Source organism: Dendropsophus ebraccatus, chromosome 3, assembly GCF_027789765.1.
Source record: "Dendropsophus ebraccatus isolate aDenEbr1 chromosome 3, aDenEbr1.pat, whole genome shotgun sequence".
Lineage (NCBI taxonomy): Eukaryota > Metazoa > Chordata > Amphibia > Anura > Hylidae > Dendropsophus > Dendropsophus ebraccatus.
In genome coordinates this window covers 195,009,038-195,081,126 of record NC_091456.1, presented here as the reverse complement: position 1 = coordinate 195,081,126, position 72,089 = coordinate 195,009,038, and the positions used below count along the sequence as shown (strand labels likewise).

At 47.2% G+C, this 72,089-nt stretch overlaps 3 protein-coding genes across 3 annotated transcripts; 1 reads left to right on the top strand and 2 right to left on the bottom strand.

The window, feature by feature from the left end:
• Positions 1–13,654: 13,654 nt before the first annotated feature.
• LOC138786711 (zinc finger protein 268-like) lies at positions 13,655–17,652 on the top strand. Its single transcript, XM_069963707.1, has 2 exons — positions 13,655–14,162; positions 14,988–17,652. Exons 1-2 carry the CDS (start codon positions 14,078–14,080, stop codon positions 17,210–17,212), a joined length of 2,310 nt encoding a protein of 769 aa, XP_069819808.1. The 5' UTR covers positions 13,655–14,077; the 3' UTR covers positions 17,213–17,652.
• Positions 17,653–41,943: 24,291 nt separating this feature from the next.
• LOC138786659 (zinc finger protein 268-like) lies at positions 41,944–45,183 on the bottom strand. The gene is made up of 2 exons (XM_069963636.1): positions 45,129–45,183; positions 41,944–44,604 (listed from the first exon to the last, which is right to left on the bottom strand). Exons 1-2 carry the CDS (start codon positions 45,181–45,183, stop codon positions 42,380–42,382), a joined length of 2,280 nt encoding a protein of 759 aa, XP_069819737.1. The 3' UTR covers positions 41,944–42,379.
• A 2,835-nt stretch (positions 45,184–48,018) lies between these two features.
• LOC138786837 (oocyte zinc finger protein XlCOF7.2-like) lies at positions 48,019–60,034 on the bottom strand (the record flags this gene model as incomplete). Its single annotated transcript, XM_069963906.1, has 3 exons — positions 59,569–60,034; positions 59,059–59,144; positions 48,019–48,135 (listed from the first exon to the last, which is right to left on the bottom strand). Coding segments are annotated over exons 1-3 (285 nt in total), but the record flags the coding sequence as incomplete, so codon positions are not given.
• Between the last annotated feature and the right edge of the window lie 12,055 nt (positions 60,035–72,089).

The window sequence follows — 72,089 nt, the reverse complement described above, 5'->3', positions numbered from 1 at the left end:
AGTGATATAGAGAGGTCACACATAGTGATATAGAGAGGTCACACATAGTGATATAGATAGGTCACACATAGTGATATAGAGAGGTCACACATAGTGATATAGAGAGGGGTCACACATAGTGATATAGAGAGGGGTCACACATAGTGATATAGAGAGGGGTCACACATAGTGATATAGAGAGGGGTCACACATAGTGATATAGAGAGGGGTCACACATAGTGATATAGAGGGGTCACACAGTGATATAGAGAGGGGTCACACATAGTGATATAGAGAGAGGTCACACACAGTGATATATAGAGAGGGGTCACACATAGTGATATAGAGAGGGGTCACACATAGTGATATAGAGAGGTCACACATAGTGATATAGAGAGGTCACACATAGTGATATAGAGGGGTCACACATAGTGATATAGAGAGGGGTCACACATAGTAATATAGAGAGGGGTCACACATAGTGATATAGAGAGGGGTCACACATAGTGATATAGAGAGGGGTCACACACAGTGATAGAGAGAGGTCACACATAGTGATATAGAGAGGGGTCACACATAGTGATATAGAGAGGGGTCACACATAGTGATATAGAGAGGGGTCACACATAGTGATATATAGAGGGGTCACACATAGTGATATAGAGGGGTCACACATAGTGATATAGAGAGAGGTCACACATAGTGATATAGAGGGGTCACACATAGCGATATAGAGAGGGGTCACACATAGTGATATAGAGAGGGGTCACACATAGTGATATAGAGAGGGGTCACACATAGTGATATAGAGAGGTCACACATAGTGATATAGAGAGAGGTCACACATAGTGATATAGAGAGGGGTCACACATAGTGATATAGAGAGGGGTCACACATAGTGATATAGAGAGGGGTCACACATAGTGATATAGAGAGGGATCACACATAGTGATATAGAGAGGGGTCACACATAGTGATATAGAGGGGTCACACATAGTGATATAGAGGGGTCACACATAGTGATATAGAGAGGGGTCACACATAGTGATATAGAGAGGGGTCACACATAGTGATATAGAGAGGGGTCACACATAGTGATATAGAGGGGTCACACATAGTGATATAGAGAGGGGTCACACATAGTGATATAGAGAGGTCACACATAGTGATATAGAGAGGTCACACATAGTGATATAGAGAGGGGTCACACATAGTGATATAGAGGGGTCACACATAGTGATATAGAGGGGTCACACATAGTGATATAGAGAGAGGTCACACATAGTGATATAGAGGGGTCACACATAGCGATATAGAGAGGGGTCATACATAGCGATATATAGAGGGGTCACACATAGCGATATAGAGAGGGGTCACACATAGTGATATAGAGAGGGGTCACACATAGTGATATAGAGAGGGGTCACGCATAGTGATATAGAGGGGTCACGCATAGTGATATAGAGGGGTCACGCATAGTGATATAGGGGGGGTCACGCATAGTGATATAGGGGGGGTCACACATAGTGATATAGAGAGGTCACACATAGTGATATAGAGAGGTCACACATAGTGATATAGAGAGGGGTCACACATAGTGATATAGAGGTCACACATAGTGATATAGAGAGGGGTCACACATAGTGATATAGAGGGGTCACACATAGTGATATAGAGAGGGGTCACACATAATGATATAAAGAGGGGTCACACATAGTGATATATAGAGGGATCTCACATAGTGATATAGAGAGGGGTCACACATAGTGATATAGAGGTCACACAGTAATATCGAGGTAACACAGTAATATAGAAGGTCACTGTTGGGGCACGCAATAGCACACACACACACACAAACAGCCTGCTGCAGCCATAGCACACACACACACACACACACACACACACAGAGCCTGCTGCAGCCACAGCACACATACACACAGCCTGCTGCAGCCACAGCACACATACACACAGCCTACTGCAGCCATAGCACACACACACACACACACACACACACAGCTGCAGCCATAGAATACACACAGCCTACTGCAGCCATAGCACACACATACATACACACACACACACACACACACACACAGCTGCAGCCATAGAATACACACAGCCTACTGCAGCCATAGCACACACATACACACACACACACACACACACACACATACACACAGCTGCAGCCATTGAATACTTAAGAAAAACACACAATCTTCTCCCAGAGAGAAAACCCCACACTGAGGACAGAGGTTACAGCTACACTACTTATGTCTTCTCCTCCTCCTCTATATTACACAGGATATCTTCATATTACACTGCTGCTCATATACAGTCATCCAGCATCCAGGAAGAGACCAGCACAGATCTCCCCCCACACAATGGACTCTTCCAGCTCAGAAACAAACTGCCAAATAATGACCGACAACTTTTCCCCGACCACCCTTATGTAATAGAGCCAGTGTCCTATTACTGATATATTCCCCGACCACCCTTATCTGATAGGGCCAGTGTCCTATTACTGATATACTCCCCGACCACCCTTATGTAATAGGGCCAGTGTCCTATTACTGATAAATTCCCCGACCACCCTTATGTAATAGGGCCAGTGTCCTATTACTGATATACTCCCCAACCACCCTTATGTAATAGGGCCAGTGTCCTATTACTGATATATTACCCGACCACCTTTATCTAATAGGGCCAGTGTCCTATTACTGAAATACTCCCCGACCACCCTTATGTAATAGGGCCAGTGTCCTATTACTGAAATACTCCCCGACCACCCTTATGTAATAGGGCCAGTGTCTTATTACTGATATATTCCCCGACCACCCTTATGTAATAGGGCCAGTGTCCTATTACTGATATATTCCCCGACCACCCTTATGTAATAGGGCCAGTGTCCTATTACTGATATATTCCCCGACCACCCTTATGTAATAGGGCCAGTGTCCTATTACTGATATATTCCCCGACCACCCTTATGTAATAGGGCCAGTGTCCTATTACTGATATATTCCCCGACCACCCTTATGTAATAGGGCCAGTGTCCTATTACTGATATATTCCCCGACCACCCTTATGTAATAGGGCCAGTGTCCTACTACTGATATATTCCCCGACCACCCTTATGTAATAGGGCCAGTGTCCTATTACTGATATATTCCCCGACCACCCTTATGTAATAGGGCCAGTGTCCTATTAGAATATTGCTCATAATATATATTCAAGAGCAAAACTTGTAAAATTCATATCAAAATTCAATTGTACATTTTTTAAAGATTTTTTTAAAGCTGGAGTCGGTACTTTTTTTTCCGACTCCGACTCCGACTCCAGCCAAAACTAGCTCCGACTCCGACTCCACAGCTCTGAAAATAAGTCCTGGGGGTATCAGAGTAGTATTTGCCATTGTTAGGACCCAGGAAAGACAACTGGTAAAGGTGAAGCCTGATTTTGCAATCTACAGAAAAAAAGGGAAATTTTGGCAGCACATCTGTGACTCCGTTCACACTGCAGGTTGCACGCTGCTTGTGGCCTAAGTACAGACAAAAAAACTACAACCACAGGTGTAAGGGCTTACCGTATATACTCCTCCCAGCGTACACACGGTAAACACCTACTCTGTAGATATTCAAAATTAAAATATAATTTTTTTTTTTAGAAAAGTGAGGATCTTAGCAAACTATTAGGTTAAACAGAGTGTACCATGTCGCCATGTTAAGGCGTCCCGAGAGACATGGACACTACTCGAGACATGGCCAAATGATCTCTTTTATAGCAGCCTTGGGACATTTGGCTCCTATCTGCCCAGTTGTAGCTTATTCAGCCCAGGAGAGGCCATTGCTAGTGTAAAAATGCTAGAGTAGTGTCCATGTCTCTCGGGACGCCTTAGCGTGGCGACATGGTACACTCTGTTTAACCAAATAGTTTGCTAAGATCCTGACTTTTCTAAAAAAAAAAAATTATATTTTAATTTTGAATATCTACAGAGTAGGTGTTTACCGTGTGTACGCTGGGAGGAGTATATACGGTAAGCCCTTACACCTGTGGGTTGCTGTTGCACCGTTGTTTGTTTTTTGTCTGATTCTGCAATCTAATGATCTGTCATTGTCATCAACCACATAACATCAATCTTATTCCTCTAATAACAGATGGAAATGGCCGGAGGGGAGAAAGATTCAATGAGCGGAAGATCCTACAACTCACCAACAAGATGATTGAGCTGCTGACTGGGGAGGTGAGGGATTCTGGGAGTGATGTCATCATGACATCATTCTTATCTATGGAATAACAGATGGATAGGACTGGAGAGGTGAGGGATTCTGGGAGTGATGTCATCATGACATCATTCTTATCTATGGAATAACAGATGGATAGGACTGGAGAGGTGAGGGATTCTGGGAGTGATGTCATCATGACATCATTCTTATCTATGAAATAACAGATGGATAGGACTGGAGAGGTGAGGGATTCTGGGAGTGATGTCATCATGATATCATCATAGTTGCCAACATTTGAATTTTTTTTTCAGGGACTACATTGACAACAAGTGGTTTGGCTTATTGTGGGTGTGGCCTATAGTGGATGTGGTTTACAGGATGTGGCTTTTCACCAGTGTTTTGGGTTGTTTTCCAGAATTTTCCACTTCCAAATTTACCGTCAGAATAATACAAGAGGACGAGGGGTGTAGTAGTAGTACAGGAATAGATGAGGGGTGGGGTATAGCTAGTAGTCATGGGGCCTCATTGCAAACAACTGCATGGAGCCCCATAAAACCTTGAAAACTTGGTAGCTGGGGCAGACAGGGGGTGACTGGGGCAAACTGGCGGTGACTGGGAGTAGCTGGGGCAGACTGGGGGTGATTGCAGCAGACTTGCGGTGTCCCACAACGAGTGATCCTTGTATGGCACCTGTCGCAAAAGCCTTGTACTCAAAAGTAAGGTGGTGGTGAATATACTTATGAGTTCCGCCACCAGATTTCAGTATTTTATGTATACACACCTCTGATTCTCTGGGGAGTAGGACACACACAGAAAAGACATCCCTGCTGAACGTAGCCAGGGCCTGGCTCTGCCAGGATCCCTGTCCGGGAGAGTCAAGTGTGTTAGTGAGTTGGTCCTAGACACGTGTATGGAGAGCTCAGAGACTTTCACTTCTAAAAGTACAACTACAGATACTATTCAGTGTTATACCCTAAAAGGAGAACAAGTCAGAAATCGCCCCAGCCCACGCCGTGAACCTCTGTAAACAGTGCAGGGCAGTGTCCTAGGACAGAGGAACTTACGCAGATAGAGCAAAGCTACCATAACGAAGGTCTACGAACTATCGCGCAGCGCAGATAAAACCGGAACACCCTTGGACACTTAGCTTCACCCAGGTAACCTAGTATGGGGCTTGTGTCACCTTGATAGGACGGGTCCACCAACACTGCAGGGCAGAAGGTGGCTAGTGAAACACGGGCACAAGTATACTTCTCTCAATTATTCTTCTCTCAAGGTCCAGCAGAGCACACTACTACCCTGGGTTGGGGCTCTCACGAAAAACCCCTCTTCTCTGCTCAACACTAAGCTAAACAAACACCGCTATTCTACCTCAGCACTTAAAGTATCTCCCAGCACAGATCCAGTGGACACCAGTCTGTACCAAAGAAGTTGTCTATCACCAGTGTATACTGTATTGCCACTGTGACAGGAGCCCAAGGGACCCATCACAACCCGGCAGGTCACTGACCACTGGGGAACAGTACAGCCAGCCACAACTAAAAGCAGGTATACCATCACACCTGTGTGCTGAACCAGCACTGGCATCACATCTCCATCACCGGCTGAGCTATACTACCAACCACCATAGAGGTGGCGTCACCGCTACCACCTCAGTGCGTGACCGGTAGTACCACACCACAGACTGGGGGTGACTGGGGCAGACTGGGTGGTGACTGAAGCAGACTGGGGGGTAATCAGAGCTCTGTATACAGTATATACCAGTCACAGCTCTGATCACTATTCTCCTCTCACACCAGTGTATATAGCAGGGGTACTCAACAACTTTTAGTGAAGGTCCACTTACCGGGGTCTATTGTCAGGTGAAGGTCCGAGCTGTATATACAGTAAGTAGGAAATGTGTTTTGTTACTTTTCACAAACGTTCAACTATTTACATACAGAATTGCTGCTTATTAGCGGGAAAACTGGCATTTTCTCTCTCTCACCAGGCCTTTGATATTAGGTACAAAGGGGGTGACTGCCCTGGTAGTATATAGCCCCCCTTGTTGCTCCCCCAGTAGTGTATAGCCCCCCTGTGCGCTCTCCCCCAGTAGTATATAGCCCCTGTGAGCTCCCCCCAGTAGTATATAGCCCCCCTGTGCTCTCCCCCTGTAGTATATAGCCCCTTGTGAGCTCCCCCAGTAGTATATAGCCCCCCTGTGCTCTCCCCCTGTAGTATATAGCCCTCTGTGAGCTCCCCCCAGTAGTATATAGCCCCCCTGTGAGCTCCCCCCAGTAGTATATAGCCCCCCCTGTGCTTTCCCCTGTAGTATATAGCCCCCTGTGAGGTCTTACCAGTAGTATATAACCCCCCCTGTACTATAAAGCCCCCTGTGAGCTCCCCCCAGTAGTATATAGCCCCCATGTGCTCTCCCCCTGTAGTATATAGCCCCCTGTGAGGTCCCCCCAGTAGTATATAGCCCCCCTGTGCTCTCCCCCTTTAGTATATAGCTCCCTTTGAGCTCCCCCCAGTAGTATATAGCCCCTCTGTGTGCTCTCCCCTTATAGATGGCCCCCAGACAAAAAAAAAAACAAACAAACCACAACTCACCTAGCACCTCGTTCCCCGCTGCGCCTTTCTTCTTCTTTTCTCCTGTCGGCCCGGCCCCTGGCTGATACGCGGGGATTCCCCAGCAGAGCGCGCATCAGTGACCTCAGTGTGTGCCGCCGGAGGTCTGTGGTGCGCGCTCTGCTGGGGAGTCCCCGAGACGTCCCCAGAGAGCGCGTATCAGCCGGGGGCCGGACCGACACTGCCCCCAGCCCCACAGGTGTACTGCAACCTAAGGACAGTACGCCTATGGGGCGGGAGGCAGTGCGGTGGGGAGCGGGACCACCTAACCGCCCCGGGACGGACCGGATCCGGGGCGGTTAGGAGGTCTGACCAGGGGTCCGGACAGCTGGCCTCCGTGGTCCGCCAGTTGAGTACCCCTGGTATATAGCTAGACTCCTGCACACACAGCCCTTTGTCATTTTCAAAGCTACTGATGCTGTGTGTGCAGGAAGGCTGTGGTGTAGTATGGGGTGCTGCTCTGTGCTCCCTGCAGGCATCAGGCAGGCATCAGGGCAGTATCGGACACAGGCAGCAATAGGGACCCTTACAACTTCCCACCTATCAGTGAGAGCAGGGGCCGTCGCCATCAGCCTCTGCAGGGCAGCACGTGTATACACAGGAAGCAGCAGGGGGGGGGGCATAGCGGCAGCATGTCCTCATCAGGTAGGTGCAACATCTCCCCCCTTAGTTCTTATGTATATATACCCTAGCTGCTGGTGCTCTGTGCAGCCAGGGTATATATACAGCAGTAGCTGTAATGGCAGATCACTGTGCACAGCGTTCTGCCATTACAGAGGCTAGGCTGAGAGCATGGGCGCCTGTCACATCCATCACTAAGCACAGAGCCCAAAGTGAGCCCTGTGCCTAGTGGTGGCTGTATACAGGTATATACAGGAAGCTGCCCTACATGCCCCCCCCCCCAATCCTCTGTATAGTACTGCTATAATGTCCTGCAGGCTGTAGATCACTATACATCACATACGGAGGGTTGCTGGGATCAGGCACATCTTGTCCTCCCAGTTCAATCAGTTTTTGTAAAAGTGAATAAATTTATGGAGGGGGGGGGGGGACTAAAACATTTTATTTTTTTTTTTTTAATTTTATTCTCCTCACTGCTGCTTTGCAAATTTTGTGCAGTCTCACTTACAGTATACACCAGGGGTGTCAAACTTACATACACAGTGGGCCCAAAATGAAAAACTTGGACAAAGTTGAATTTATAGAAGGGTGCAAGCAGCGTTCCTGGCACTTATAGAGCAGCCTGCAGCGTTCCTGGCACTTATAGAGCAGCATGCAGCGTCTCTGGTACTTATAGAGCAGCATGCAGCGTCTCTGGTACTTATAGAGCAGCATGCAGCGTTCCTGGCACTTATAGAGCAGCAGGCAGCGTTCCTGGCACTTATAGAGCAGCATGCAGCGTCTCTGGCACTTATAAAGCAGCATGCAGCGTTCCTGGCACTTATAGAGCAGCATGCAGCGTTCCTGGCACTTATAGAGCAGCATGCAGCGTTCCTGGCACTTATAGAGCAGCATGCAGCGTCTCTGGTACTTATAGAGCAGCATGCAGCGTCTCTGGTACTTATAGAGCAGCATGCAGCGTCTCTGGTACTTATAGAGCAGCATGCAGCGTCTCTGGTACTTATAGAGCAGCAAGCAGCGTCTCTGGTACTTATAGAGCAGCATGCAGCGTCTCTGGCACTTATAGAGCAGCATGCAGTATCTCTGGTACTTATAGAGCAGCATGCAGCGTTCCTGGCACTTATAGAGCAGCATGCAGCGTCTCTGGCACTTATAGAGCAGCATGCAGCGTCTCTGGCACTTATAGAGCAGCATGCAGTATCTCTGGCACTTATAGAGCAGCATGCAGCGTCTCTGGTACTTATAGAGCAGCATGCAGCGTCTCTGGTACTTATAGAGCAGCATGCAGCGTTCCTGGCACTTATAGAGCAGCATGCAGCGTTCCTGGCACTTATAGAGCAGCATGCAGCGTCCCTGGCACTTATAGAGCAGCATGCAGCGTTCCTGGCACTTATAGAGCAGCATGCAGCGTTCCTGGCACTTATAGAGCAGCATGCAGCGTCTCTGGTACTTATAGAGCAGCATGCAGCGTCTCTGGTACTTATAGAGCAGCATGCAGCGTCTCTGGTACTTATAGAGCAGCATGCAGCGTCTCTGGTACTTATAGAGCAGCATGCAGCGTCTCTGGTACTTATAGAGCAGCAAGCAGCGTCTCTGGTACTTATAGAGCAGCATGCAGCGTCTCTGGCACTTATAGAGCAGCATGCAGCGTCTCTGGCACTTATAGAGCAGCATGCAGTGTCTCTGGCACTTATAGAGCAGCATGCAGCGTCTCTGGTACTTATAGAGCAGCATGCAGCGTCTCTGGTACTTATAGAGCAGCATGCAGCGTTCCTGGCACTTATAGAGCAGCATGCAGCGTTCCTGGCACTTATAGAGCAGCATGCAGCGTCCCTGGCACTTATAGAGCAGCATGCAGCGTCTCTGGTACTTATAGAGCAGCATGCAGCGTTCCTGGCACTTATAGAGCAGCATGCAGCGTCTCTGGTACTTATAGAGCAGCATGCAGCGTCTCTGGTACTTATAGAGCAGCATGCAGCGTCTCTGGTACTTATAGAGCAGCATGCAGCGTCTCTGGCACTTATAGAGCAGCATGCAGCGTCTCTGGCACTTATAGAGCAGCATGCAGCGTCTCTGGTACTTATAGAGCAGCATGCAGCGTCTCTGGTACTTATAGAGCAGCATGCACTGTCTCTGGTACTTATAGAGCAGCATGCAGCGTCTCTGGTACTTATAGAGCAGCAAGCAGCGTCTCTGGTACTTATAGAGCAGCATGCAGCGTCTCTGGCACTTATAGAGCAGCATGCAGCGTCTCTGGCACTTATAGAGCAGCATGCAGCGTCTCTGGCACTTATAGAGCAGCTTGCAGCGTCTCTGGTACTTATAGAGCAGCATGCAGCGTCTCTGGTACTTATAGAGCAGCATGCAGTGTCTCTGGCACTTATAGAGCAGCAGGCAGCGTCTCTGGCACTTATAAAGCAGCATGCAGCGTTCCTGGCACTTATAGAGCAGCATGCAGCGTCCCTGGCACTTATAGAGCAGCATGCAGCGTCTCTGGCACTTATAGAGCAGCATGCAGCGTCTCTGGCACTTATAGAGCAGCTTGCAGCGTCTCTGGTACTTATAGAGCAGCATGCAGCGTCTCTGGTACTTATAGAGCAGCATGCAGTGTCTCTGGCACTTATAGAGCAGCAGGCAGCGTCTCTGGCACTTATAAAGCAGCATGCAGCGTTCCTGGCACTTATAGAGCAGCATGCAGCGTCCCTGGCACTTATAGAGCAGCATGCAGCGTCTCTGGCACTTATAGAGCAGCATGCAGCGTCTCTGGCACTTATAAAGCAGCATGCAGCGTTCCTGGCACTTATAGAGCAGCATGCAGCGTCCCTGGCACTTATAGAGCAGCATGCAGCGTCTCTGGTACTTATAGAGCAGCATGCACTGTCTCTGGTACTTATAGAGCAGCATGCAGCGTCTCTGGTACTTATAGAGCAGCATGCAGCGTCTCTGGTACTTAAAGAGCAGCAAGCAGCGTCTCTGGTACTTATAGAGCAGCATGCAGCGTTCCTGGCACTTATAGAGCAGCATGCAGCGTCCCTGGCACTTATAGAGCAGCATGCAGCGTTCCTGGCACTTATAGAGCAGCTTGCAGCGTCTCTGGCACTTATAGAGCAGCATGCAGCGTCTCTGGCACTTATAGAGCAGCATGCAGCGTCTCTGGCACTTATAGAGCAGCATGCAGCGTCTCTGGCACTTATAGAGCAGCATGCAGCGTTCCTGGCACTTATAGAGCAGCATGCAGCGTCCCTGGCACTTATAGAGCAGCATGCAGCGTCCCTGGCACTTATAGAGCAGCATGCAGCGTTCCTGGCACTTATAGAGCAGCATGCAGCGTCTCTGGTACTTATAGAGCAGCATGCAGCGTCTCTGGCACTTATAGAGCAGCATGCAGCGTTCCTGGCACTTATAGAGCAGCCTGCAGCGTTCCTGGCACTTATAGAGCAGCATGCAGCGTCCCTGGCACTTATAGAGCAGCATGCAGCGTCCCTGGCACTGTCAGAGCGGTGGGCGTCACACAGCTCTTTTCACTTTGATAAATTATATAGGAAATCCCCACAATAGTGTCCCATATATTCAGAGGGTGTAGTATGTAGCAGCATTGTACAGTATTTAGGAGGTATAGTGTATGGCTGCATTATATTCACTGGGTGCAGTATATGGCAGCATTATATTTAAGAGGTAGAGTGTTTGTGCTGTGTTGGTGACAGTACTGATCTGACATGAGGTGAGAATAAAGTTGTTGAGGCTGCTGACTGCGATGGGGAGAACCCACTGGGAGTAGTAGTAGTCAGCGGTGGTCTGTAATGCCTGGGTAGCCAGTTGTCAGATGTTAGGTCACGGTATAGGCACGAGGGGAGCTGACTAACCGACAGGGACCTGACCACACGGGGCCCCACCAATTCTTCGTTGTCCCTACTCAAGGCACCAATAACTAGACCAATGCCAGGGTTCAGAAACGTTATTATAACGGTGGTAGTCAATAGCAACAGGCAAACTTGACTATAACGAAGAAATGGGTGACGCTGCAGTAGGCTGTGGTGATAGCGTTACTTTATGCAAGAAGAAACTGACTGATGGGAGTAGTAGTCCCGGAGAATGATACTGGGTAGGGATGGTCTGAACCCCCCGAGGTTCGGGGTCGGCTGAACCTGAACGCTCGGCATCGGATTCCCGCTTTCTGCCCGCTCCGTGCAGAGGGCGGATACAGCAGGAGGACCGCCTGGAAAACTGGGATACAGCCTATAGCTATGGCTGTATCCCAGTTTTCCAGGCGTTCCTCCCGCTGGATCCGCCCGCTGCACGGAGTGGGCGGACAGCGGTAATCGTTACGGAGGGTTCGGGTTCGTCCGAACCAGGTTCGGACCATCCCTAATACTGGGCGGACTAGACTAAACTGAATACTTGCTGTTGATGAGGATAGATGATGAGAGGAGTAGTGACTGAAGAACGGAACCCAGATCTTTGCTGAAGATGAGAATCTTGGAGAATCTTGAAAATGAGGAGGGTCCCGACTGGACCGGAGTACTTCTGGACAGCACTGGAGCGAGTACCGCAGGGTTGTGGCCTTGTACCACAGGAGTAGCAGAGCACACGTCCTTCTCCCCTGAAGGTGGAGAGAAGACCCCTGAGGAGCAGCAGAGAAACACAGCCTTCCCTCTTGAAGGTAGAGGGAGGACTACACGACCTTCTCCCTTGAGGGTAGAGAGAAGACTACTGAGGTAGACAGGAAGTGACCAATCTAACCCCAGCCAAAGCTCGACGGCTATTGGGGTTGCTATGGCAGCCGGGGAAAGTCACGTGACACCAGGCCCATTGCATTATCACACCATTGAACATCAGGTAAATGAACAGACACAGCAGAATAGATGAAATAACAGACTTGAATACTGAGGGGGATGACATAACATAACCAGTTTGCAGTGGCATTATCTTTCCAGAACAGGAATAATTAGAAGACATACAAATAAGAGCAAATACTCTGTTCTGGGACACTGCACTGACTATTGCTCCATGTCATCAATAGGAATCAGATCCACACACAATACTCAGCAGGTGTCGTATCGGGGTCTTCAGTCCTGTCTGCAGTTACGGCTCCCAATATAGAGGAGTGTGTTTGTTCACTGATTGAGTTGGGGGGGGCGGGGGGGGGGGGGGGGGGGGGAGGGGCGCCAACCTGAATCTTTGCCCCGGGTGCTGGAAAGGCTAGCTACGCCTCTGCGTGGAATAACAGATGGATAGGACTGGAGAGGTGAGGGATTCTGGGAGTGATGTCATCATGACATCATTCTTATCTATGGAATAACAGATGGATAGGACTGGGGAGGTGAGGGATTCTGGGAGTGATGTCATCATGACATCATTCTTATCTATGGAATAACAGATGGATAGGACTGGGGAGGTGAGGGATTCTGGGAGTGATGTCATCATGACATCATTCTTATCTATGGAATAACAGATGGATAGGACTGGAGAGGTGAGGGATTCTGGGAGTGATGTCATCATGACATCATTCTTATCTATGGAATAACAGATGGATAGGACTGGAGAGGGATTCTGGGAGTGATGTCATCATGACATCATTCTTATCTATGGAATAACAGATGGATAGGACTGGAGAGGGGAGGGATTCTGGGAGTGATGTCATCATGACATCATTCTTATCTATGGAATAACAGATGGATAGGACTGGAGAGGTGAGGGATTCTGGGAGTGATGTCATCATGACATCATTCTTATCTATGGAATAACAGATGGATAGGACTGGAGAGGTGAGGGATTCTGGGAGTGATTTCATCATGACATCATTCTTATCTATGGAACAAGAGATGGATAGGACTGGAGAGGTGAGGGATTCTGGGAGTGATGTCATCATGACATCATTCTTATCTATGGAATAAGAGATGGATAGGACTGGTGAGGTGAGGGATTCTGGGAGTGATGTCATCATGACATCATTCTTATCTATGGAATAACAGATGGATAGGACTGGAGAGGTGAGGGATTCTGGGAGTGATGTCATCATGACATCATTCTTATCTATGGAATAACAGATGGATAGGACTGGGGAGGTGAGGGATTCTGGGAGTGATGTCATCATGACATCATTCTTATCTATGGAATAACAGATGGATAGGACTGGAGAGGTGAGGGATTCTGGGAGTGATGTCATCATGACATCATTCTTATCTATGGAATAACAGATGGATAGGACTGGGGAGGTGAGGGATTCTGGGAGTGATGTCATCATGACATCATTCTTATCTATGGAATAACAGATGGATAGGACTGGAGAGGTGAGGGATTCTGGGAATGGATGGAGTGATAGTAATGTGTCTCTCCATACACAGGATTACACAGTAGTGAAGAAGTCCTCTAGTGGGCGCTGTGGGGCCCCTGGGTGTGAAGGATGGGGAAGAACCCTGAGCCCAATCCCGGGGCCCCTGATACATGAGGAAATGGAGGAAGAGAAGATCCTAGAAGTCACCAACAAGATGGTGGAGCTGCTGAGTGGAGAGGTGAGACTGTGGCTGCTGGGAATGCTGGGACATTATACAGTAACACCACTGGAGGGGTGGGGGGGATGACTGTGTGATCATTGTGTGTGTCAGGTTCCTATAAGGTGTCAGGACGTGGCGGTCTATTTCTCCATGGAGGAGTGGGAGTATGTAGAAGGACACAAGGATCAGTACAAGGATGTGATGCCGGAGGATCAGCAGCCCCTCCCATCAGCAGGTAATAGACAGCACTATATACACACCTCCTCTCTGTATTATGTTCTGGGGTACAGTATGTTGCAGTATTATACACAGAGGGTACAGTATATGGCAGTATTATACAAAGAGGGTACAGTATCTGGCGGTATTTGCCTTGCTGGGGAACGCCCCCTGGGCACTGGAACCTCAGTAGTAACAGGCTTATATCTCAGCACTGGAAGCGACTATAGAAATCAGCCTGAGATGATCGGCTTTGGAGCGATCTCTGATGATTATCGTCTGGTGTCGGCTGCAGATAGTAACCAGCACCCACCGGGCACGGTGCAGGATCGGCTCCTGAACACCATAGATTTACATTGGAGCCTGTACCATGCAGAGATACACAGATTGCAGCAGGGAGAGAAGCACAAAGCCAGGCGCTTCTCTCTGATATATCTAGAGACTGGGGGGTCAGGCCCAGACCAGTCCGGACTTATACCATCTGTAAGGCTAGGTTCACACTGCGTTTTCAGCATATGTTTAACGGCTCCGTTTTTTTTTAACGGACAAAAAAGTTGTGTCAGCAACGTTTTTTTGTTCGGCAAAAAAAAACGGATCTGTTTTGATCCCTTTTTTTTATAATGGAAGTCAATGGAAAAACGGATCAAAACGGAAGCATACAAATGCATCCGTTTTTTGCAATCCGTTTTTCATTTGTTTTTTGCAATAAACGGATAAAAAAAACGGATTGCAAAAACGCAGTGTGAACCTAGCTTTACATGTCATACATTCTTATAATGTCCGGGACACTGTAATGTTATATTACACCAAAATAATAATAATAAGATGTGATTCTTCTTGACAGATGAGTGTCCCCGGAGATCAGAGGGACATCAAATATCTCCAGATATTACAGCAGATGGTCGGATCACACAAGATACATATGAAGAACAGTCCATTGTTACACATAAGAGAACTCGTACAGGGGAGAAGAAATTTTCATGTTCAGAATGTGAGAAATGTTTTAACCGCAAAGCAAAGCTTGTTATACATATGAGAACTCATACAGGGGAGAAGCCATTTTCATGTTCAGAATGTGAGAAATGTTTTAAAAGCAAATCAACGCTCATTGAACATATAAGAACTCATACAGGGGAGAAGCCATTTCTGTGTTCAGAATGTGAGAAATGTTTTAAAAGCAAATCAGAGCTTGTTAAACATATGAAAACTCACACAGAGGAAAAGCCATTTTCATGTTCAGAGTGTGAGAAATGTTTTAAAAGAAAACCAGAGCTTGTTAAACATATGAAAACTCACACAGGGGAAAAGCCATTTTCATGTTCAGAATGTGAGAAATGTTTTAAATGCAAATCAAATCTTGTTGAACATATGAGGATTCACACAGGGGAAATGCCATTTTCATGTTCAGAGTGTGAGAAATCTTTTAAACGCAATTCACAGTTTGTTGACCATATGAGAACTCATAAAAGGGAGGAGCCATTTTCATGTTCTGAATGTGAAAAATGTTTTAAATGCAAATCAGAGCTTGTTGAACATATGAAAACTCATACAGGGGAGAAGACATTTTCATGTTCAGAATGTCAGAAATGTTTTCAAGTCAAATCAAACCTTGTTATACATTTGAGAATTCACACAGGGGAGAAGCCATTTTCATGTTCAGAATGTGAGAAATGTTTTAAAAGCAAAATAGAGCTTGTGAGACATATGAGGACTCATACAGGGGAAAAGCCATTTTCATGTTCAGAGTGTGAGAAATCTTTTCAATGCAAATCAAAGCTTGTTGAACATACGAGGACTCACACAGGGGAAAGGCCATTTTCATGTTCAGAGTGTGAGAAATGTTTTAAAAGCAAATCAGAGCTTGTTCAACATTTAAGGATTCACATAGGGGAAAGGCCGTTTTCATGTTCAGAGTGTGAGAAATGTTTTAAACGCAAATCAGACCTTTTTGATCATATGAAAACTCATACAGGGGTGAAGCCATTTTCATGTTCAGAATGTGAGAAATGTTTTAAAACCAAATCAAAGCTTGTTAGACATATGAGAACTCACACAGGGGATAAGCCATTTTCATGTTCAGAATGTCAGAAATGTTTTAAAACCAAATCAGTGCTTGTTATACATATGAGATCTCACACAGGGGAGAAGCCATTTTCATGTTCAGAGTGTGAGAAATGTTTTAAATGCAAATCAAGGCTTGTTATACATATAATGACTCACACAGGGGAAAAGCCATTTTCATGTTCAGAGTGTGAGAAATGTTTTAAAAGAAAATCAGAGCTTGTTATACATATGAGAACTCACACAGGGGAAAAGCCATTTTCATGTTCAGAGTGTGAGAAATGTTTTAAACACAAATCAGACCTTTTTGAACATAGGAGAACACATACAGGGGAGAAGCCATTTTCATGTTCAGAATGTAAGAAATGTTTTAAAACCAAATCAGAGCTTGTTATTCATATCAGAACACATACAGGTGAGAAGCCATTTTCATGTTCAGAATGTGAGAAATGTTTTAAAACCAAATCAGAGCTTTTTATACATATGAAAACTCATACAGGGGAGAAGCCATTTTCATGTTCAGAGTGTGAGAAATGTTTTAAAACCAAATCAGAGCTTGTTATACATATGAGAACTCACACAGGGGAAAAGCCGTTTTCATGTTCAGAGTGTGACACATGTTTTAAATGCAAATCAGAGCTTGTTAGACATATGAGAATTCACAGAGGGGAAAAGCCGTTTTCATGTTCAGAGTGTGAGAAATGTTTTAAAAGCAAATCAAACCTTGTTATACATATGAGAACTCACACAGGGGAAAAGCCATTTTCATGTTCAGAGTGTGAGAAATGTTTTTATCAGAAATCAGACCTTGTTTTCCATCAGAGATATCACACAGGAGAGAAGCCATTCTCATGTCTAGAATGTGGGAAAAAATTTATTAAGAAATCATGTCTTGTCAGCCATCAAAGAACTCACACAGGAGAGAAGCCATTTTCTTGTTCAGAATGTGGGAAATGTTTTTCTCGGAAATCAATCCTTACACGACATGAAAGAACTCACACAGGCTAGAAGCCTTATTCATGTTCAGAATGTGGAAATTTTTTTTACTGTGAAATAGTTTTTTCATAAACATGAGAAAAGTCACACAGAGGTGCGGAGTTGAGAGTCCATTTTGTCTGTGTTCCTCCTTTTATACTTTCTCCATGGAATGTGTACATGCTTGGTGTAATGTTCTGCAGATAGCTGCGGGGGAGGAGGCCCCCGCTCTGTCACCATGTGTTATGGAGCTTGTTCTTTTATACTTATGTTACTGAAATAGCTTAGCTGCAAGTTCTGGGAGTTTTGCCGATAGATAACGGCCAGGACGGCTAGAGACGGACACCACCACTGCTCCAGGTCTTGGGATATGTAACACATCTGGTTCCGCTCCTGACTTGTAACCTTCATGATAAGATATAAAAGAAGGGACGTTCCTATAATAAACAGAAGCAGCTTGAGCACGGACTTGGCCTCATGTGTCTGGTTGATACTCGCGCACAGACTGCAGCTGTCACCCAACTTTTACAATCAGACAGCCCCCAGGTACAGCTGAGAGACTTTCATTTAAGGTCTCACCCTAACAGTATCTGGAGCCTGAACGTGGGACGTGGCCTCTACACCTCAACCCAATGCTGCCCCCCTGGAGCACGAAGGCGACCCGAGAAGGAACGCACAGACCTCGTGTGATAACAGCGCTGGCACGGTAGCTTCAGCTTCTTACACTGCTCGGTGCCTTCCGCTTGGGTTTCCTCTGGGTCTGGTGAGGCGCATGTTATAGACTGAGTAAGAGCGCATGCCACGCCATTTGTTTAGGAAGAACCCTGCAATATAATTATACCTGGGCCAGCTGATAGTATGAGGGACTCCTTCTCCTACCGGGAGAACTCTGCACCGCCCTTATAGTATTTGTTATTCTGTTCTCCATCTGGATCTGTTATAGAGTATTACAGAACCAGGAGGGGGGCAGGGGTGTCTGGAGTATCCTTGATCCCTAGAGGAAGGTCCTAACAGCACTGACCCCCGGAGTGGTAGAGGACGCTAGAGAACTACTAGGACGGGAGGAGAAATAGAGAAGCCGGGAGGAGATGGGTAAGGTGCAGAGGAGACGGGGGAGGGAAGTAAGGAAGTCATTAGGATGGACCTCCAAACAGATGGGATGTCAGCGTGTAGGAGAGGATAAGGTTACAGGGTGTAGAAAGATGTTGGAAACTCTGGGAATGTCAGGAGAAGATGCCCCCAACCCCCAAACCTGGGATCGGGTTATAGAGGACAATGGATGGGATAGCATGGCCTCAGCCTGGGAACATGTAGCCAAACAGATGGAGAGAGAAGGTGATTGGGAATATAACCCTGAAGATGGAAGCATGTAGTGAATTGAAATAGGGGATTGGTGCAAAGAGAGACAGAGCAATAGGTCTGCCCCCTCCCCGATGTTGTATAATAAGATAAAGAGACAGTAGAGAATTTTGGAGGGAGGATGTGTGTGGTGCGCGCTCGACCGGTCACTTGCTAGATGGTGCTGTGTGACGCTACTACTGTGGTGGTTGGTCGGTGGAGTATAGCTCAGCCAGGTGGTAGGTTGTCGTGACGCCAGTGCAGAATCAGCACACAGATATCAAGCACACCTGCTGTTATTTTTTTGTGGCTGGCTATACCCTTCCCTGATGGTCGCTGACGCCACCCATAGAATAGAGAGATGACCCAAGGACGGTGTAGCTGGTGTGTAGGTGCTGGTGCAATATCCACTGAGTCCCAGTAGTATAAATAAACTTTGAAGGTTATAATTAAATAGCATATATAAGTATACACTACTATAGATACGGCGCTGAATATTGGCGGGTTGTAGTACGCTGCTATCGATGTAGAGTGAAGACAGACCCATAACTGTTCACAATAGGTATAAACATATATAAAAAGTGTTCATCAAGCGCCCCTACTCCAACTCTGGTATATTCAAGTAAAGTCGTAAGGTCACTTACTCAGTGCAGATGTATGCAGGTTCTCTTTATCCGTAAGGGTGTAGTAATCAGCTCTGTATTCCGCTGGGAGTGCGCCCCGGACGGTGGTGCGATTACTACCAGCTTTAGCGTTCCGTGTATGTGAGAATGTGACGTCACACTGGTTCACTACGGAGTCTCTCGGGGACCATCCAACGTTTCAGCGTATCGTACGCCTTCATCAGGGATAACGGCCCCCCTCATCTTCCTCCTTTTAACAGATGTCCTCGGAACGCCTCCAGTCAGCTGACTAATCATCCTCCCGGGTTACACCTGCATTAGGCTTTCACTGTGGTAAGGGCACAGCGATGGGCACGAAATTTGCACCAAGTTATTCAAACCTGTATGTAGGACAGTGGGGAAGCCAGAAAATATACCCAAATGGTGCTCTCATGGCCGACCTACTCGTCTGGTAACGTTTTATAGACGATATTGTATTCATTTGGAAAGGAGATGAAGAAAGTTTGAAGGCGTTTTTAACTGAAATTAATAAAAATGAATTTTATTTGAATTTTAACCCTTAGACGACCCTGGACGTAGGGTTACGTCATGGAAGTCTGTCCCCAGATGACCCATGACGTAACCTTACGTCCTGGGTGTTTCTCCCGCTATGAAGCGTGCTCCGGAGCGGAGCGCGCTTCATAGCAGGTGGGGGCCGGCTGCAATCAGCAGCTGGGACCTCACCGGCAATGACACGCTGCAGCGATCGCGCTGCCGCGTGTCATTAGCCCCTTAAACGCCGCGATCACGGCGCGACCGCGACGTTTAAGTGTAAGTGACAGGGGGAGTCCCCTGTCACTTACCGATCGGGACCCCCGCAGTGTGACTGCGGGGGTCCCGATCGTTGAAACGGACTGCCGGAGGTCTCTCACCTGCCTCCGTGCGGTCCGATCGGCGATCTGCTACACTGAGCCTGCACAGGTAGGCTCAATGAGCAGATCGCCGATAACACTGATCAATGCTATGCCTATGGCATAGCAGTGATCAGTGTAGAAATCTAAGTATTGTATGTACAAGTCCCCCAAAGGGACTTCAAAAGTGTAAAAAAAAAAAAAGTTCAAAACACTAACACACTACCCCAAAGCCCCTCCCCCAATAAAAGTCTAAATCACCCCCCTTTCCCATTATATAAATAAAACATATAAAAATGAATAAATAGATAAACATATAATATACCGTAGCGTGCGGAATTGTCCGATCTATTAAAATATAACAAGCGTCATTGTGACCGGTAAACGGCGTACACGAAAAGAGGGGAAAAAGTGCGCAGATTACCGATTTTATGTTACATTATATATTAAAAAAAATCAATAAAAAGTGATCAAAACGTCCGATCTTCACAAATATGGTATTAATAAAAACTAGAGATCATGGCGGAAAAAATGACACCACATACAGCCCCGTAGGTGAAAAAATAAAACCGTTATAAGCGTCACAATAAGCCCATTTTATTAATATTTAATTGGCAAAAAAAAGGATTTCATAAAAAAAATACATATATAACATTAGAGAATCTGTGTAACCTGCATATGGTTGTGTTCGGACTGACCTATAGAATAATAGTATCATGTCGCTGTTACCATATAGTGCATTACGTAGACACAGGAACCCCCCAAACATTACCATATTGCATTCTTTTTTACGATTTCACCTATTTATATCTTCATAAATAATATATTTGGGATTCCGTCATACATGTTATGGTAAAATGAATGACGCCATTACACAGTACAACTATTCCTGTAACAAATAAGCCCTTACATGGCCCTGTAGATAGAAAACTGAGAGTGCTGGAGCTCTTAGAAGGGGAGGAGGGAAAAACGGAAACACTAAGATCAAAATTTGCGCGGTCCACTGGGTCATTTTGGGCCTGGTCCTCAAAGGGTTAATGCTTATTTTAGCAAGGATGAAATAAACTTTTTAGATTTAATTATTTATATAAAAGATGATTGTTTACAGAGCAAAACATTTTCCAAACCAACTGACAGTAACAGCTATATAGATAGAAAAAGTTGCCACTTACCCCTATGGCTAACCAACATCCCTAAGGGACAATTCACAAGACTGAGAAGGAATTGTACCAAAATAGAGAAATACGAGAAAGAGGCAGTAAGATAGCAAAATAAACTATCAGCCAAGGGGTACAATAGAGAACATATGGAAGCCACATGCAAGGAAATAGGTGAAATAGACAGAAGAACACTACTACAAGATAAAGAAAATTTACCTATGGACACAATGGTCGATACCATAAAAATACCGCTTGTAATAACATATAACGCGTCATGTACTCAAAAAAATAGTAAAAAAACATTGGGATATCTTAAGGGGAGATAAAATCGTAGGGGAGAAAATTACCAAACACCCGACCTTTATTTTCAAAAAAGCAAAAAATGTTGGGAACTTAATTGCCCCCACTGTAAAATATGAAGGAAGGAAATATATAAACAATTTGGATAATTATGTTAATACTACCCCAGGTTTCTTTCCTTGGAAAAAATGTAACACATGTCAAAAATGTAAATGACTAAGTCCTAATAAAGAAATACAGAATATGAACACACAATAAGATCACACATTACTTGCAAAGACAACGGCGTTATATATTTCATGAAATGTCCATGTGAAAAAATCTATATAGGACGAACGAAACGGATGCTACAAAAAAGATTACAGGAACACATTGATAATATTGAGAGGAAATTTGAAGGGCACCCACTGTCGAAACACTACGCAGAAAAACATAACGGAAAACTAACAAATACAAAATTCGGAGCTTTGGAAAAAATAAATGGACACTGGAGAGGGGGCAACTACTGTATATCGAACAACTATCGCGAGCAGAAACTAAAATGATATTCAAATTTAATACAATTATTCCCAATGGATTAAATGCGGATATGGAACTTTTTGCATTTCTAAATTAAAAAGACAAAATAAATATGGAGATTAACCGGTATAAACAAGCGATAATACAGGAGATGGAACGCACATTCCACAACTGGAAGTCACTGAAACACTGTAACGAATCTGCAGCTACACTGAAGAAGAAATCCCTTACCACAGTGAAAGCCTAATGCAGGTGTAACCCGGGAGGATGATTAGTCAGCTGACTGGAGGCGTTCCGAGGACATCTGTTAAAAGGAGGAAGATGAGGGGGGCCGTTATCCCTGATCAAGGCGTACGATACGCTGAAACGTTGGATGGTTCCCGAGAGACTCCGTAGTGAACCAGTGTGACGTCACATTCTCACATACACGGAACGCATAAGCTGGTAGTAGTCGCACCACCGTCCGGGGCGCACTCCCAGCGGAATACAGAGCTGATTACTACACCCTTACGGATAAAGAGAACCTGCATACATCTGCACTGAGTAAGTGACCTTACGACTATTCTTGAATATACCAGAGTTGGAGTAGGGGCGCTTGATGAACACTTTTTATATATGTTTATACCTATTGTGAACAGTTATGGGTCTGTCTTCACTCTACATCGATAGCAGCGTACTACAACCCGCCAATATTCAGCGCCGTATCTATAGTAGTGTATACTTATATATGCTATTTAATTATAACCTTCAAAGTTTATTTATACAACTGGGACTCAGTGGATATTGCACCAGCACCTACACACCAGCTACACCGTCCTTGGGTCATCTCTCTATTCTATGGGTGGCGTCACCGACCATCAGGGAAGGGTATAGCCAGCCACAAAAAAATAACAGCAGGTGTGCTTGATATCTGTGTGCTGATTCTGCACTGGCGTAACGACAACCTACCACCTGGCTGAGCTATACTCCACCGACCAACCACCACAGTAGTAGCGTCACACAGCACCATCTAGCAAGTGACCGGTCGAGCGCGCACCACACACATCCTCCCTCCAAAATTCTCTACTGTCTCTTTATCTTATTATACAACATCGGGGAGGGGGCAGACCTATTGCTCTGTCTCTCTTTGCACCAATCCCCTATTTCAATTCACTACATGCTTCCATCTTCAGGGTTATATTCCCAATCACCTTCTCTCTCCATCTGTTGGACTACATGTTCCCAGGCTGAGGCCATGCTCTCTAACCCGATCCCAGGTTTGGGGGTTGGGGGCATCTTCTCCCGACATTCCCAGAGTTTCCAACATCTTTCTACACCCTGTAACCTTATCCTCTCCTACACGCTGACATCCCATCTGTTTGGAGGTCCATCCCAATGACTTCCTTACTTCCCTCCCCCGTCTAATCTGCATCTTACCCATCTCCACCCGGCTCCTCTATTTCTCCTCCCGTCCTAGTAGTTCTCTAGCGTCCTCTACCACTCCGGGGGTCAGTGCTGTTGGGACCTTCCTCTAGGGATCAAGGATACTCCAGACACCCCTGCCCCCCTCCTGGTTCTGTAATACTCTATAACAGATCCAGATGGAGAACAACAGAATAGGAAATACTATAAGGACGGTGCAGAGTTCTCCCGGTAGGAGGAGTCCCTTATACTATCAGCTGGTCCAGGTATAACTATATTGCAGGGTTCTTCCTAAACAAATGGCGTGGCATGCGCTCTTACTCAGTCTATAACATGCGCCTCACCAGACCCAGAGGAAACCCAAGCGGAAGGCACCGAGCAGTGTAAGAAGCTGAAGCTACCGTGCCAGCACTGTTATCACACGAGGTCTGTGCGCTCCTTCTCGGGTCGCCTTCGTGCTCCGGGGGGGCAGCATTGGGTTGAGGTGTATAGGCCACGTCCCACGTTCAGGCTCCAGATACTGTTAGGGCGAGACCTTAAATGAAAGTCTGCAATACAAATAAGAAGGAAGGGTTCTGCGTGAAAATCAAAAGCTATTTGTTAATCAGTAGAAAAAGAAGGTCACTAACAGTTACCATTGACTGTCAGAGGTTGGCCACAAATGAGTCTCCTATACATATATACAATTATCTGAGGATCCAAACCTCAACTGTAGTGGTTGTCCAGGTTCAGGTCTGGTCCAGTCGTGGTCCAGTCTTTGTGTCCGTAGAATATACTCAGACAATCAGTAATACAAAAAATCGGACCCCTGTCGGTCCATGCACAAAACAATATCTTCTGTCGGTCTGTTCAACAGTTCATGTACTGTAATTGTCAAGAGCAGTTCATGCAATGTAATTGTCAAGGACCATATAGGTCATCCAAGATGAAATAGTATTCGTCACTTCAGCCCTACGCGTTTCAGTCAACAGGTTATTGTGACATCATCAGGGGAAAATTAATATGTGACAACAAAGAGGTAGCAATAGGTATTTGTCCAAATTGTGGATAATGTTACAGATGCTGATGCCAGTACTCACAACCTCGGTGGGTGGGGCGGGATTTAGAGAATGCAGCATAGCAGTGGCTATTACTGATCCTATATCAAAATATGCATATTGTGTATTAGGATAACCTTCTATATATATTGGGGTCCTAAAAAGTTCCCAAAATAATACTTACTATTGTCCTTACAGCCCCTTGCTTAGTGAGTCTGTTATATTCAATCCGGTAGTGTACCGGTCTGTGACTAAAGTATCAGGACTAGACAGGTAGACTGGAGGGGAGTCCCCGGCCGGCGCGTACCTAAGTAGGGTCGCGGCGTGCCGGCGCGTGTAACGTCACTATTTGCTAGATTGCACGCCAGATTCAACGGCCGCTCCGTGCACGCCTGCACCGGGGCGGTTGCTGCACTCCTGCGTCATCCAGGGGAGGGGCGAATCTGGTCAGGTGGCACGCTCCGGCAAGAGCCGTCAAACAGCGCACAGGGAAAAGGTGCTGTCCCTTGTGCTGATAATGAAATGAATGGACATTGGTGTGTATATACCTGGTTATACGTATGGGCAGATATCGTAGGAGCAAAAGGTCTTATAGATTGAACTATAGCAATGATAGGATAATAATATGAATTTGGGCAGTAGGTTCCGTGGTTGTGGGGGCAAATTAGGGGTTACTGTTGGCGGGGTGCTAGAGCAACATCAGCTTTGCAGTATTAAAGGACAAGTGCCATGAAAAACTTTTTCCCAGTAATTAAAGCACATTACAAAGTTATATAACTCTGTAATATGCTTCAATCACCTATCTGCCTCCCTTCCCTGTCTTTTCCCCCCTCCACCCCCCATCAGGAAGTGTCCTGACTCACACAGACGTGATTACTGTCGTCACCGTCACCAAGCTCTTCTCTCAGCTCCTTCTCCTGTTACACTAGCCTCCCCCCTCCCCTGCCTTGTCAGGTGACTCAGCTTGCTCAGCTCCCATTGGCTGAACAACTGCAAGCCATCACTTGGACTGGGGAGGGGGGGGCTGCTGTAACAGAACCTAGAGCAGCCCTCCTACTGATGACGGCAGTCATTAGGTCTGTGTGAGTTAGGACAAGGGGAGGGGGGTAAGGGACGGAGGGGGTACGGGATGAGGAGGGGAAGGGTGGGTTATTATGGGTGGGGGGGGGAAAGGGGGGGAAAGGGAGAGAGGAAGGGGGGGGAAAGGAAAAGAAGGGGGGATTATGCACATAGGTCAAATAAAACAGGAAAAGTTGAGATATTCATTAAGTCCTTGCGGGGACACGGTATCTAGTAGGTATGTCCATCTAGTCTCTTTCTGTCCAGATTCCCCCCTCTTTGTGAGATTTTGAGACTTTCTATGGCAGCAAATTTGATACAGTTTATGTCTCCTCCATGTTCCTGTCTGATGTGTTGTGCTATTGATGTGTCTCTGTTGTTCCTAATGTCACCAAGGTGTTCCAGGATGCGTTTACGCCACTCACGGAATGTTTTACCAACATATTGTTTGTTACATCTACAGGTTGCCACATATACTACCCATCGTGTGCTGCAATTAATGAAGCTATTGATGGTGTATGTCTTGTTGGTAGTCGAGCTAGTGATTCTATCCGTTTTTACCACGAAGTCACAGGCCCGGCAATGCCCACATCTGTAGCACCCTGTAATTTGTGAGGCATTAAGCCAAGTTTTGTTAGTGGGGGGAGGTTCTAGGTGGCTGGAGGTGACCCTGTCACCAATACTCGGACCTTTGCGTTAGGTGATCGCAGGGTATTCTCCAACCACCTCTCGAATGTCGGGATCCATTTTAAGGATATCCCAATGTTTAGTGAGTATGTCTGTCACCTGTGTAGATTCTATGTCGTATGTGCCCACTATGCGTATGGGTTCCCCAGTGTCTTCCCTCACCCTCGGCGTCAATAGTGTGGCCCTGTCTGTGTTGTTAGCTGTGTGGTAGGCAGAGCGTAGTGTATAATCAGGATAACCCCTCACTCTGAATCTGGATCTCAGATCTCTAGCCTGTTCGTAGAAGTCCTCTGATTTCGAACAATTCCTCCTAAGGCGCAAATATTGCCCTTTCGGAATCCCCCTTTTTAAGGGGGTAGGATGGCAGCTCTCCCATCTGAGCAGACTGTTAGTCGAGGTGGTTTTCCTATGTACAGTTGTCTCCAGATACCCACTTTCTGTCTTTGCTATTTTTACATCCAGGAATGTGAGAGATTTGTCGTCTATTTCCGACGCAAATGCCAAGCCTATTGAAAGTCGTCTGATGAGCCTGACCATACTATAAGTATGTCGTCTATGAATCTGGACCACATCAATACCCAGTCACTGAAGAATTCGTTGTCATCACTTAACGCTATGGTGGCCTCCCACCAGCCCAGGAGCATGTTGGCATAGGTGGGCGCACAAGGGCTGCCCATTGCTGTGCCCCTGAGCTGGTGGTATAGTTGGCCATTAAAAAGAAAATTTTTTTTTGTTAAGATGAATTCCAGTAGGTCCAGAATAAAAGAGTTGTGTGCCCTCAGGTGAATACCCCTACTCGATAAGTAGTACTTAACCGCCCGTAAGCCACAGTCATGGGGTATGGATGAGTACAAAGACTCCACATCTATACTCGCAAGATATGTGTGGGGGTCTATATGAAGATGTTCTATCTTACGTAAGAGATCCATTGTGTCTCTGGTGTATGATGGAAGGGATAGTACAAAATTGCGTAGTACCCTATCCACATATATTCCAAGATTATGGGATATACTGCCTATTCCAGACACGATAGGTCGTCCCTTAAGGGGATTGGTCCCCTTATGTACCTTCGGTAGGGCGTAGAAGGTAGAGGTAACGGGGGTTCTAGGCAAAAGGAACTGATATTCGTTCTCATCAATGAGAGCTCTACGCTTAGCCCCATCTAATATCAGTTTAAGTTGTGCTCTGTAGGTTTTAGTGGGATTGGATGGTAATATCTCATATGTGCTACTATCATTCAGTAAACTGAGACACATAGAGATGTACGTACTTCTGTCCAAGACCACTATGTTCCCCCCCTTATCTGCTGGTTTTATAAGTTGGGGGTTTGTTTTGAGTTCCTAAAGGGCTTTTCTCTCGGCAAGGTTTAGGTTATGTCGTGAAGGGGAAGGGGTAAGTCGGTGTAGGTCCTTTATCACCAGGTCCAAGAACACGTCTACACATGATATCTCACCAGTTGGGGAAAATTTTGTGCTTTTTAATCTACAATTGGTGAAAGGGCCCGTCCCCCTATCCATTACATTACTGTCAAGGAGAGATGCTAGGTCTCTAACCGCGGGGAGTTCTTCCAAATTAATGCCAAGTTCTTGGCATTCCTTCCGGTCTTTATTTTTGTATAGTTTGTGCCATTTCAATTTTCTAACAAACAGGTTAAGGTCCTTTGTCCAAGTGAATGGATCAAACCCAACCGTCGGGACAGACATACCCCTAGCTGAGACATTAGTCTGAGCGTCAGTCAGGGGGATTTTAGAAAGATTTAAGACCTGTAGGGCTGTCTGGTGTTCTTCTTTTCCCGGTATGGCTGTTGTCGTGAGGCTGTTGTCGTATCTCCCTCTTCCTCGCCCCAAAAAAGGTTGTCCAGAGGATGGTGTATATGATGATCCTTCCCCACATGTTTGTGTGTTAGTTGGTTCTGAAGGCTGTGATCTGTTGTATCCTTTGTTACCCTTGTTCTTCCCCCTGTGACTGCCTTCCCAAGGTTCTTTTCTCTGGGAGTCTGATTCGGAAAAGTCTGTGTCAGAGGAAGAAATGTCAGTGTCCCGCTCCCTCGACCTATGTGGTTTGTCCAAGTTAGAGTATGCCCTGTTCTCCCTAAAATCCTGCAAGTCCCTTGCAAACTGAGAGTGCTTGCGTTCCTTCAGGTGGTACTGATATCTCTCGATGGAGGATTTAAGTTGTGCTTCCTTAGCCGCGAACTCTGGATCGTTATTAAATTTAAGTGTAATTTTTTTTTGTTCCTTGAGTTTTTTGGTTGTTGTCTCTAGGATTGTCCGTTCCTCTTCTAGTAAGGTTTCTAATTCTTCTAATTGTCTTAGTGCACTGCTCGTAGCTTCGGCCTCCCACTTTTTCAACACTGTTGGGGATCGAAGTCTAGGTGCCGGTAAGACTGGGTTCCGTAAACCCCGTGGGACTATTTTATTTTTTATATAATTCTCGAAGGATTGGACTTCCCACCATGAAGTGATGTACTGTTTGTGACAATATGTTAGCTCGCTAAATGCTGCCCTGAGTGATGGAGTGTATTTGGGTTGTGTGTATGTTTTTTCAGAGAATACTTCTTTGGCCTCTAATAACCAACTATCGGTATCCACTACTTCCGATACAAAACCAGCCATGTCCAGAATTATACAATCATACTTATATAGTGTATATAGCTAACACCAGTAGCGATAGTATGCCCCTCACAGTAATATATGCAATACAAATAAGAAGGAAGGGTTCTGCGTGAAAATCAAAAGCTAGTTATTAAACAGGAGAAAAAAAAGGCCACTAACAGTTACCATTCACTGTCAGAGGTTGGCCACAAATGAGTCTCCTATACATATATACAATTATCTGAGGATCCAAACCTCAACTGTAGTGGTTGTCCAGGTTCAGGTCTGGTCCAGTCGTGGTCCAGTCTTTGTGTCCGTAGAATATACTCAGACAATCAGTAATACAGATTCGCCCCTCCCCTGGATGACGCAGGAGTGCGGGAAACGCCCCGGTGCAGGCGTGCACGGAGCGGCCGTTGAATCTGGTGCGCACTCTAGCAAATGGTGACGTCACACGCGCCGACACAGCGCGACCCTACTTAGGTACGCGCCGGCCGGGGACTCCCCTCCAGTCTACCACTGTGGACGAGCGGAGCGCACACGTCTCCGACATTCAGGACGCACTGTGAGTACCATATTTACCCTACATAAGAAACTATGGTTTTACATTCACAGTACTTACGTCCTGATACTTTATTCACAGACCGGTACACTACCGGATTGAATATAACAGACTCACTAAGCAAGGGGCTGTAAGGACCATAGTAAGTATTATTTTGGGAACTTTTTAGGACCCCAATATACATAGAATTATCCTAATACACGATATGCATATTTTGTTATAGTTGAGCTCACTAAGAACGATTTCCCCGCACCACTCAAGCCATAGACGAACCACGGCACTCGGACTCACCGTATTTTGATCCCGGTTGCTGAAGGTGCTCACAGCATAAAGACGAAATGATTCAAGTGAAGTATAAACAAAGAAACAAAGATAGGAGCACTCTTCTTGCTGCAACCAACAGTGATTTATTCAGCCGGCTAGCTGGTCATCGGATGCAGACAGATAACAGGCAATAGCTGTTTCGCACGGCACAGCGTGCTTTGTCACAGCCACAACGTCATCACGTATACCTCCCCTTTATATACACATCACACATAAGTGTCCATTACCATAAAAACATTACATATATTTAAAATTAGAGAGATTACTTCATTCGTTTGCAATATACAATACATATTTACATACTATAGTCACAATATCACCAACAGGTACCATGTATTGAGGATCGATCATTTAATCCAAGCGGACCTAATGCGTCCATTCTCAGGATTAATTCTGTTTCCTTCTGCAACAATTGGGTATGTCTATCCCCCCCTGTTGGTGAACTCTGCAATCTCAGCAATCCCATAAAACGCAAGTCTGAACTGTTACCATCATGGGCCGAGCGTACATGTTCGATCAATTTCGGGCAACCCTTGCCTGTCCTAATCGATCGGATATGTTCCGCAAATCTCACATACATAGGGCGTACAGTTTTCCCTATGTAATAGAGTCCACAACTGCAAATAATAACAGACTACAAAGGGAGTTTTACATGTTATAAAGTCACGTACTTTCCACCTATTACCCCCTAACTACTTCCTGTACACTATTCAATTGTGAACAATAGTTACAACGGCCACACTTGTAGTTGCCTTCCATGTCTTTAGTTCGTCCTAACCATGTGCGTTTTTCCTCCGCTTTCTCCTCTAATCTTTCTCTAACAATTTCATCTCAGAGATTTTTACAGCGCCGGAAAGCAACTATGGGACGTGTGTCAGTTAACTCTTTCAAAGTTGGGTCACCCTCAAGAACATGCCAGTGTTTGAAGATTGCTGCCTTAATCACATTATCCATAGGTCCATGACCAAATGTGAACACAAACCTATCTGATTTCTTACGTCCACTAGATCTTCGGATCAGCTCATTCCGATCTAAGTTACGTGCCCTCTCCATAGCTTCTCTAACTTCCCTTCGTGGATAGCCCCTTTTATACAAGCGATCACACAGTTCACGAGATTGTTGTTCAAATAACTCAACTGAATTGTTGATGCGACGTAGCCGCACGAATTGTCCATACGGCACTGCTCGTTTAAAGTGCTGGATGGTCGCTTGTATAGTTTAATAGCATGTTAGTGGCCGTCGGTTTACGATAACCGCCTGTCTGAATACTGCCATCTACCACCTGCAGGTGGACATTTAAAAAAATGTAACTGATCTCCACCAAAGTGGGAGGTGAACCTCATGTTGTAATTGTTCACATTCATATATGTAATGAACTGCTGGAATTCCTCTTTCGTCCCGGACCAAACTATAAGTACGTCATCTATGTAATGCATAAAAAGCATTATTTTAGATATAAAAATATTTTTAATTGAAAAAATTAATTCCTCCTCCAATTCCGCCAAAAATAAATTGGCGAAAGTTGGGGCGACCGGAGTCCCCATCGCCGTTCCAGCCCGCTGCCAGTACCACTGACCAGCGAACTGGAAGGCGTTATGGTGGAGAACAAAACCCAGCAGTTCACACAAGAATGAAACAAAATTTTCCTCTATGGTTCCCATCCTCAGCAACCGTCGCCGGATAGCCTGTACACCCGCATCCTGTGGGATGCGAGTGTACAGGCTCTCGACGTCGATGCTGGCCAGTGACCAACCCTCCCCCCCAAGCACAATCCTCCAAAATTAATAGGAGCTCTTTTGTATCACGTAGATACGACGGTACCTGTTGTAGTAGTGGTCTAAGGACCCAATCCAGATATTTGGATATCGGCTCAGTCACGGAGCCCGTACCCGCCACTATGGGGCGTCTGAGAGGATGAACCATATCCTTATGTAACTTCGGAATCCAATACCAGTACGGTCTGCAAGGATTCTCAACAATGAGTTTCTCCGCAAACCGTCTAGACATCAGACCCTCCTCAACACCTCTCCGTAATAGTGATTTAACCTTTGCTAGATACTCAATTGATGGGTCCTTTTGTAACTTTACATAGGTATCTGTATCTTTAGGCTGACGTTCAGCTTCCCATGTATAGTATTCCATTTTAAGGAGGACAATGTTGCCTCCCTTGTCGGCTGGTTTTACAACGACATCATCCCTGGACTTAAGCCATTGTAACGCTTTATATTCACCTTTAGTTAAGTTTTTATGTGTTTTTATTCAGGATAAATTAATGATTTTACCTCCTGAGTCACTTTTTGTTCAAACAAATCCAGGGATGAACCAGCAGACAAGGGAGGGTTAAAGGTGGAAGGTACACCACCACGAAAAATACTTGAAACCTCCGGGGGCTGGAGGAAAGTTTCTCTGCAATTCCATTAACGATATCTCACGGTCTACCGCATCAAACTGTGGACTCATGCTGAAACCCAGGGGGCTAACTGGACACGGTTGTTCACCAACTGCTGTTGTATTACTGTCACCACCCTGTCGGCTAGCAAAAAACTTTCGCAAATTTAACTTCCTTACGCTCTTATGTAAATCAAATGTAAATTGTACCGGGTCAAACTTAGAACTCGTACAGAAATTTAAACCTTTTGACAATAACGATAAACAATCATTAGAAATTTCAATGTCAGTCAAGTTCACTACAGTTAACCCCTTAGTGACCGCCGATACGGCTTTCTACGGCGGTCACTAATGGTCCTTATTCTGCTGCCATGAGCTTTTTACGGCGATGGCAGAGAATAAGGCTGCGGGGCCGGGACGGCCCCCACCCCATCCCCCCGGCTACCGGAGGTAGCTGAGGGGTTGGGGCAGTGTGTGGGGTCCGTCCCGCCCCCCCCCCCTTACCGACGATCGCCGCTATTAACGTTATAGTGGCGGCCGTCGGTAAAGGGGATTACCGGTGCTGCCGCCGCCTTTCATCTCCCCCCGCCGTGTATCTACGGCGGGGGGAGATGAAATAAGTGTCCCCTCAGACCCCAGATCAGCCCCCCCTAGCAGGGAATGACTAACCCCCCTCGCCCGGCGGCCATCATTTCCAAGATGGCCGCCGCCATCGCTGTGAACCGACTAATGTCGGTTCACATCGATGAAAAAGTTAAAATGAATGAAAGCCCCATGCTCTCAGCCACCGGAGGTAGCGGAGAGCATGGGGCAGTCATCGGGGACCCCCCCTGTGGGGTCCCGGTACAAGCGATCAGCGGTATATACTATATACCGCTGATCGCTTGTACCATGTGCTCCCGGCACTTTTTATCCCGTCACCATAAATGATTGGTGACAGGGGATAAAAAGTGATGTCCCCCCACCCCCCAAGTCGCCCCCCACCCCCCCTGTCACCCCCGTCCCCCAGTCACCCCCCCCTTCCCCATATACGTTACCTGATCCTGGAGCTCCTTCCTCCTCGGCGTCCTGGCTGGTTATGAAGTGCGCATGTGCTTCACAACCAGCCAACTCAGAAAATTTAAAGTGACAGAGACCAATTTGGTCTCTGTCACTGAACTATGATTACTGTGATAGAAAATATCACAGTAATCATAGTAATACAGTGAAAATGAATGTGTAAAGTACAAAAAGTGACAAACATACAAAAAAATAAAACACACATTTTTTATTATAGTAATAATTGCAGTTTACTCCCAAATTACCCCTAACCCCCCCAGATTACCCGTAACCACAAGCAGGTTGCCCGTAACCACCGCACGTTGCCCGTAACCACCGCAAATTGCCAGTGACCCCCTCCAGATTGCCCGTAACCACCCCAAATTACATGTACCCACCCCAGATTACCTATAAGCACTTCAGTTTATCAGTAATAATCCCAGATTGTCTGTAACCCTTCCAGGTTGCACATAACCCCCCAGGTTCCCCGTAATCATGCCAGATTACATGTAACCCCCCCCAGATTGCACCTAACCACCGCGCGTTGCCTCTGACCACGCCACGATGCCTCTGACCACGCCACGATGCCTCTGCCCACGCCACGATGCCTCTGACCACGCCACGATGCCTCTGACCACGCCACGATGCCTCTGACCACCGCACGTCGCCTCTGACCACCACACGTCGCCTCTGACCACCCCAAATTGCCAATGACCCCCTCCAGATTGCGGTGCCCATGTCAGATTACAGGTACCCACCCCAGATTGCCTATAATCTGTAAGCACAGCAGGTTGCCCGTAACCAGCCCACGTTGCCCGTTACCAGCCCACGTTGCCTGTAACCAGCCCACGTTGCCTGTAAACAGCGCACGTTGCCTGTAACCACCCCACGTTGCCGTAACCACAGCAGGTTGCCCGTGACCACCACACGTTGCCCATAACCACCCCTCGTTGCCCGTAACCACCCCGCGTTGCCTGTAACCACTCCACGTTGCCTGTAACCACAGCAGGTTGCCCGTGACCACCCCATGTTGTCCGTAACCACCCCAGATTACCTGTAACCACCGCAGGTTGCCCATAACCACCCCAGGCTGTGCGTAACCACCCCACATTACCTGTAATCTCATTTTTTTTATTTTATTTTAGTAACTACGCTATTATAATAACTATTACTAGCTGCGGTTTTGCTCCTGTAAATTGGCGCTCCTTCCCTTCTGAGCCCTGCTGTGTGCCCATACAGTGGTTTACGCCCACATATGGGGTACCATTGTACTCACGAGAACCTGCGTTACAAATTATGGGGTACTTTTTTCCTCTTGTTCCTCGTGAAATTGAGAAATTTCAAACTAAAAGAACATAATATTGGAAAAATTTGAGTTTTTCATTTTTACTGTCTACTTTTGAATACTTTCCTCTAATACCTGTGGGGTCAAAATGGTCACCACACCCCAAGATGAATACTTTGAGGGGTGCACTTTCCAAAATGGAGTGACTTATGGCGAGATTTTACTCCGCTGGCACTACAGGGGCACTGCAAACGCACCTGGCGCTCGGAAACTTCTTCAGCAAAATTTGCATTGGAAAAGCTAATTGGCGCTCCCTTCCTTCTGAGCCCCGCTGTGTGCCCATACAGTGGTTTACGCCCACATATGGGGTACCGTTGTACTCAAGAGAACCTGCATTACAAATTTTGGGGTGCTTTTTATCTCATATTCCTTTTAAATATTAGAAACTTTAATCTAAACGTATATATTATTGGAAAATTTAAATTTTCAATTTTTTTACTGCCTAATTGTGAATACTTTCCTCCAGCCCCTGTAGGGTTAAAATGCTCATTATACCCCTAGATTAATACTTTAAGGTGTGTAGTTTCCAAAATGGGGTCACTTATGGGGGTTTTCAGGATACCAGACTTCTAAATCCATTTAAAAAAAGAACTGGTCCCTAAAAAAATCAGTTTCACGAAAATGTGATAATTTGCTGATAAATTTCTAAGCCCCGTAACACCCTAAAAAAGTAAAATATGTTTACCAAATTATGCCAGAATAAAGAAGACATATTGGTAATGTGACTTAGTAACTAATTTATGTGCTACGACTTTCTTTTTTTAGAAGCAGAGAATTTCAAAGTTCATAAAATGCAAATTTTTTACATTTTTCATGATATTTTGATGTTTTTCACAAAAAACACACAAAGTAGTGACCAAATTTTGCCACTATCATAAAGTGCCATATGTCACGAAAAAACAATCTCAGAATCGCTACCATACGTTAAAGCATCACTGAGCTATAAGAGCATAAAGTGAGACAGGTCAGATTTTGAAAATTAGCCTGGTCATTAAGGCCCAAACTAGCTGCAGCATGAAGGGGTTAAATGTCCATCAGTTGTCAAACAGGCAGTACCTTCATTTTCATGACAGTCTCTTAGTGGCGCCACGACACGTTTTCTCTTGGAGCCTCTCCTTATATCTTTTCCACCTCTTTCCACCCCTCCTTGTCCGTTTCCCGAAGGGGTTTGGTAAGGGGTACTTATTATAGGGGTCGTTGTTGGATTATCGGCACTAGAGTCAGACCCGGAATCCGTTGTCCAGTATTCAGATTGCTTATTTTGTTTGCGGTATCTTCTAGCACGTCTCTGAGGTTTAGCATTCCAACTGAACACTTTTCCACTATCATAGTCCTGCTTATCCCGCAGAAATTTATTCCGCTTACGTTCTTTTAATTCCACCTGCACAGGGACAACACGTTTATCAATCCGTTTCAACATGTTGGAATATTGTAATTCAGTTAAGCGAGATTTTAATTCAGCCTTAGCTTTTTGTAATTCACCTGTGATCATGGAATATTCCATTTCAGTCCTTTCCAGCACCAATTTGGTAAGATTTAGGGAATGATTCATATGCAATTGTTCCCACTTGGTTTTAAATGTAACATCCTCTTGAAACAGTGAGATTTCCTTGTACACTCGCAGCCCCTGTGGGGCCCTTTGACTTTTCATGTAAGACTGCAAAGAGTTCATTGTCCAAAACAATTTAACTTCTTTTTCCGCAAGTGTAATTGTGCGGTATTCTAGGGCCTTAGTGCCCAACATTTGGAGTTCGTCTTTTATATTGCATTCGGCAAAGAATTCCTCTACATCCACCCGACCAGTAGCCAACGTGGGATCAGCCTCAGGTAATACTCCTGGTACGGTTTCTTGAGTCTCCATATTGGTCTCTGCGGCCTCCATGAGTGTGCTATCAGATGATTGCAACACAGTCAAATTGAGCTCACTAAGAACGATTTCCCTGCACCACTCAAACCATAGACGAACCACGGCACTCGGACTCACCGTATCTTGATCCCGGTTGCTGAAGGTGCTCACAGCATAAAGACGAGATGATTCAAGTGAAGTATAAACAAAGAAACAAAGATAGGAGCACTCTTCTTGCTGCAACCAACAGTGATTTAGCACACTCATGGAGGCCGCAGAGACCAATATGGAGACTCAAGAAACCGTACCAGGAATACTACCTGAGGCTGATCCCACGTTGGCTACTGGTCGGGTGGATGTAGAGGAATTCTTTGCCGAATGCAATATAAAAGACAAGCTCCAAATGTTGGGCACTAAGGCCCTAAAATACCCCACAATTACACTTGCGGAAAAAGAAGTTAAATTGTTTTGGACAATGAACTCTTTGCAGTCTTACATGAAAAGTTAAAGGGTCAAATCTCGCTTAACTGAATTACAATATTGCAACATGTTGAAACGGATTGATAAACGTGTTGTCCCTGTGCAGGTGGAATTAAAAAAGCGGAATACATTTCTGCGGGATAAGCAGGACTATGAGAGTGGAAAAGTGTTCAGTTGGAATGCTAAACCTCAGAGACGTGCTAGAAGATACCGCAAACAAAATAAGCAATCTGAATACTGGACAACGAATTCCGGGTCTGACTCTAGTGCCGATAATCCAACAACGACCCCTATACTAAGTACCCCTAACCAAACCCCTTCGGGAAACGGACAAGGAGGGGTGGAAAGAGGTGGAAAAGATATAAGGAGAGGCTCCAAGAGAAAACGTGTTGTGGCGCCACTAAGAGACTGTCATGAAAATGAAGGTACTGCCTGTTTGACAACTGATGGACATTTAACTGTAGTGAACTTGACTGACATTGAAATTTCTAATGATTGTTTATTGTTATTGTCAAAAGGTTTAAATTTCTGTACGAGTTCTAAGTTTGACCCGGTACAATTTACATTTGATTTACATAAGAGCGTAAGGAAGTTAAATTTGCGAAAGTTTTTTGCTAACCGACAGGGTGGTGACAGTAATACAACAGCAGTTGGTGAACAACCGTGTCCAGTTAGCCCCCTGGGTTTCAGCATGAGTCCACAGATTGATGAGGTAGACCGTGAGATATCGTTAATGGAATTGCAGAGAAACTTTCCTCCAGCCCCCCCGGAGGTTTCAAGTATTTTTCGTGGTGGTGTACCTTCCACCTTTAACCCTCCCTTGTCTGCTGGTTCATCCCTGGATTTGTTTGAACAAAAAGTGACTCAGGAGGTAAAATCATTAATTTATCCTGAATAAAAACACATAAAAACTTAACTAAAGGTGAATATAAAGCGTTACAATGGCTTAAGTCCAGGTATGATGTCGTTGTAAAACCAGCCGACAAGGGAGGCAACATTGTCCTCCTTAAAATGGAATACTATATATGGGAAGCTGAACGTCAGCCTAAAGATACAGATACCTATGTAAAGTTACAAAAGGACCCATCAATTGAGTATCTAGCAAAGGTTAAATCACTATTACGGAGAGGTGTTGAGGAGGGTCTGATGTCTAGACGGTTTGCGGAGAAACTCATTGTTGAGAATCCTTGCAGACCGTACTGGTATTGGATTCCGAAGTTACATAAGGATATGGTTCATCCTCCCGGACGCCCCATAGTGGCAGGTACGGGCTCCGTGACGGAGCCGATATCCAAATATCTGGATTGGGTCCTTAGACCACTACTACAACAGGTACCGTCGTATCTACGTGATACAAAAGAGCTCCTATTAATTTTGGAGGATTGTGCTTGGGGGGAGGGTTGGTCACTGGCCAGCATCGACGTCGAGAGCCTGTACACTCGCATCCCACAGGATGCGGGTGTACAGGCTATCCGGCGACGGTTGCTGAGGATGGGAACCATAGAGGAAAATTTTGTTTCATTCTTGTGTGAACTGCTGGGTTTTGTTCTCCACCATAACGCCTTCCAGTTCGCTGGTCAGTGGTACTGGCAGCAGGCTGGAACGGCGATGGGGACTCCAGTCGCCCCAACTTTCGCCAATTTATTTTTGGCGGAATTGGAGGAGGAATTAATTTTTTCAATTAAAAATATTTTTATATCTAAAATAATGCTTTTTATTCGTTACATAGATGACGTACTTATAGTTTGGTCCGGGACGTAAGAGGAATTCCAGCAGTTCATTACATATATGAATGTGAACAATTACAACATGAGGTTCACCTCCCACTTTGGTAGAGATCAGTTAGATTTTTTTAAATGTCCACCTGCAGGTGGTAGATGGCAGTATTCAGACAAGCGGTTATCGTAAACCGACGGCCACTAACATGCTATTAAACTATACAAGCGACCATCCAGCACATTAAACGAGCAGTGCCGTATGGACAATTCGTGCGGCTACGTCGCATCAACAATTCAGTTGAGTTGTTTGAACAACAATCTCGTGAACTGTGTGATCGCTTGTATAAAAGGGGCTATCCACGAAGGGAAGTTAGAGAAGCTATGGAGAGGGCACGTAACTTAGATCGGAATGAGCTGATCCGAAGATCTAGTGGACGTAAGAAATCAGATAGGTTTGTGTTCACATTTGGTCATGGACCTATGGATAATGTGATTAAGGCAGCAATCTTCAAACACTGGCATGTTCTTGAGGGTGACCCAACTTTGAAAGAGTTAACTGACACACGTCCCATAGTTGCTTTCCGGCGCTGTAAAAATCTCTGAGATCAAATTGTTAGAGAAAGATTAGAGGAGAAAGCGGAGGAAAAACGCACATGGTTAGGACGAACTAAAGACATGGAAGGCAACTACAAGTGTGGCCGTTGTAACTATTGTTCACAATTGAATAGTGTACAGGAAGTAGTTAGGGGGTAATAGGTGGAAAGTACGTGACTTTATAACATGTAAAACTCCCTTTGTAGTCTGTTATTATTTGCAGTTGTGAACTCTAAACTGTACGCCCTATGTATGTGAGATTTGCGGAACATATCCGATCGATTAGGACAGGCAAGGGTTGCCCGAAATTGATCGAACATGTACGCTCGGCCCATGATGGTAACAGTTCAGACTTGCGTTTTATGGGATTGCTGAGATTGCAGAGTTCACCAACAGGGGGGGATAGACATACCCAATTGTTGCAGAAGGAAACAGAATTAATCCTGAGAATGGACGCATTAGGTCCGCTTGGATTAAATGATCGATCCTCAATACATGGTACCTGTTGGTGATATTGTGACTATAGTATGTAAATATGTATTGTATATTGCAAACGGCAAGAATGAAGTAATCTCTCTCATTTTAAATATATGTAATGTTTTTATGGTAATGGACACTTATGTGTGACGTGTATATAAAGGGGAGGTATACGTGATGACTTTGTGGCTGTGACAAAGTACGCTGTGCCGTGCGAAACAGCTGTTGCCTGTTATCTGTCTGCATCCGATGACCAGCTAGCCGGCTGAATAAATCACTGTTGGTTGCAGCAAGAAGAGTGCTCCTATCTTTGTTTATACTTCATATTTTGATATAGGATCAGTTATAGCCGCTGCTATGCTACATAGTCCCGCCCCACCGACCTAGGTTATGTGAGTACTGGCATCAGCATCTGTAACATTATCCACAATTTGGACAAATACCTATTGCTACCTCTTTGTTGTCACATATTAATTTTCCCCTGATAATGTCACAATAACCTGTTGACTGAAACGCGTAGGGCTGAAGTGACGAATACTATTTCATCTTGGATGACCTATATGGTCCTTGACAATTACAGTACATGAACTGTTGAACAGACCGACAGAAGATATTGTTTTGTGCATGGACCGACAGGGGTCCGATTTTTTGTATTACTGATTGTCTGAGTATATTCTACGGACACAAAGACTGGACCACGACTGGACCAGACCTGAACCTGGACAACCACTACAGTTGAGGTTTGGATCCTCAGATAATTGTATATATGTATAGGAGACTCATTTGTGGCCAACCTCTGACAGTCAATGGTAACTGTTAGTGACCTTCTTTTTCTACTGATTAATAAATAGCTTTTGATTTTCACGCAGAACCCTTCCTTCTTATTTGTATTGCATATATTACTGCGAGGGGCATACTTTCACTATTGGTGTTAGCTATATACACTATAAGATGAAGGCGTACGATACACTGAAACGTTGGATGGTTCCCGAGAGACTCCGTAGTGAACCAGTGTGACGTCACATTCTCACATACACAGAACGCTAAAGCTGGTAGTAGTCGCACCACCGTCCGGGGCGCACTTCCAGCGGAATACAGAGCTGATTACTACACCCTTACGGATAAAGAGAACCTGCATACATCTGCACTGAATAAGTGACCTTACGACTATACTTGAATATACCAGAGTTGGAGTAGGGGCGCTTGATGAACACTTTTTATATTTGTTTATACCTATTGTGAACAGTTATGGGTCTGTCTTCACTCTACATCGATAGCAGCGTACTACAACCCGCCAATGTTCAGCGCCGTATCTATAGTAGTGTATACTTATATATGCTATTTAATTATAACCTTCAAAGTTTATTTATACAACTGGGACTCAGTGGATATTGCACCAGCACCTACACACCAGCTACACCGTCCTTGGGTCATCTCTCTATTCTATGGGTGGCGTCACCGACCATCAGGGAAGGGTATAGCCAGCCACAAAAAAATAACAGCAGGTGTGCTTGATATCTGTGTGCTGATTCTGCACTGGCGTCACAACAACCTACCACCTGGCTGAGCTATACTCCACCGACCAACCACCACAGTAGTAGCGTCACACAGCACCAACTAGCAAGTGACCGGTCGAGCGCGCACCACACACATCCTCCCTCCAAAATTCTCTACTGTCTCTTTATCTTATTATACAACATCGGGGAGGGGGCAGACCCATTGCTCTGTATTTCTTTGCACCATTCCCCTATTTCAATTCACTACATGCTTCCATCTTCAGGGTTATATTCCCAATCACCTTCTCTCTCCATCTGTTGGACTACATGTTCCCAGGCTGAGGCCATGCTATCCCATCCCTTGTCCTCTCTAACCCAATCCCAGGTTTGGGGGCATCTTCTCCCGACATTCCCAGAGTTTGCAACATCTTTCTACACCCTGTAACCTTATTCTCTCCTACACGCTGACATCCCATCTGTTTGGAGGTCCATCCCAATGATTTCCTTTCTTCCCTTCCCCGTCTCCTCTGCACCTTACCCATCTCCACCCGGCTCCTTTATTTCTCCTCCCTTCCTAGTAGTCCTCTAGCGTCCTCCCAAAAGGAAACCCAAGCGGAAGGCACCGAGCAGTGTAAGAAGCTGAAGCTACCGTGCCAGCACTGTTATCACAAGAGGTCTGTGCGTTCCTTCTCGGGTCGCCTTCGTGCTCCAGGGGGGGCAGCATTGGGTTGAGGTGTAGAGGCCACGTCCCACGTTCAGGCTCCAGCTACTGTTAGGGTGAGACCTTAAATGAAAGTCTCTCAGCTATACCTGGGGGCTGTCTGATTGTAAAAGTTGGGTGACAGCTGCAGTCTGTGCGCGAGTATCAACCAGACACATGAGGCCAAGTCCGTGCTCAAGCTGCTTCTGTTTATTATAGGAACGTTCCTTCTTTTATATCTTATCATGAAGGTTACAAGTCAGGAGCGGAACCAGATGTGTTACATATCCCAAGGCCTGGAGCAGTGGTGGTGTCCGTCTCTAGCCGTCCTGGCCGTTATCTATCGGCAAAACTCCCAGAACTTGCAGCTAAGCTATTTCAGTAACATAAGTATAAAAGAACAAGCTCCATAACACATGGTGACAGAGCGGGGGCCTCCTCCCCCGCAGCTATCTGCAGAACATTACACCAAGCATGTACACATTCCATGGAGAAAGTATAAAAGGAAGCAACACAGACAAAATGGACTCTCAACTCCGCACCTCTGTGTGACTTTTCTCATGTTTATGAAAAAACTATTTCACAGTAAAAAAAATTTCCACATTCTGAACATGAATAAGGCTTCTAGCCTGTGTGAATTCTTTCATGTCGTGTAAGGATTGATTTCCGAGAAAAACATTCCCCACATTCTGAACAAGAAAATGGCTTCTCTCCTGTGTGAGTTCTTTGATGGCTGACAAGACATGATTTCTTAATAAATTTTTTCCCACATTCTAGACATGAGAATGGCTTCTCTCCTGTGTGATATCTCTGATGGAAAACAAGCTCTGATTTCTGATAAAAACATTTCTCACACTCTGAACATGAAAATGGCTTTTCCCCTGTGTGAGTTCTCATATGTATAAGAAGGTTTGATTTGCATTTAAAACATTTCTCACACTCTGAACATGAAAACGGCTTTTCCTCTGTGTGAGTTCTCATATGTCTAACAAGCTCTGATTTGCATTTAAAACATGTGTCACACTCTGAACATGAAAATGGTTTTTCCCCTGTGTGAGTTCTCATATGTATAACAAGCTCTGATTTGGTTTTAAAACATTTCTCACACTCTGAACATGAAAATGGCTTCTCCCCTGTATGAGTTCTCATATGTATAAAAAGCTCTGATTTGGTTTTAAAACATTTCTCACATTCTGAACATGAAAATGGCTTCTCACCTGTATGAGTTCTGTTATGAATAACAAGCTCTGATTTGGTTTTAAAACATTTCTTACATTCTGAACATGAAAATGGCTTCTCCCCTGTATGTGTTCTCCTATGTTCAAAAAGGTCTGATTTGTGTTTAAAACATTTCTCACACTCTGAACATGAAAATGGCTTTTCCCCTGTGTGAGTTCTCATATGTATAACAAGGTCTGATTTGCTTTTAAAACATTTCTCACACTCTGAACATGAAAATGGCTTTTCCCCTGTGTGAGTCATTAAATGTATAGCAAGATTTGACTTGCATTTAAAACATTTCTCACACTCTGAACATGGAAATGGCTTCTCCCCTGTGTGAGTTCTCATATGCATAACAAGCTGTGATTTGGTTTTAAAACTTTTCTCACATTCTGAACATGAACATGGCTTATCCCCTGTGTGAGTTTTCATATGTCTAACAAGCTTTGATTTGGTTTTAAAACATTTCTCACATTCTGAACATGAAAATGGCTTCACCCCTGTATGAGTTCTCATATGATCAAAAAGGTCTGATTTGCGTTTAAAACATTTCTCACACTCTGAACATGAAAACGGCCTTTCCCCTATGTGAATCCTTAAATGTTGAACAAGCTCTGATTTGCTTTTAAAACATTTCTCACACTCTGAACATGAAAATGGCCTTTCCCCTGTGTGAGTCCTCATATGTTCAACAAGCTTTGATTTGCCTTGAAAAGATTTCTCACACTCTGAACATGAAAATGGCTTTTCCCCTGTGTGGGTCCTCATATGTCTCACAAGCTCTATTTTGCTTTTAAAACATTTCTGACATTCTGAACATGAAAATGGCTTCTCCCCTGTGTGAATTCTCAAATGTATAACAAGGTTTGATTTGACTTGAAAACATTTCTGACATTCTGAACATGAAAATGTCTTCTCCCCTGTATGAGTTTTCATATGTTCAACAAGCTCTGATTTGCATTTAAAACATTTTTCACATTCAGAACATGAAAATGGCTTCTCCCTTTTATGAGTTCTCATATGTTCAACAAACTGTGAATTGCGTTTAAAAGATTTCTCACACTCTGAACATGAAAATGGCATTTCCCCTGTGTGAATCCTCATATGTTCAACAAGATTTGATTTGCATTTAAAACATTTCTCACATTCTGAACATGAAAATGGCTTTTCCCCTGTGTGAGTTTTCATATGTTTAACAAGCTCTGGTTTTCTTTTAAAACATTTCTCACACTCTGAACATGAAAATGGCTTTTCCTCTGTGTGAGTTTTCATATGTTTAACAAGCTCTGATTTGCTTTTAAAACATTTCTCACATTCTGAACACAGAAATGGCTTCTCCCCTGTATGAGTTCTTATATGTTCAATGAGCGTTGATTTGCTTTTAAAACATTTCTCACATTCTGAACATGAAAATGGCTTCTCCCCTGTATGAGTTCTCATATGTATAACAAGCTTTGCTTTGCGGTTAAAACATTTCTCACATTCTGAACACGAAAATTTCTTCTCCCCTGTACGAGTTCTCTTATGTGTAACAATGGACTGTTCTTCATATGTATCTTGTGTGATCTGACCATCTGCTGTAATATCTGGAGATATCTGATGTCCCTCTGATCTCCGGGTACACTCATCTGCCAAGAAGAATCACATATTATTTTGGTGTAAAATAACATTACAGTGTACCGGACATTATAAGAATGTATGACATGTAAGGCTAGGTTCACACTGCGTTTTTGCAATTCATTTTTTTCATCCGTTTATTGCAAAAAAACTGATGAAAAACGGATTCATTTGTGTGCATCCGTTTTGATCCGTTTTTCCATTGACTTCCATTATAAAAAAAAAAAGGAATCAAAACAAATCTGTTTTTTTTGCCGGACAAAAGAACGTTGCTGACACTACTTTTTGTCCGTTAAAAAAATCGGATCCGTTAAACGTATGCTGAAAACGCAGTGTGAACCTAGCTTTACAGATGGTATAAGTCCGGACTGGTCTGGTCCTGACCCCCCAGTCTCTAGATATATCAGAGAGAAGCGCCTGGCTTTGTGCTTCTCTCCCTGCTGCAATCTGTGTATCTCTGCATGGTACAGGCTCCAATGTAAATCTATGGTGTTCAGGAGCCGATCCTGCACCGTGCCCGGTGGGTGCTGGTTACTATCTGCAGCCGACACCAGACGATAATCATCAGAGATCGCTCCAAAGCCGATCATCTCAGGCTGATTTCTATAGTCGCTTCCAGTGCTGAGATATAAGCCTGTTACTAGTGAGGTTCCAGTGCCCAGGGGGCGTTCCCCAGCAAGGCAAATACCGCCACACACGGTACCCTCTGTGTACAATACCGCCACACACGGTACCCTCTGTGTACAATACCGCCACACACGGTACCCTCTGTGTACAATACCGCCACACACGGTACCCTCTGTGTACAATACCGCCACACACGGTACCCTCTGTGTACAATACCGCCACACACGGTACCCTCTGTGTACAATACCGCCACACACGGTACCCTCTGTGTACAATACCGCCACACACGGTACCCTCTGTGTACAATACCGCCACACACGGTACCCTCTGTGTACAATACCGCCACACACGGTACCCTCTGTGTACAATACCGCCACACACGGTACCCTCTGTGTACAATACCGCCACACACGGTACCCTCTGTGTACAATACCGCCACACACGGTACCCTCTGTGTACAATACCGCCACACACGGTACCCTCTGTGTACAATACCGCCACACACGGTACCCTCTGTGTACAATACCGCCACACACGGTACCCTCTGTGTACAATACCGCCACACACGGTACCCTCTGTGTACAATACCGCCACACACGGTACCCTCTGTGTACAATACCGCCACACACGGTACCCTCTGTGTACAATACCGCCACACACGGTACCCTCTGTGTACAATACCGCCACACACGGTACCCTCTGTGTACAATACCGCCACACACGGTACCCTCTGTGTACAATACCGCCACACACGGTACCCTCTGTGTACAATACCGCCACACACGGTACCCTCTGTGTACAATACCGCCACACACGGTACCCTCTGTGTACAATACCGCCACACACGGTACCCTCTGTGTACAATACCGCCACACACGGTACCCTCTGTGTACAATACCGCCACACACGGTACCCTCTGTGTACAATACCGCCACACACGGTACCCTCTGTGTACAATACCGCCACACACGGTACCCTCTGTGTACAATACCGCCACACACGGTACCCTCTGTGTACAATACCGCCACACACGGTACCCTCTGTGTACAATACCGCCACACACGGTACCCTCTGTGTACAATACCGCCACACACGGTACCCTCTGTGTACAATACCGCCACACACGGTACCCTCTGTGTACAATACCGCCACACACGGTACCCTCTGTGTACAATACCGCCACACACGGTACCCTCTGTGTACAATACCGCCACACACGGTACCCTCTGTGTACAATACCGCCACACACGGTACCCTCTGTGTACAATACCGCCACACACGGTACCCTCTGTGTACAATACCGCCACACACGGTACCCTCTGTGTACAATACCGCCACACACGGTACCCTCTGTGTACAATACCGCCACACACGGTACCCTCTGTGTACAATACCGCCACACACGGTACCCTCTGTGTACAATACCGCCACACACGGTACCCTCTGTGTACAATACCGCCACACACGGTACCCTCTGTGTACAATACCGCCACACACGGTACCCTCTGTGTACAATACCGCCACACACGGTACCCTCTGTGTACAATACCGCCACACACGGTACCCTCTGTGTACAATACCGCCACACACGGTACCCTCTGTGTACAATACCGCCACACACGGTACCCTCTGTGTACAATACCGCCACACACGGTACCCTCTGTGTACAATACCGCCACACACGGTACCCTCTGTGTACAATACCGCCACACACGGTACCCTCTGTGTACAATACCGCCACACACGGTACCCTCTGTGTACAATACCGCCACACACGGTACCCTCTGTGTACAATACCGCCACACACGGTACCCTCTGTGTACAATACCGCCACACACGGTACCCTCTGTGTACAATACCGCCACACACGGTACCCTCTGTGTACAATACCGCCACACACGGTACCCTCTGTGTACAATACCGCCACACACGGTACCCTCTGTGTACAATACCGCCACACACGGTACCCTCTGTGTACAATACCGCCACACACGGTACCCTCTGTGTACAATACCGCCACACACGGTACCCTCTGTGTACAATACCGCCACACACGGTACCCTCTGTGTACAATACCGCCACACACGGTACCCTCTGTGTACAATACCGCCACACACGGTACCCTCTGTGTACAATACCGCCACACACGGTACCCTCTGTGTACAATACCGCCACACACGGTACCCTCTGTGTACAATACCGCCACACACGGTACCCTCTGTGTACAATACCGCCACACACGGTACCCTCTGTGTACAATACCGCCACACACGGTACCCTCTGTGTACAATACCGCCACACACGGTACCCTCTGTGTACAATACCGCCACACACGGTACCCTCTGTGTACAATACCGCCACACACGGTACCCTCTGTGTACAATACCGCCACACACGGTACCCTCTGTGTACAATACCGCCACACACGGTACCCTCTGTGTACAATACCGCCACACACGGTACCCTCTGTGTACAATACCGCCACACACGGTACCCTCTGTGTACAATACCGCCACACACGGTACCCTCTGTGTACAATACCGCCACACACGGTACCCTCTGTGTACAATACCGCCACACACGGTACCCTCTGTGTACAATACCGCCACACACGGTACCCTCTGTGTACAATACCGCCACACACGGTACCCTCTGTGTACAATACCGCCACACACGGTACCCTCTGTGTACAATACCGCCACACACGGTACCCTCTGTGTACAATACCGCCACACACGGTACCCCAGAACATAATACAGAGAGGAGGTGTGTATATAGTCCTGTCTATTACCTGCTGATGGGAGGGGCTGCTGATCCTCCAGCATCACATCCTTGTACTGATCCTTGTGTCCTTCTACATACTCCCACTCCTCCATGGAGAAATAGACCGCCGCGTCCTGACACCTTATAGGAACCTAAAACACACAATGATCACACAGTCATTCCCCCCACCCCTCCAGTGGTGTTACTGTATAATGTCCCAGCATTCCCAGCAGCCACAGTCACCTCTCCACTCAGCAGCTCCACCATCTTGTTGGTGACTTCTAGGATCTTCTCTTCCTCCATTTCCTCATGTATCAGGGGCCCCGGGATTGGGCTCAGGGTTCTTCCCCATCCTTCACACCCAGGGGCCCCACAGCGCCCACTAGAGGACTTCTTCACTACTGTGTAATCCTGTGTATGGAGAGACACATTACTATCACTCCATCCATTCCCAGAATCCCTCACCTCCCCAGTCCTATCCATCTGTTATTCCATAGATAAGAATGATGTCATGATGACATCACTCCCAGAATCCCTCACCTCTCCAGTCCTATCCATCTGTTATTCCATAGATAAGAATGAGGTCATGATGACATCACTCCCAGAATCCCTCACCTCTCCAGTCCTATCCATCTGTTATTCCATAGATAAGAATGATGTCATGATGACATCACTCCCAGAATCCCTCACCTCCCCAGTCCTATCCATCTGTTATTCCATAGATAAGAATGATGTCATGATGACATCACTCCCAGAATCCCTCACCTCTCCAGTCCTATCCATCTGTTATTCCATAGATAATGATGTCATGATGACATCACTCCCAGAATCCCTCACCTCTCCAGTCCTATCCATCTGTTATTCCATAGATAAGAATGATGTCATGATGACATCACTCCCAGAATCCCTCACCTCTCCAGTCCTATCCATCTGTTATTCCACGCAGAGGTGTAGCTAGCCTTTTTCAGCACTCGGGGCAAAGACTCAGGTTGGCGCCCCTCCCCCCTCCCCCCCCCCCCCACGCCTCTTCCTGGTGTCAAGTGACTTTGCCCGGCTGCTATAGTAACCCCAATAGCCGTCGAGCTTTGGCTGGGGTTAGATTGGTCAATTCCTGCCATGTAGTCCTTCCTCTACCTTCAAGAGGGAAGGCTGTGTTTCTCTGCTGCTCCTCAGGGGTCTTCTCTCCACCTTCAGGGGAGAAGGACGTGTGCTCTGCTGCTCCTGTGATACAAGGCTACAACCCTGCGGTACTCGCTCCAGTGCTGTCCAGAAGTACTCCGGTCCAGTCAGGACCCTCCTCATTTTCAAGATTCTCATCTTCAGCAAAGATCTGGGTTCCGTTCTTCAGTCACTACTCCTCTCATCATCTATCCTCATCAACAGCAAGTATTCAGTTTAGTCTAGTCCGCCCAGTATTAGGGATGGTCCGAACCTGGTTTGGACGAACCCGAACCCTCCGTAACGATTACCGCTGTCCGCCCACTCCGTGCAGCGGGCAGATCCAGCGGGAGGAACGCCTGGAAAACTGGGATACAGCCATAGCTATAGGCTGTATACCAGTTTTCCAGGCGATCCTCCTGCTGTATCCGCCCTCTGCACGGAGCTGGCAGAAAGCGGGAATCCGATGCCGATCGTTTGGGTTCAGCCGAACCCGAACTTCGGCGTGTTCGGACCATCCCTACCCAGTATCATTCTCCGGGACTACTACTCCCATCAGTCAGTTTCCTCTTGCTCAAAGTAACGTTATCACCACAGCCTACTGCAGCATCACCCATTTCTTCGTTATATTCAAGTCTGCCTTAATCCTGGTTGCATCCAGAGAGACTGTTGCTATTGACTACCACCGTTATAATAAACGCACAACTACCGTTGTTTCTGAACCCTGGCATTGGTCTAGTTATTGGTGCCTTGACTAGGGACAACAAAGAATCAGTGGGGCCCCGCGTGGTCAGGTCCCTTTGGGTTAGTCAGCTCCCCTCGTGCCAATACCGTGACCTAACATCTGACAACTAGCTACCCATGCATTACCGACCACCGCTGACTACTACTACTCCCAGCGGGTTCTCCCCATCGCAAAAGTGGCATCACGAACAGTATACAGACTACGTTGTGCCAACTTCCAATACCCCTAAAAGTGCACCCCAACTCCCAAAAAGACTTTGTCTAAGGTGGTGTTGTTCAAGTGGACAGTTTTCTGCATTATCATGGGAGTTTTGGATATGCCCCGTGTCCTCCTCAGGGGTGAATCTGCCTATCGTTCTTTATTGGGGCCTACTGCCTGGGAAATATTTGCTGCTCCATGCCCCAGAGAGGAAGGGGTTAACTGCAGTGCCGCCAAAGTGCGGGAACCACCAGGCGCCATAGACTTTGCTGCTGTCTCTCCTGATTGGCTACCCAAGCCTGCTGACGTCACAGTTGCTGGGCAGATTGTAGAATCGAGCTTCCCGTCCTCGCGCTCTTCCTCCGGGCTCCTGAAAAGCCCGCCAGTGCGCAGCAAGATGGCGACCTGTGAGGAGCGCATACCTGCCCGCAGCTGTTCCTGTGCTACCAGAGTTTCCAGTGTCTCTGCCAGCGCTTGATCCAGCGTTCCTGCTAGCTCCACTCCCGTCCGACAGTGTCAACAGCTGGGGATCCGTCCGATCCGAAGGCGAGGACCAAAGCCGGGCCTCTACTCAGAGCTCCGCTGGCGTAGGTGAGAAGATCTCGTACGACCTCAGCAGCTCCCCGAGTCCCGATCACTCTGACTCCTCGAGGTATACCTTATCCACGGGGCCATCCCTCTCCTCCGAGGACGACTTTCCTTAAGGGCCCAATAGATCCGGGCCTATGGTGTCCTCCTGGGCGTAACTCCCCTCCTCTGTCACAATGGATGTTCAACCGGGAGCCCAAAGTTATGCAGATAGTGGAAGATATCCAGCAGGCTCTCTCTCCACCCGCCACTAAAGCTGCGCCCGCTATGGCTACTACCGCGCCTGCGGCCTCCACTACCATCTGGCAGTCCACAGCAGCCACTACTGCCAGTGACATCTCGTCTGCCAAAGCCGGCCTAGCGCCGGAACCACCTCCATCAGTACCCTATCCTGATAACGCTCAACTATGGGGTCATCCATATACCCCGTATCTGGAATCTAACGCTGCGTCCGAGCGACTGTGTATCCGCAAGTTAGAGACCCAGGCCCGATGCAGTCCCTCTGGAGAGAAGAGGGACTGTCACCAAATTCGACAAAGGACGAGGGTATGGCCTGATTATGGATTCTTACACCGGGTTGCTGGTGCTTGTCAACCGACGGGCTGTGATGAGGGAGCACCAGCCGGGCCTATTTAAACAACCTCACCTGTGGGGAAGTCGTGGAATACACCCTGGTGGGGTCCCCAAAGGGTCCCTGGGCTGCAGCTGTGACTAGGCCTAGGAATCCATTGCAACGGCTCTTCCTGCCGTCCCTCTCAGAGCAATGGGATGAGGACTGGCTGGATTTCAAACCTCTGGGTTCCCTCACTGCTACTTCCAAAACCCTGGGCTCAACTACTACAGCAACCAGCTCCACTGCTCCCACTGCCGTGGCTAAAGCCGCTTCTTCCACCACGTCAGTCACCTACCATGGTGCCCCCATCATCTCTTCTATCACCACAGTGACGACCAGCATTGTGGTCACCACTGCGTCTAATGATGCTCCTGCTCCAGCACCCTCACGCTACTACTATCCCTGGGGAAAGAAGCAGAAGTCCACCGGCGATCCTCCTGCACCCTCCCACTAGGCTTCACTAAGAAGCTAGGCCAAGGTGGCCATTCTAACTTTTGTTTGTGTGCTGCCAAAGTTTCATCTGCAACGTTTAAGGGTCGTACCTGCTCCTCCAGACCAAGCTTTATTTTACACTACCCAGCCATGAGCTGAAAGGACGCTCAGTTACCGTACAGTTCTTCAGTGCCTGTTCTCAGAGCCTTTTCATGGACGATGGTTCTAATTGCCAAAAGAGACTCATTCAAGACAGACACTTTTTAGTTTTTCTAAAAGCACTTTCAAGAGAGTATGTGGTTATAAAGGTTGATTATTGCACTCTAGTATTGCACTTCAGTAACTAGAGTTTATTTTCATATCAGTCATATATTTTTCCTTCTCCTCTGAGTAAGAAGCAAGTTTGTCTTGACCGGTATGTAAGTGGCCCCAATGTATGCTTGCCTTTATTATTTTGTTCTCTCTTTTTTTCAGGTGTCCAAATCACTCCATACACACATTTGTCAACACACCCAAGGTATAACACAGGTCTTCACGTGTTCTTTTCCAGTAGGGTAACCTGTTTCATTGAAAACCTACTGTCCGAACTGTCTGGAACTTGAGGGTCACCCGCCAGCAGTTGAGTAGTCCTGACTTCCATGTCAGATGGTACACACACTAGCTACCTGGTCGCCAGAGTACGTTAGGCTCCTCTAGGTGAAGTCCTGCCACTAGGGTTTTTCTCTCTCTTCACATTTCTCCTCTCACCTGTGCCTTGAGCGTGGGAAACACGCACATACTCACACCCATATTCCTTCCTCGTCTCATTGTCTTGGTCACAGATATACCTCAACTTCTGATTCGCCAAGGTCGGCTCATTCTTAGTGGGGAGGTATGCAGTGTCCCAGAACAGAGTATTTGCTCTTATTTGTATGTCTCCAAATTATTCCTGTTCTGGAAAGATAATGCCACTGCAAACTGGTTATGTTATGTCATCCCCCTCAGTATTCAAGTCTGTTATTTCACCTATTCTGCTGTGTCTGTTCATTTACCTGATGTTCAATCGTGTGATAATGCAATGGGCCTAGTGTCACGTGATTCCCTGGCTGCCATAGTAACCCCAAAAGCCGTCGAGCTTTGGCTGGGGTTAGATTGGTCACTTCCTGTCTACCTCAGTAGTCTTTTCTCTACCCTCAAGGGAGAAGGTTGTGTAGTCCTCCCTCTACCTTCAAGAGGGAAGGCTGTGTTTCTCTGCTGCTCCTCAGGGGTCTTCTCTCCACCTTCAGGGGAGAAGGACGTGTGCTCTGCTGCTCCTGTGGTACAAGGCTGCAACCCTGCGGTACTCGCTGCAGTGCTGTCCAGAAGTACTCCGGTCCAGTCGGGACCCTCCTCATTTTCAAGATTCTCCAAGATTCTCATCTTCAGCAAAGATCTGGGTTCCGTTCTTCAGTCGCTACTCCTCTCATCATCTATCCTCATCAACAGCAAGTATGCAGTTCAGTCTATTCCGCCCAGTATCATTCTCCGGGACAGTCTCCAATCAGTCAGTTTCCTCTTGCTCAAAGGAACGCTATCACCACAGCCTATTGCAGCATCACCCATTTCTTCGTTATAGTCAAGTTTGCCTTAATCCTGGTTGCATCCAGAGAGACTGTTGCTATTGACTACCACCGTTATAATAAATGCACAACTACCGTTGTTTCTGAACCCTGGCATTGGTCTAGTTATTGGTGCCTTGACTAGGGACAACGAAGAATTGGTGGGGCCCCGTGTGGTCAGGTCCCTGTCGGTTAGTCAGCTCCCCTCGTGCCTATACCGTGACCTGACAACTGGCTACCCAGGCATTACAGACCACCGCTGACTACTACTACTCCCAGTGGGTTCTCCCCATCGCAGTCAGCAGCCTCAACAACTTTATTCTCACCTCATGTCAGATCAGTACTGTCACCAACACAGCACAAACACTCTACCTCTTAAATATAATGCTGCCATATACTGCATCCAGTGAATATAATGCAGCCATACACTATACCTCCTAAATACTGTACAATGCTGCTACATACTACACCCTCTGAATATATGGGACACTATTGTGGGGATTTCCTATATAATTTATCAAAGTGAAAAGCGCTGTGTGACGCCCACCGCTCTGACAGTGCCAGGGACGCTGCATGCTGCTCTATAAGTGCCAGGAACGCTGCAGGCTGCTCTATAAGTGCCAGGAACGCTGCAGGCTGCTCTATAAGTGCCAGGAACGCTGCATGCTGCTCTATAAGTGCCAGGAACGCTGCAGGCTGCTCTATAAGTGCCAGGAACGCTGCTTGCACCTTTCTATAAATTCAACTTTGTCCAAGTTTTTCATTTTGGGCCCACTGTGTATGTAAGTTTGACACCCCTGGTGTATACTGTAAGTGAAACTGCACAAAATTTGCAAAGCAGCAGTGAGGAGAATAAAAAAAACAACATTTTTTAGTCTCACCCCCCCCCCCTCCATAAATTTATTCACTTTTACAAAAACTGATTGAACTGGGAGGACAAGATGTGCCTGATCCCAGCAACCCTCTGTATGTGATGTATAGTGATCTACAGCCTGCAGGACATTTTTGCAGTACTATACAGAGGATTGCTGGGGGGGGGGGGAGAACACACGGTATAGTAATGTACAGCCTGCAGGATATTATAGCAGTACTATACAGAGGATTGTGGGGGCAGATCACACGGTATAGTAATCTATAGCCTGCAGGACATTATAGCAGTACTATACAGAGGATTGTGGGGGCAGATCACACGGTATAGTAATGTACAGCCTGCAGGACATTATAGCAGTACTATACAGAGGATTGCTGGGGGGGGGGGAGAACACACGGTATAGTAATGTACAGCCTGCAGGATATTATAGCAGTACTATACAGAGGATTGTGGGGGCAGATCACACTGTATAGTAATCTATAGCCTTCAGGACATTATAGCAGTACTATACAGAGGATTGTGGGGGGGGGGGGGGGGGGGGCAGATCACACTGTATAGTAATCTATAGCCTGCAGGATATTATAGCAGTACTATACAGAGGATTGTGGGGGGCAGATCACACGGTATAGTAATCTATAGCCTGCAGGACATTATAGCAGTACTATACAGAGGATTGTGGGGGCAGATCACACTGTATAGTAATCTATAGCCTGCAGGATATTATAGCAGTACTATACAGAGGATTGTGGGGGCAGATCACACGGTATAGTAATGTACAGCCTGCAGGATATTATAGCAGTACTATACAGAGGATTGTGGGGGCAGATCACACTGTATAGTAATCTACAGCCTGCAGGATATTATAGCAGTACTATACAGAGGATTGGGGAGGGGGGGGGGGGGGGTCATGTCTTCCCTCCTGCTGCTCTTCTTTAGGTCTCTGCTCCCTGGATCTCATAGAGCAGGAGGGCAGCTTCCTGTATATACCTGTATACAGCCACCACTAGGCACAGGGCTCACTTTGGGCTCTGTGCTTAGTGATGGATGTGACAGGCGCCCATGCTCTCAGCCTAGCCTCTGTAATGGCAGAACGCTGTGCACAGTGATCTGCCATTACAGCTACTGCTGTATATATACCCTGGCTGCACAGAGCACCAGCAGCTAGGGTATATATACATAAGAACTAAGGGGGGAGATGTTGCACCTACCTGATGAGGACATGCTGCCGCTATGCCCCGCCCCTGCTGCTTCCTGTGTATATACCTGCTGCCCTGCAGAGGCTGATGGCGACGGCCCCTGCTCTCACTGATAGGTGGGAAGTTGTAAGGGTCCCTATTGCTGCCTGTGTCCGATACTGCCCTGATGCCTGCCTGATGCCTGCAGGGAGCACAGAGCAGCACCCCATACTACACCACAGCCTTCCTGCACACACAGCATCAGTAGCTTTGAAAATGACAAAGGGCTGTGTGTGCAGGGGTCTGCCCCCCCCCCTCAGCCTTGCGCCCGGGGCAGCTGGCCCACCTGACCCCTCCTCGCTACTCCCCTAAATCCATAGATAGGAATGATGCATAATTGGCAACAGTCCCAATTTTGCCAGGACTGTCCGGGATTTGTCAGGGAAGTCCCGGTATATTTATGTACTGGCAAGCCCTGCCCCCAATGCAAACTATAAGCCTAAGGCTGCATTCCCACGTTCCGTGATCCTGACGGATCACGGACGTGGAATGCATGTACCGGAGTCCCCCCGCGCCCGGACAGCATCTGTAATTAGATGCTGGGAGCGGGGGAGACTGTATTCATAAGCGCCACGCTGTAATGAATCAGCCGTGCGGTGCTGTTACTACAGCGCGGCGCTTATGAATACAGTCTCCCCCGCTCCCAGCATCTAATTACAGATGCTGTCCGGGCGCGGGGGGACTCCGGTACATGCATTCCACGTCCGTGATCCATCAGGATCACGAACGTGGGAATGCAGCCTTAGTAAGAAGTAAAGTCCAGCTGTCAGTATTGGTTGGAGTCTGTATATTCCGCCTGCAGCCACTAGATGGCGCTCTCTCCTCTCAGCTACAGGTCCTGGCAGGGACGCCACTCCTGGAAGAGCCCGAAGGAAATGAAGATGGCCGTGTGCTGCAGGGAGCAGGTAATGGTGAGGAGCCCACATGAGGGGATTATGGTGGAGGAGGAAAAGCTATATACCAGGGGTACTCAACTGGCGGACCACGGAGGCCAGCTGTCCGGACCCCTGGTCAGACCTCCTAACCGCCCCGGATCCGGTCCGTCCCGGGGCGGTTAGGTGGTCCCGCTCCCCACCGCACTGCCTCCCGCCCCATAGGCGTACTGTCCTTAGGTTGCAGTACACCTGTGGAGCTGGGGGCAGTGTCGGTCCGGCCCCCGGCTGATATGCGCTCTCTGGGGACGTCTCGGGGACTCCCCAGCAGAGCGCGCACCACAGACCTCCGGCCGCACACACTGAGGTCACTGATGCGCGCTCTGCTGGGGAATCCCCGGGACGTCCCCAGAGAGCGCGTATCAGCCAGGGGCCGGACCGACAGGAGAAGAGAGGAAGACAGCCGCAGCGGGGAACGAGGTGCTAGGTGAGTTGTGGTTTGTTGGTTTTTTTTGTCTGGGGCTATCTAAAAGGGGAGAGAGCACAGGGGGCTATATACTACTGGGAGGAGCTCAAAGGGGGCTATATACTAAAGGGGGAGAGCACAGGGGGGGCTATATACTACTGGGGGGAGCTCAAAGGGGGCTATATACTACTGGGGGGAGCTCACAGGGGGCTATATACTACTGGGGGAGAGCACAGGGGGGGCTATATACTACTGAGGGGAGCTCACAGGGGGCTTTATAGTACAGGGGGGGTTATATACTACAGGGGGGAGCTCACACGGGGCTATATACTACTGGGGAGAGCTCAAAAGGGGGCTATAGACTACTTGGGGGACCTCACAGGGTGCTATATACTACTGGGGGGAGCTCACAGGGGTCCTATATACTACTGGGGGGAGCTCACAGGGGGCTATATACTACAGGGGGGCTATATACTACTGGGGGAGCAACAGGGGGCTATATACTACAGGGGGAGAGCTCACAGGGGGGCTATATACTACTGGGGAGCAACAGGGGGGCTATATACTACCAGAGCAGTCACCCCCTTTGTACCTAATATCAAAGGCCTGGTGAGAGAGAGAAAATGCCAGTTTTCCCGCTAATAAGCAGCAATTCTGTATATAAATAGTTGAACGTTTGTGAAAAGTAGCAAAACACATTTCCTATTTACTGTATGTACAGCTCGGACCTTCACCTGACAATAGACCCCGGTAAGTGGACCTTCACTAAAAGTTGTTGAGTACCCCTGCTATATACACTGGTGTGAGAGGAGAATAGTGATCAGAGCTGTGACTGGTATATACTGTATACACAGCTCTGATTACCCCCCAGTCTGCCCCAGTCACTGTCCAGTCTGCCCCAGCTACCCCCAGTCTGTGGTGTGGTACTACCGGTCACGCACTGAGGTGGTAGCGGTGACGCCACCTCTATGGTGGTTGGTAGTATAGCTCAGCCGGTGATGGAGATGTGACGCCAGTGCTGGTTCAGCACACAGGTGTGATGGTATACCAGCTTTTAGTTGTGGCTGGCTGTACTAGTCCCCGGTGGTCAGTGACCTGCCGGGTTGTGATGGGTCCCTTGGGCTCTTGTCACAGTGGCAATACAGTATACACTGGTGATAGACAACTTCTTTGGTACAGACTGGTGTCCACTGGATCTGTGCTGGGAGATACTTTAAGTGCTGAGGTAGAATAGCGGTGTTTGTTTAGCTTAGTGTTGAGCAGAGAAGAGGGGTTTTTCGTGAGAGCCCCAACACAGGGTAGTAGTGTGCTCTGCTGGACCTTGAGAGAAGAATAATTGAGAGAAGTATACTTGTGCCTGTGTTTCACTAACCACCTTCTGCCCTGCAGTGTTGGTGGACCCGTCCTATCAAGGTGACACAAGCCCCATACTAGGTTACCTGGGTGAAGCTAAGTGTCCGAGGGTGTTCCGGTTTTATCTGCGCTATGCGATAGTTCGTAGACCTTCGTTACAGTAGCTTTGCTCTATCTGGGTCAGTTCCTCTGTCCTAGGACACTGCCCTGCACTGTTTACAGAGGTTCACGGCGTGGGCTGGAGTGATTTCGGACTTGTTCTCCTTTTGGGGTATAACACTGCATAGTATCTGTAGGTGTACTTTTAGAAATGAAAGTCTCTGAGCTCTCCATACACGTGTCTAGGACCAACTCACTAACACACTTGACTCTCCCGGACAGGGATCCTGGCAGAGCCAGGCCCTGGCTAAGTTCAGCAGGGATGTCTGCTCTGTGTGTGTCCTATTCCCCAGAGAATCAGAGGTGTGTATACATAAAATACTGAAATCTGGTGGCGGAACTCATAAGTATATTCACCACCACCTTACTTTTGAGTACAAGGCTTTTGCCATACAAGGATCACTCGTTGTGGGACACCGCAAGTCTGCTGCAATCACCTCCAGTCTGCCCCAGCTACCAAGTTTTCATGGGGCTCCATGCAGTTGTTTGCTATGAGGCCCCATGACTACTAGCTATACCCCACCCCTCATCTGTACCTGAACTACTACTACACCCCTCATCTATTCCTGTACTACTACTACACCCCTCATCCTTTTGTATTATTCTGACTGTAAATTTGGAAGTGGAAAATTCTGGAAAACAACCCAAAACACTGGTGAAAAGCCACATCCTGTAAACCACATCCACTATAGGCCACACCCACAATAAGCCAAACCCCTTGTTGTCAATGTTAGTGTCCCTGAAAAAAAAATTCAAATGTTGGCAACTATGATGATGTCATGATGACATCACTCCCAGAATCCCTCACCTCTCCAGTCACCAGCTCAATCATCTTGTTGGTGAGTTGTAGGATCTTCCGCTCATTGAATCTTTCTCCCCTCCGGCCATTTCCATCTGTTATTAGATGAATAAGGTTGATGTTATGTGTTTGATGACAATGACAGATCACTAGATTGCAGAATCAGGCTTCACCTTTACCAGTTGTCTTTCCTGGGTCCTAACAATGGCAAATACTACTCTGATACCCCCAGGACTTATTTTAGGGCAGAATAGTGGAACCAATCATGAGCTTCACAGAAAAGTAATACAAGTGCCCACCGAATGTCAGGAGCAAATAGCAACTCACCATCAGTCATTAGCCGATGATAAAGTAATCCTGCTGGGAGTTGTAGTCCTGTCTGATGGCTCAGATATAGTACAAACAGCAAACACAGAACAAGACAAAAGAGACTGAAAGAGACGTCTGACTATAACAAGACTGACACCTCAGCAACCAGAACAGAGCAATACATCAGAAGAAGCAACTGCTCCGACCTACCTGAGAGCGACTGCACAGGGTCCTCCGGCATCACATCCTTGTACTGATCCTTGTGTCCTTCTACATACTCCCACTCCTCCATGGAGAAATAGACCGCCACGTCCTGACACCTTATAGGAACCTGACACACACAATGATCACACAGTCATCCCCCCCACCCCTCCAGTGGTGTTACTGTATAATGTCCCAGCATTCCCAGCAGCCACAGTCTCACCTCTCCACTCAGCAGCTCCACCATCTTGTTGGTGACTTCTAGGACCTTCTCTTCCTCCATTTCCTCATGTATCAGGGGCCCCGGGATTGGGCTCAGGGTTCTTCCCCATCCTTCACACCCAGGGGCCCCACAGCGCCCACTAGAGGACTTCTTCACTACTGTGTAATCCTGTGTATGGAGAGACACATTACTATCACTCCATCCATTCCCAGAATCCCTCACCTCTCCAGTCCTATCCATCTGTTATTCCATAGATAAGAATGATGTCATGATGACATCACTCCCAGAATCCCTCACCTCTCCAGTCCTATCCATCTGTTATTCCATAGATAAGAATGATGTCATGATGACATCACTCCCAGAATCCCTCACCTCTCCAGTCCTATCCATCTGTTATTCCATAGATAAGAATGATGTCATGATGACATCACTCCCAGAATCCCTCACCTCCCCAGTCCTATCCATCTGTTATTCCATAGATAAGAATGATGTCATGATGACATCACTCCCAGAATCCCTCACCTCCCCAGTCCTATCCATCTGTTATTCCATAGATAAGAATGATGTCATGATGACATCACTCCCAGAATCCCTCACCTCTCCAGTCCTATCCATCTGTTATTCTATAGATAAGAATGATGTCATGATGACATCACTCCCAGAATCCCTCACCTCCCCAGTAAGCAGGAAGAGTATGTGTAGGGTGCGGGTTATTATCCTCTCGGCCATCTTCTTCCTGTCTCTCTCCATCCCTGCTCGGTCGGACATGAAGCAGTGGATCCTATATTGTAGGAAGGTGAAGGGAAAGATGAGATGATGTGAGGCTCCTTTACAGATAAATTGCTTAAAGAGGTTCTCCGGTGAAAATATTTTTCTTACATATCAAATGATTTTATAATGTAATATAGATTTGTAATTTACTTCTATTGGAAAATCTCCAGTCTTACATTACTTATCAGCTGCTGTATGTCCTGCAGGAAGTGGTGTATTCTCTCCAGTCTGACACAGTGCTCTCTGCTGCCACCTCTGTCCATGTCAGGAACTGTCCAGAGCTGGAGAGGTTTTCTATGGGTATTTGCTGCTGCTCTGGACAGTTCCTGACATGGACAGAGGTGGCAGCAGAGAGCTCTGTGTCAGACTGTAAAGTATACACCCCTTCCTGCAGGACATACAGCAGCTGATAAGTACTGGAAGACTGAAGATTTGTAAATATACACATCAGAAACAAGGAATAAAGTTTTGTCTCTTGTGAGGTGTCAGCAGAAATAGAATAAAAAACTTTCATGTTTATGGCTTCTGCATTGACTGGGGGTATACATAAGTCCTCTCCCCCCGGTGTATCCTCTCCTCTGTGAGACCATACATTCTAGCATGTGTAGTACTGAGATGTCTAGAGCACAGGGGTCAGACTTCAGCCCTCAGCTGTTATAAACTACATTTCCCATCATGACACACCTGTCCAACCATGATGGGAATTGTAGTTTTGCAACTGCTGACACCTCTGGTCTAGAATGTTCCCTTTTCTCTGACCTTCTCACTGCAGAGTATACAGTCTAGCATATACACAGGGGAGAGGACTGGTGTGTGTGGGGTCTGTATACAGGGGAGAGGACTGGTGTGTGCGGGATCTGTATACAGGGGGAGAGGACTGGTGTGTGTGGGGTCTGTGTACAGGGGGAGAGGACTGGTGTGTGGGGTCTGTATACAGGGGGAGAGGACTGGTGTGTGTGGTCTGTATACAGGGGGAGAGGACTGGTGTGTGGGGTCTGTATACAGGGGAGAGGACTGGTGTGTGGGGTCTGTATACAGGGGAGAGGACTGGTGTGTGTGGGGTCTGTGTACAGGGGGAGAGGACTGGTGTGTGGGGTCTGTATACAGGGGGAGAGGACTGGTGTGTGTGGGGTCTGTATACAGGGGGAGAGGACTGGTGTGTGGGGTCTGTATACAGGGGAGAGGACTGGTGTGTGGGGGGTCTGTATACAGGGGGAGAGGACTGGTGTGTGGGGGTCTGTATACATACAGGGGAGAGGACTGGTGTGGGGGGTCTGTATACAGGGGAGAGGACTGGTGTGTGTGGGGTCTGTATACAGGGGAGAGGACTGGTGTGTGTGTGTGGTCTGTATACAGGGGGAGAGGACTGGTGTGTGGGGTCTGTATACAGGGGGAGAGGACTGGTGTGTGTGGGGTCTGTAAACAGGGGGAGAGGACTGGTGTGGGGTCTGTATACAGGGGAGAGGACTGGTGTGTGGGGTCTGTATACAGGGGGAGAGGACTGGTGTGTGGGGTCTGTATACAGGGGGAGAGGACTGGTGTGTGGGGTCTGTATACAGGGGGAGAGGACTGGTGTGTGGTCTGTATACAGGGGAGAGGACTGGTGTGTGAGGGGTCTGTATACAGGGGAGAGGACTGGTGTGTGTGTGTGGAATCTGTATACAGGGGGAGAGGACTGGTGTGTGAGGGGTCTGTATACAGGGGGAGAGGACTGGTGTGTGGGGTCTGTATACAGGGGAGAGGACTGGTGTGTGTGGGGTCTGTATACAGGGGAGAGGACTGGTGTGTGGGGGGTCTGTATACAGGGGGAGAGGACTGGTGTGTGGGGGGGTCTGTATACATACAGGGGAGAGGACTGGTGTGGGGGGTCTGTATACAGGGGAGAGGACTGGTGTGTGGGGTCTGTATACAGGGGGAGAGGACTGGTGTGTGGGATCTGTATACAGGGGGAGAGGACTGGTGTGTGGGATCTGTATACAGGGGGAGAGGACTGGTGTGTGGGGTCTGTATACAGGGGAGAGGACTGGCGTGTGGGGGGTCTGTATACAGGGGGAGAGGACTGGCGTGTGTGGGGTCTGTATACAGGGGGAGAGGACTGGTGTGTGGGGTCTGTATACAGGGGAGAGGACTGGTGTGTGGGGGGTCTGTATACAGGGGAGAGGACTGGTGTGTGGGGTCTGTATACAGGGGAGAGGACTGGTGTGTGTGGGGTCTGTATACAGGGGAGAGGACTGGTGTGTGTGGGGTCTGTATACAGGGGGAGAGGACTGGTGTGTGGGGGGTCTGTATACAGGGGGAGAGGACTGGTGTGTGGGGTCTGTATACAGGGGAGAGGACTGGTGTGTGTGGGGTCTGTATACAGGGGAGAGGACTGGTGTGTGTGGGGTCTGTATACAGGGGAGAGGACTGGTGTGTGGGGTCTGTATACAGGGGGAGAGGACTGGTGTGTGTGGTCTGTATACAGGGGGAGAGGACTGGTGTGTGGGGTCTGTATACAGGGGGAGAGGACTGGTGTGTGTGGGGTCTGTATACAGGGGGAGAGGACCGGTGTGTGGGGTCTGTATACAGGGGGAGAGGACCGGTGTGTGGTCTGTATACAGGGGAAGAGGACTGGTGTGTGGGGTCTGTATACAGGGGGAGAGGACTGGTGTGTGCGGGGTCTGTATACAGGGGGAGAGGACTGGTGTGTGCGGGGTCTGTATACAGGGGGAGAGGACTGGTGTGTGCGGGGTCTGTATACAGGGGGAGAGGACTGGTGTGTGTGGGGTCTGTATACAGGGGAAAGGACTGGTGTGTGGGGTCTGTATACAGGGGAGAGGACTGGTGTGTGGGGTCTGTATACAGGGGAGAGGACTGGTGTGTGGGGTCTGTATACAGGGGGAGAGGACTGGTGTGTGGGGTCTGTATACAGGGGGAGAGGACTGATGTGTGGGGTCTGTATACAGGGGGAGAGGACTGGTGTGTGGTCTGTATACAGGGGGAGAGGACTGGTGTGTGGGGGGTCTGTATAAAGGGAAAGAGGACTGGTGTGTGGGGGTCTGTATACAGGGGAAGAGGACTGGTGTGTGGGGGGTCTGTATACAGGGGGAGAGGACTGGTGTGTGGGGTCTGTATACAGGGGGAGAGGACTGGTGTGTGGGGTCTGTATACAGGGGGAGAGGACTGGTGTGTGTGGGGTCTGTATACAGGGGGAGAGGACTGGTGTGTGTGGGGTCTGTATACAGGGGGAGAGGACTGGTGTGTGGGGTCTGTATACAGGGGGAGAGGACTGGTGTGTGGGGTCTGTATACAGGGGGAGAGGACTGGTGTGTGGGGTCTGTATACAGGGGGAGAGGACTGGTGTGTGGGGTCTGTATACAGGGGGAGAGGACTGGTGTGTGGGGTCTGTATACAGGGGGAGAGGACTGGTGTGTGGGGTCTGTATACAGGGGGAGAGAAAGTATTAAGGCCTTCACACACACACACACACACACACACACACACACACACACACACACACACACACACACACCAGTCCTTTCCCCCTGTATACAGACCCCCCACCAGTCCTCTCCCCCTGTATACAGACCCCACACACCAGTCCTCTCCCCTTGTATACAGACCCCACACACCAGTCCTCTCCCCTGTATACAGACCCCCCACACACCAGTCCTCTCCCCCTGTATACAGACCCCACACCAGTCCTCTCCCCCTGTATACAGACCCCACACCAGTCCTCTCCCCCTGTTTACAGACCCCACACACCAGTCCTCTCCCCTGTATACAGACCCCACACCAGTCCTCTCCCCCTGTTTACAGACCCCACACACACCAGTCCTCTCCCCCTGTATACAGACCCCACACACCAGTCCTCTCCCCTGTATACAGACCCCACACCAGTCCTCTCCCCCTGTTTACAGACCCCACACACACCAGTCCTCTCCCCCTGTATACAGACCCCTCACACACCAGTCCTCTCCCTCTGTATACAGACCCCACACACCAATCCTCTCCCCCTGTATACAGACCCCCCACACACCAGTCCTCTCCCCTGTATACAGACCCCCCACACACCAGTCCTCTCCCCTGTATACAGACCACACACACCAGTCCTCTCCCCCTGTATACAGACCCCACACACACCAGTCCTCTCCCCCTGTATACAGACCCCACACACCAGTCCTCTCCCCTGTATACAGACCCCACACACCAGTCCTCTCCCCTGTATACAGACCACACACACCAGTCCTCTCCCCCTGTATACAGACCCCACACACACCAGTCCTCTCCCCCTGTATACAGACCCCACACACCAGTCCTCTCCCCTGTATACAGATCCCACACACCAGTCCTCTCCCCCTGTATACAGACCCCACACACCAGTCCTCTCCCTGTATACAGACCCCCCACACACCAGTCCTCTCCCCCTGTATACAGACCCCACACACCAGTCCTCTTCCCCTGTATACAGACCCCACACACCAGTCCTCTCCCCCTGTATACAGACCCCACACACCAGTCCTCTCCCCCTGTATACAGACCCCCCCACACACCAGTCCTCTCCCCCTGTATACAGACCCCACACACCAGTCCTCTCCCCTGTATACAGACCCCACACACCAGTCCTCTCCCCCTGTATACAGACCCCACATACCAGTCCTCTCCTCTGTATACAGACCCCACACACCAGTCCTCTCCCCCTGTATACAGACCACACACACCAGTCCTCTCCCCCTGTATACAGACTACACACACCAGTCCTCTCCCCCTGTATACAGACACCACACACCAGTCCTCTCCCCCTGTATACAGACCCCACACACACCAGTCCTCTCCCCCTGTATACAGACCCCCCCACACACACCAGTCCTCTCCGCTGTATCCCCCCTCCATGTTACTGTGGATATTGCCGCTTACTTTCCTGTACAGTGAATGATACAGCAGAAGGGTAATTACTACAGTGTATCCTACCTCAGCTTTTTCCCGCTCTGCACAGCTTATTTGTTCACTTTCAACTTCCGCCCCTTCCTCCAAGAGGCCCCGCCCCCACTGTGACATAATATCTACCAGGAGCCAAAGCATGCTAGGTGTGCTTCCAGGACCTGCGATGATGTCACAGTCATGTGATCAGTCACATGGAGGAGGAGTCACATGATCAGGGGCTGCTGCTCAGTGTATGCAGAGCTGTATATTTTATTTATTTATTTATTTGTATAGCGCCAACAGATTCCGCAGCGGTATATGTGTAATGTACATGTAGCTGAGCTGTATATGTGTAATGTACATGTAGCTGAGCTGTATATGTGTAATGTACATGTAGCTGAGCTGTATATGTGTAATGTACATGTAGCTGAGCTGTATGTGTGTAATGTACATGTAGCTGAGCTGTATGTGTGTAATGTACATGTAGCAGAGCTGTATATGTGTGTAATGTACATGTAGCTGAGCTGTATGTGTGTAATGTACATGTAGCTGAGCTGTATATATGTAATGTACATGTAGCTGAGCTGTATGTGTGTAATGTACATGTAGCTGAGCTGTATGTGTGTAATGTACATGTAGCTGAGCTGTATGTGTGTAATGTACATGTAGCTGAGCTGTATATGTGTGTAATGTACATGTAGCTGAGCTGTATATGTGTAATGTACATGTAGCTGAGCTGTATGTGTGTGTAATGTACATGTAGCTGAGCTGTATATGTGTGTAATGTACATGTAGCTGAGCTGTATATATATGTGTAATGTACATGTAGCTGAGCTGTATGTGTGTAATGTACATGTAGCTGAGCTATATATGTGTGTAATGTACATGTAGCTGAGCTGTATATGTGTAATGTACATGTAGCTGAGCTGTATATGTGTAATGTACATGTAGCTGAGCTGTATGTGTGTAATGTACATGTAGCTGAGCTGTATGTGTGTAATGTACATGTAGCTGAGCTGTATGTGTGTAATGTACATGTAGCTGAGCTGTATATGTGTGTAATGTACATGTAGCTGAGCTGTATGTGTGTAATGTACATGTAGCTGAGCTGTATATGTGTGTAATGTACATGTAGCTGAGCTGTATATATGTGTAATGTACATGTAGCTGAGCTGTATGTGTGTAATGTACATGTAGCTGAGCTGTATATATGTGTAATGTACATGTAGCTGAGCTGTATATATGTGTAATGTACATGTAGCTGAGCTGTATATGTGTAATGTACATGTAGCTGAGCTGTATATGTGTAATGTACATGTAGCTGAGCTGTATATGTGTAATGTACATGTAGCAGAGCTGTATATGTGTAATGTACATGTAGCTGAGCTGTATATGTGTGTCATGTACATGTAGCTGAGCTGTATATGTGTAATGTACATGTAGCTGAGCTGTATATGTGTGTAATGTACATGTAGCTGAGCTGTATATATATGTGTAATGTACATGTAGCTGAGCTGTATGTGTGTAATGTACATGTAGCTGAGCTATATATGTGTGTAATGTACATGTAGCTGAGCTGTATATGTGTAATGTACATGTAGCTGAGCTGTATATGTGTAATGTACATGTAGCTGAGCTGTATGTGTGTAATGTACATGTAGCTGAGCTGTATGTGTGTAATGTACATGTAGCTGAGCTGTATGTGTGTAATGTACATGTAGCTGAGCTGTATGTGTGTAATGTACATGTAGCTGAGCTGTATATGTGTGTAATGTACATGTAGCTGAGCTGTATGTGTGTAATGTACATGTAGCTGAGCTGTATATGTGTGTAATGTACATGTAGCTGAGCTGTATATATGTGTAATGTACATGTAGCTGAGCTGTATGTGTGTAATGTACATGTAGCTGAGCTGTATGTGTGTAATGTACATGTAGCTGAGCTGTATATGTGTAATGTACATGTAGCTGAGCTGTATATATGTGTAATGTACATGTAGCTGAGCTGTATGTGTGTAATGTACATGTAGCTGAGCTGTATATGTGTGTAATGTACATGTAGCTGAGCTGTATATGTGTGTAATGTACATGTAGCTGAGCTGTATATATATGTAATGTACATGTAGCTGAGCTGTATATGTGTAATGTACATGTGGCTGAGCTGTATGTGTGTAATGTACATGTAGCTGAGCTGTATATGTGTTTAATGTACATGTAGCTGAGCTGTATGTGTGTAATGTACATGTAGCTGAGCTGTATGTGTGTAATGTACATGTGGCTGAGCTGTATATGTGTGTAATGTACATGTAGCTGAGCTGTATATGTGTGTAATGTACATGTAGCTGAGCTGTATATGTGTGTAATATACATGTAGCTGAGCTGTATATGTGTGTAATGTACATGTAGCTGAGCTGTATGTGTGTAATGTACATGTAGCTGAGCTGTATATGTGTAATGTACATGTAGCTGAGCTGTATGTGTGTAATGTACATGTAGCTGAGCTGTATGTGTGTGTAATGTACATGTAGCTGAGCTGTATATGTGTGTAATGTACATGTAGCTGAGCTGTATATGTGTAATGTACATGTAGCTGAGCTGTATATATATGTAATGTACATGTAGCTGAGCTGTATATGTGTAATGTACATGTAGCTGAGCTGTATGTGTGTAATGTACATGTAGCTGAGCTGTATATATGTGTAATGTACATGTAGCTGAGCTGTATATGTGTGTAATGTACATGTAGCTGAGCTGTATATGTGTGTAATGTACATGTAGCTGTGCTGTATATGTGTGTAATGTACATGTAGCTGAGCTGTATATGTGTGTAATGTACATGTAGCTGAGCTGTATATGTGTGTAATGTACATGTAGCTGAGCTGTATATGTGTGTAATGTACATGTAGCTGAGCTGTATATGTGTAATGTACATGTAGCTGAGCTGTATGTGTGTAATGTACATGTAGCTGAGCTGTATATATGTAATGTACATGTGGCTGAGCTGTATGTGTGTAATGTACATGTAGCTGATGCAGCGGGCCCCCTCTCCTCTCTCCTCCCTCCCTCCTTCCATCTCACAAACTTCTCTGGCTGCCGTCGTCTCTGCTGCAAGGTCGGAACATGAGGGGAGGGGAGGAGCCGCTGTGTGAGGAGCACTGAAGACTGAATGGGTCCTGGAGTGTGTGCGTGCGTGCGTCCGTCCGTCCGTGTATAGTATATTAATCTGCTACTGCTGAACCAGTCCCTACCGTACCGACAACTCGGCTCTGCTGTGCTTGACCAATGCAACAATGCGCCTGAAGCACTGAAGGCGGGCCGGCTTGCCCCAGTGGGAGGGAATTCCCTTCCCTCTATGATGGGGCTCCATTATAATCAATGGAGCCGTGTCATAGGGAGGCGGGGGATTCCACCCACTGGGGCAAGCCGGCCCGCCTCCTGTGCTTCAGACCTAGCACGGTACCCGTGGATAGAACGGCGCCGTACACGGGAACCGGGCCGCAGTTCTAAAAACATACCACGGCATCGGCTTCACCGTGATGGCGGCGTTCTATCCGTGGGTCATATTAAAGAGGATGTGTGTGTGTTGATTTCTGTGGACATGGAGTCTGGAGGGGTGATGCTGTATGGTATCTGTATATTATATCCAGGCTGTATGGTATGTGTATACTATATCCAGCATATATATATGTGTATACTACATCCATATATATATATATATCAGCAGCGGCTGACCAGGCATGCTGGGGGTTCTAGTTGCAAAGCAGCGGCAGACAGCACATCTAATTTCAATTTGTATGTTAAGTGTGCTGTTTGTTTGCTGGTACATCCCCACCCCAGCTAGCCGGGAGTGATGTGCCCTGTGCCAACCACACAGGTCGCACCCCCCCAAAGGCCAGCCCTGAGTCAAAGATACGTTCCATAGTTTTCGTTAGTGGGGGGGCCCAGACAATTTGGCTGTATGGGGCCCCGAAAATCCTGATGGCGGCCCTGTATGTGTGTAATGTACATGTAGCTGAGCTGTGTGTGTGTAATGTACATGTAGCAGAGCTGTATGTGTGTAATGTACATGTAGCTGAGCTGTATATGTGTGTAATGTACATGTAGCTGAGCTGTATATGTGTGTAATGTACATGTAGCTGAGCTGTATATGTGTAATGTACATGTAGCTGAGCTGTATGTGTGTAATGTACATGTAGCTGAGCTGTATATGTGTGTAATGTACATGTAGCTGAGCTGTATGTGTGTAATGTACATGTAGCTGAGCTGTATATGTGTGTAATGTACATGTAGCTGAGCTGTATGTGTGTAATGTACATGTAGCTGAGCTGTATGTGTGTAATGTACATGTAGCTGAGCTGTATGTGTGTAATATACATGTAGCTGAGCTGTATATGTGTAATGTACATGTAGCAGAGCTGTATATGTGTGTAATGTACATGTAGCTGAGCTGTATGTGTGTAATGTACATGTAGCTGAGCTGTATATGTGTAATGTACATGTAGCTGAGCTGTGTGTGTGTAATGTACATGTAGCTGAGCTGTATGTGTGGGGACATACTAAAAAGCATGAAGAAAAAGAATTAACATTATTTCCAATGTGGAAACATCTAAAATATGGTTTTAATTGGTTTAATTAGGTAGATAGACCCGGAATGAACAGCATTTTTCTGTAGTGCTCAGTGGTCCGAGCGTATATACCATAAATACCGATGTGTTATACCTTACCTGTGCAAGGTACACCTGGAATAAATGGGATGTAGGCAGTGAAATATGGCCATATTCCAAAGAAAAAGAGGTGTAGTTCTTTCCCCGTACAGAATAGATCTGGAATGAACAGCATTTTTCGGTAGTGCTCAGTGGTCTGGGCGTACATAGTAGGGATGAGCGAACTTTTGAAAAGTTTGGTTTGGTTCGATCCCCCTAACTTTCCTTAATTTCCGATTCTTACGAACCTTGCAATAACGGCTGAATAATTGCAGCTACAATAGTGGGAATGTGATAGGGTATAGTTTCGTGTAGTTGCAGTTGCTATTACAATGTAAAAAGTGGAAGAAATCAAAGTGCAAAAATAGTGAAAGAAAAGCCGGCAAATCGGCAATAATGCCATTGCCGATGCCTCTAATAGTTAATATATTTAATTAATAAAACACATTTTCGGGGGGGGCGTGGCGAACCGCCGATGAGAGCAGCAGCTTAGGAGGAGAGCTCCCGGCCATCCAGCTACATCTGCAGCCAGAACACAGGCTACCAGCGGCGAATTACCTCCGTGTATGGAGAGGAGGATCAGGGGGACCCCCGGACCATCCTGTGAGTGCCCTGATACGGACCCCAACTCTCGGGTGCTTCCCCCGGATGCCGCACGTCCAGCAGTGGTGTTGCGCCCCAGGCCTCGCGACACGTGGCGGCGGGATCTCCTTGCCCCCGGCGGTCCGGGAGGTGCATCGAGCCGGGCCCGAGGCTTGTCCCGTGTCCGCCGCTCTCGGGGACCAGCGCGGTGCAGCGGCCGCCGCTCCAGCTCGCACGGTGACGCGAGTGAGGCCGGGCGAGGAAGTGAGGCGCCGCCATCTTGCGGCCTACACCACATGCCTCTACTGCGACACAGCTCCACCGGTGTCCCCCCTGGGTCTTCTCCTGCTACCACAGGTACTCCCTCCGGCACATTGGAGATCTATAAGGATCTTGGTCCTCCTATACCTCCCCATCTCTCCACCACACCTGGGTCACTGCCTAAAGACTCTTCCGTCTTAAAGGGCCAGCAGCGCATATCACAGTACATGATGGCTGCCAATACTAAATCTCAGAAAGGGGACAAGGTGAAGAGAGGAGGACAGACAATGGCGTCTAAGTCATCTGAGCCCAATACCCGATCTGCCTCACAAAGAGACGCTGATTGGCCTCACACTGACTCTGACTCCGAGACCTCTGTGGTGGGATCCAGGTCTCAAGGAGAGATGCGTGACATTCTATCTCAACTGCCTACTAAGCAGGACTTTAAGTCCCTGATTTCTGAGGTAAAGGAGGCCTGTAGAGTGGAAATTGCGGAGGTCCGGAAAGATTTACAGCATATATCCCTGAGAGTTGATACTCTTGAAAATGACCATGATTCCACCAGGGACTACATCGGTGCCTTGTGCTCTACTATCTCCACCCAGGCTCTTGCCCTTGATGATATGCAGCGCCATATTGAGGATCTAGACAACAGGGGCAGGCGCAACAACATCCGCATACGGGGTCTCCCTGAGGCGACTCAGGATACAGATCTGATGGACACTCTAGAAGGCCTGTTCAACACCATACTGGGTGAATCACCCAGTCACAAAATAAAATTTGATAGGGCGCACAGAGCTCTCAGACCTAAGCCTACCAATGGGTCACCAAGAGATGTCATATGTTGCCTACATGACTATGCCATCAAGGATGCAATCATGGCAAAGGCGCGCTCTCTCCGCGACTTAGACTTTGATGGTGCGTCATTACAACTTTACCCCGATTTATCGTGGATAACATTACAGAAGCGCCGCGTCCTCCGCCCACTCCTAACTACTCTACGGGATTACGACGCTTCATATCGGTGGAACTTTCCCTTTGCCTTATCTGCTCGTAGAGATGGCAGATCTGCTGTCCTACGTAACTTGG

Excerpts from the sequence above, each read along its gene's own strand:
- LOC138786711 (XM_069963707.1), top strand. The coding sequence starts at position 14,078 with ATGGAGGAGTGGGAGTATGTAGAAGGACACAAGGATCAGTACAAGGAT. Across the intron at positions 14,163-14,987 it reads GCAGCCCCTCCCATCAGCAG|ATGAGTGTCCCCGGAGATCA; the intron begins GTAATAGACAGC and ends TCTTCTTGACAG.
- LOC138786659 (XM_069963636.1), bottom strand. The coding sequence starts at position 45,183 with ATGATCGGCTTTGGAGCGATCTCTGATGATTATCGTCTGGTGTCGGCT. Across the intron at positions 44,605-45,128 it reads TCTGGTGTCGGCTGCAGATA|ATGAGTGTACCCGGAGATCA; the intron begins GTAACCAGCACC and ends TCTTCTTGGCAG.